The 67061-nt window shown below is 37.4% G+C and overlaps 2 protein-coding genes across 2 annotated transcripts; one reads left to right on the top strand and one right to left on the bottom strand.

The window, feature by feature from the left end:
- Positions 1–36805: 36805 nt before the first annotated feature.
- On the top strand, positions 36806–38590 carry LOC143551707 (putative membrane protein At4g09580). The gene is made up of 4 exons (XM_077042087.1): positions 36806–37062; positions 37702–37972; positions 38055–38225; positions 38383–38590. The coding sequence occupies exons 1-4, from the start codon at positions 36833–36835 to the stop codon at positions 38506–38508; spliced, it is 798 nt and encodes a 265-aa protein (XP_076898202.1). The 5' UTR covers positions 36806–36832; the 3' UTR covers positions 38509–38590.
- A 512-nt stretch (positions 38591–39102) lies between these two features.
- Positions 39103–42024, bottom strand: LOC143551706 (uncharacterized). Its single transcript, XM_077042086.1, has 6 exons — positions 41322–42024; positions 41176–41234; positions 41016–41085; positions 40206–40331; positions 39674–39802; positions 39103–39590 (listed from the first exon to the last, which is right to left on the bottom strand). The coding sequence occupies exons 1-6, from the start codon at positions 41982–41984 to the stop codon at positions 39231–39233; spliced, it is 1407 nt and encodes a 468-aa protein (XP_076898201.1). The 5' UTR covers positions 41985–42024; the 3' UTR covers positions 39103–39230.
- Between the last annotated feature and the right edge of the window lie 25037 nt (positions 42025–67061).

Here is a 67061-nt window from a genome sequence, read left to right as displayed (position 1 = left end):
ACCGCCGTGGGCAGTTTGCCATAACATGCTCCTCGGCTCAAACTTCGATTTGACTGGTAATGGGCCTGAAACGGAGCTTCGTGGGCCAAGTCATGCCCGTTTTCATGGACCACCTTTTATAGCGCGATTTTGGGCCTTCAGAATCATAATAGCCCGGTCTTCAACACTTTGGCTCACATCAAATATGCATGTGAAACATTTTATAAGAAAACTAGTGGGATTTTCTCGCATGTTGCGGTCTAGGGCGGACCTACCGCCTACGGGGTCGGCCGCCTTTTGTGAGAAAAAAAAAGTTAGTATTATATATTCTTGTATATCCTTATAAAATACTGAGAAAAGAAGAAAAGATAGAACAGAGAAAAAAAATATAACGACCGGAACAAATAAGTTAGATATAAGGGGAGGAAAGTTTGATTTAAAGTTGATATTTAATTAGATTTTTTTATTTTTATTTTTTGTCTGCAACTCTTCAACATTTCTTTACCTCCTCGTATCTTTTTAAATTTTTTATTTTCTATAATAGATAGCACATAAATATTAAATGACTTAAATAAACTTAAGTTATTTATTTTAGTTTAGCAAAGTTATTATATATTTCTTTTTTTAAATTAACTAGTTTTTTTTACTTGATTTTGTTATCTTGTTATTTAATCTTTTTATTTTACACAACAATATTATATATGTATATATATATATTAAAAGTTTCTGCCTTTTGCAGTTTTGTTTCTATAAACAACAAATAAAGTTTAGGGATATTGGTTTTTAATACTCTTAACTTTCACTTATCGATAGATAACACTCCCAACTAACGATTTGTCTGCCACCACTTCCAACTTGTAACTTGTTTTCTCGTGTCACTCCCGAACTTAATGGACCTTAACCTCGTTAGTTATTTTGCGAATAAACTGCCAAAATAGTTCTTAAGGTTTTATCAGATATTCAATTTCCGTCCCCACATTTTAACATTATTAACTCTAGTCTCCACACTCAAACCCTCTTCCAACCTAGTTCCCAATTGTTGCTCTCCAACGTCACTAGCACTCTGTTGAAAACACCCTACATCCACCACTGTTGAAAACACCCTACAAATCAAATCAGGAATCGCCTGAATCGCCACCCAGCCACCATCTTCCTTTCATCTTTAGTTACCTAAATCCAAACTCATCTGCTATAACATCTCGAAATTTCTATGAATAATATTAACATATTATTTACGTTTGAAGAAGTAATTTGAGTTAGAAAAATAATAATAATAATAATAATAATAATAATAATATAATAATAAGGATAATATGATGGTAGGTTAAAATAGATGGAATTAATTATTGACTTAGTATGAAGATGGGCCTAAGGTTCATGGGCTTAAGGAGTATAAATACCCCTTAAACCCTAATTATTTCCATCTCCATCCATTCTACATACTAGCCTACACCATCAAAAACACACACTTAAGCCAAACACTCTCTACACTATTCAATTCAACGATCCAAGATCAAACGAAGGTAAGAAATCATTTATCTCAGCGGACCCAACATATTAGAACCCGACACCGCGTCCCCGAGATGCCGAATAAACCGTTTGAATCTAGACCTAGCTTTAATCGGGTGTTTAATCAACCCAAAACGAGCTTAAAGGTCACCTTAGCTTGGATGTGGTCACCCGAAGCTACCTGGGTTATAAAAATACGACCAACCGTGGTCGTAAACGACGGCTGATGGCGCTAGAATCGAGGAAAAACTCTAAAAAACGCGAAGAAGAAAGGCTGGTTTGAACATATACGGCGTATATGTATGTATAACATATATGTATGCATGACCGTATAAGTATGAGCGCATATGTATGAAGACATAATTTATACGGCGTATAAGTCCACAAAGGACTTATACGGGCGCATAACTAAATTATGCGTCCGTATAAGTTATACGGACGAGCTTAATAACTTATGCGCTGACTTATACGTGGAAATGACTTATATGCTAGAATGACTTATACGCTGGAGGAGACTTATACGCCCAGAAACTTATACGGGTCGAGATGAGTTTCCAAATGAACAAAATATATACAGCGTATACGTACCTAAACGATGGGTATGGACTTATATGGTGTATACGCTAAGAATAAGGAACTAATTAATAATGAAAGGTAATGTTTAAAATGAGAAAGACCTAGAAAGAAGGGCCAAGGACACCAACGAGCACTAGAGTAGTAGTTAACTTATGTGTCTTATTACAGTCAATCGTGCACTGCTAATTTATTTTATTTATTATTTATTAAAATGGTTTAAAATGAAAAGTTTCAAAAAATAAACAAAAACGAGGTGACAAGGTCTCAAACCTGAGACTTGCTACTCCGTAACCAAGATACAAACCAACTGGGCTAACCAGAAATGCGTTTATAGTTTGAAAAACCTTTAATAAAAATAAACAGAGACAAAGCTGCATCACATATAAACCCTAACAACATCAATCGGTTAATTCGATTGATGTTGGTTAGATTATGGTTAGGGTTTTTGATAATTAAGCGGCGACGAACATAAAACAATAACCAATTACTTCTAACTACGATCAACGATAGGTTAGTTATAAGGAATAAGAGCTGGATAAACCCGTTGATGAATGGACATACAAAATGATAATGATAAGTCAATTAAATAGGGGGTTATTGTCGGCTAGGGTTTGGTGATCGTATTTGTTAATTTAATTAGATTATTATGATAGATTTTGTGTATAACAAGTTCAACATGGCTGTCAGTCCATAAATAACGAAGAACGTATCAAAACCGATTATGTTAACATAATTAAGTTATTGGTTAGGCCGAAAATAGGATTTATAACATATTATTTGATTCTATTACCAAAATAGACACGTGAATTGTGGTCCAAGACAAATCAATTGAGAACGGGTTTTCGCTAAACGGGCAAGGATCACGGGTTTTTAATTATAAAGAATAAAAGCCGGCTAAACCCGTTGATGAATGGACAGACATAATGATAATGATAATTCAATTAAATAGGGGGTTATTGTCGTCTAGGGTTTGGTGATCGTATTTGTTAATTTAATTAGATTATTATGATCGATTTCGTGTATAACAAGTTCAACATGGCCGTCGGTCGGTAAATAAGGAAGAACTTATCAAAATTGATTGTGTTGACATGATTAAGTTGTTGGTTAGGCCGAAAATAGGATGTATAAAATTGAGATCGGGTTTTCGCTAAACGGGTTTTTAATAACAAGTTCAATATGATTCGATTACCAAAATAGACACGTGCATTGTGGTCCAAGACAAATCAATTGAGATCGGGTTTTCGCTAAACGGGAAAGGATCATCGGGTTTGGATCCTGGGTACTGAGTTGGTGGGTTATAACTTATAAAATTATAGTTTAGTCCCTAGAGAATGAAGAAGAAAACAATTGAGGTTAAAGTTTGGTTTTGGGTGGTTTTTGCCAAGATAAGAAAGTTATATTATATAATATATAATTAATTAAATAATAATATAATAATGGTTAATCTTCCATTTAACGCGATATTTTTTATTTAATAAAATAACCCGAACATCGAACCCGGTTGGGTATTTAAGAAAGATGTTAATTCGAAACACCCGAGTTGTTACAAGCAATCAGCTCACGTCTCGGCATTTCCACCGTAGGTTAGGGTGTGACAACCTGAAAACCAGACTTTTTTTTTCCAAAAACGAACCTAAAACCCGACCCTATTAACAATTCGGGTTAACCCGAAAAACCCAGTTAATACTTTTTGACCTTATTAACCCGACCTGAATTTGCTTATTCGTGTTCGGGTCGAGTTAATTGGGTTTGGGTATTTATATATGGTTTAGAATGAACTAAAACAAGCTCCATCCAATTTTATTTTAAACAAAGCCCACACAACCGAATAGAAACCGAGAAATCAAAAACCGAAATCATTGAAACTGAACAGATACCGAAACCAACGGAAATGAAAAAATAGCAAAACCGAACTGGAAAAAAAACCCGAAAAAATCGAACTTGAACCGATACAAACCAGTTTTTTTAATGAACGAGGACGGCGGGGGAAACATTTTAGTTATTTTACGTTTTGTGTTTAGATTTATATTTTGAGTTATTATTTTTGATTAATTCTTTTGAATTTTTTTAGGGGTTTTTAAAGCCATTTGCATTTTAACATTCATTTGGGTCAAGATTGGTTAGCTTTAGCTTTCTTGACTCATACTCATCAACTATCTATTTTCAAAATCCATCTTGACTCATACCCATCCTGACTTATACTTATTCTAACCCATCACTCAAATTCAACCCAACCCACTCACATTGCCACATCTACTCATCATCATCCCTTATTTCATCTTTCATTGTCTAAACTCATACTCTATTATCATTATTTAACTTAATAAACTAAAACACACCATTAAGTAAGCAAAATTATTTTATTTATAATTATTAAAAGTAGAATGTTACATCTCACTTAAATAGTTGGGGATCTTAGAAGTCTAACTCATTATTGCTTCTAGCTCAAACTTTAAATTCTCTTAAAACTATGGTGAGTGATTTTTTATGGATAACCATCATGGAACACAATTACTTTATATAAGAACGATTATATTTATATATGAACTGGTTACAATAATCCAACGCTAATGAGACACTAGTATTGTCGTACATAGGCTCAATGCTGATGGCATATTAATGTATTATCAACGTTGTCTAGATAAACTATGTATTCTAATTTGATTTAACATTATCAATTCAGTTAAGTCTCTAGAACATACTTAAACCGCATGTTGAATAAAGAATAATACATCTACAAATTTTGTTACTTGTAAGTTGAATACGATACACTAATGCTCATATGTATCCAACTAAAGTCCTCAAGCAAAGAATGCAAAAGTACATGTTTATGGTAGATGTCATAGATCTACAGTAGAAATACCATCGGAAATACCGCAAAGATACACAAAGCACAAATACTCACAAGAGACCGCAAAACACAGAGGATTCATGGCCTACACCACAAATGAAATCACCAAATATACAAAGAGTGAAGAAATACGGATCTGATCCCCTTGACGGATCCTAGATCCAATGAGTCCATAGGATACGGATAATAACCAATTACGATATGAGCACAACTTCCCAAAGTCCAGTGACCGGAACCTGCAAAACAAACACCGTGAGCTCGTTACGGGAAGGACAAGGTGGGGGGGATTGATGTGCTAAAAGTAGTCAAATAATTAACAACTAAATTATGCTAATCTAAACACTAAGTAATAATTCTAGACTCTTAACATAACTAAAACTACTAACTGGCAAGTGAACCGGTCGACTCTAGTACAGCTAAGTAAGTCCGAATATCGAACCCACGAGACTCTTTATATTACGAAACTAACAAATTAGACTCAACTACAAGACACAACTATTTATTAATAATATTTAAGGGGGAATTTAATACTAATAATTAAAACTCTAAATAATTATTAACTAATGATTACTTTAATTACCTAATAATAAAACTAATAATAAAATATCAAAACCCTAAACCTAATTAATAAAATAATAATAAAACATAATCATTACTAATTAATTAATTATTAAGACCTTAACCCTAATTAATTTTAAACTAATAAACAATTAAACACTTAGATTAATTCATATGACAAAGATAACTGCCTAGGCTAGAATCCTCAAAGTCATGGTTATTAATTAAATGAAAAACTCACGTTATGGAACTGGGATCATAAAATAGACCCATGACAGAAAACCCGAGCAGGACTCTTGAACTCCAAGAAGACGCCTATGGATTTTTAACAAGTTTTAAGACTCACAAGTTTTATGGATTAAACTTCCTTACGGTTATTTAATAGCTTATGTCTAAGTATCTTTTATGACGAAAACCTACCTTACAGCGTGGAATTCAAAGATACCAAGAATTGAGGCTTGAGTATGGCCCGATCTTTCATTACTTATCTTACACGGACAAAACGCTTTACCCACAAGAGATTTCCGACCCATTTTATCAAATTGCCCTTTCATTTTCAAGGCTAAGCCTACCAACACATCACAAGTTAAGTACGCTTTCTTTTATTTATCTCATATTATTAGTAGTTTGAAAAACCAATTTCCGATAAGCATCATCATCTCCCACTTTAGCGCATAAACTATATTCAAGGGACATTTTTAAAACATTTTTTTTCTTTTTTTTCAATTTCTTTTTATTTTTTTTTATTTTTATACAACTCAATTTAAATTACGACTCAAATATCCTATCCACACACTTAAACTTTGCATTTTCCTCAATGCAAGGATAAGGACGACTAAAATAAAATAAAAAATAAAGTCGGACAAAAAAAAACTAAAAATCTAAAAATAAAAACAAAATGAAAAATTAATAAGCTAGATAATGGAAAAGACTTAGCTGGTAATATACACATGAACATTGATGCTAAAGTCTTCTTCCATGAATGCCCTCCAACTACGAACGTGCTCAGCAAAACAGTAACTCCTTCTCTCACACACGAACGTAAGCGGCAAAACAAAACAAACATATCTAAAAATGTATATTATCAAACTGATAGATATTATGCATTTAAAGTGCTTTCACCAACCCACAAAATATATAAAACTTGAATAATTAGCCGCAAATAATAAATATAAAGTATACAGCTCCACTCCTACATCATCCCCACACTTGTCTTTTTCATTAAATTCTTCATTGGGATCGTCTCTCTAGCTTACTCAATCTTTCTTTTACCTAGCGAAACTCAAAAATATAAAAACAAAAAACTACGTTAGTGACTCGATAAAATATACAAATTCCGCGAAACCTCCCAACACTTGAACTTAATCAGGAGGTTTCTCCTTGATCTGGACCCTATCTAACCCGTTTAGTTCCACCCAGAATTTATCAAACAATAATATCTCAATGATGGAACCGCAAAATATTAATTTAGAATTAAAAATCAGTAACGGATCAGACCACCTATATTTAAACTTACCTGGCAAAAGCCAAATGCGTTGTAAGTATCGAGAAGACTGGTCGTATTTGACTTTTAATGGTTTTTTAACTCCCGTAAACCATCTTCTAAAGTATACGCAACTTCGGTTTTCAGGTAACCTATCATCCTCGGCCTTATCCCGTGGTTTTAATTCCTGATCATCATTCAAAACGCAGTCCACGGGCCGGCAATGGTGTTCTTCCTCTAACACCACATCATCATCTACAACGTCCTCTATAAGTAGGGCCTCGAAACACGCAATATCCCCATCAACATCCAATGTACCCCCTCGTCATACTCTGACAATCCATCTAACTCCAGATCAAGTAATTCATCTTCCTCACTCAATTCATTCAAAACCTCTTCCTCAACGCCAAACATCAACTCAAGTGAATCCCCCAAATCCACGTCATCTTCTATCTCTTCTTTCTTCACTAACGACCTCTGATAAGCAGCCCACTTTTCTTCATTTATTTCATCATCAGAGTCATTGTAGCAACCTGCAAAATCAACAACGCATACCTGTGTGGCCTGAGGCGGGACTTTATTAGCCACTCGTGTCTCCGTATCTGGAATGTTCTCATTTGAATCATCTATAAACTCCATGATTGGCTCTTTCCCTTCTTCTGGAAACATCGGGAACAACTCGCCCAACCGATTCATGTATCCCAAATAGTTTCCTTCCGCATCATACTTATAACCTGGTGTCGGTTGCTGCTCTTTTTGCATGCTCTCCTCTTCAGTTTCTTGAATAAATTCGCTATCTGACTCGTACACGCATTAGGAGATCTGCTTTGACTGTTTTTCCACCTTTGTCAGTTTTCTGGAGATTTCTTTAATTGCATCTTGGAGACCTGCAAAAACGGATAGTTGATTTCTTAGTATAGCATCATGTTCAGCTAATTTTCGTTGGTATTGGGCCTCCTTCTCTAAAGGTCGGGTCAACAACTCCTCGATCTTGTTCAAATACGACCCCTGTTGGGGTTTCTCTCGGAATGTTGACCATAATCTTGCCCTTGTTTGTATTGATATCCCCGATCTGGTTCGTTACAAAAATATGACGGGCCCAATATGAAAGATAAGACTGTTGCTGCACATAGGGGTTAGTACGATTATATGGACATGCACGAGTCATATGACAACCACCGCATCTATAACAAATAAACCTAGAACCCTTGTATGGACAATCATAGGGTAAATGAGGATCACCACACGCATCGCAATTAAGGTTACTATAATATGGACATTTAATGGTAAAGTGAGGTCCATTACAATTTTCACACATAATTACAAGAATCTAAAAAGGCAAACGACACGGACAATTAGGCACCTACGACTCAAAGCAAAAAAATAAACGCGAAAAAATCTAATTAACTAAAACCCTAAAATGCAAAAACACAATCGCACGTATATAGCAAGTAAGTCCAATCAGAGCTAATAACGCAATCGCTAAGAGTCCCCGGCAACGTCGCCAAAAACTTGATGTGCTAAAAGTAGTCAAATAATTATTAACTAAATTATGCTAATCTAAACACTAAGTAATAGTTCTAGACTCTTAAATTAACTAAAACTACTAACTGGCAAGTGAACCGGTCGACTCTAGTACAGCTAAGTAAGTCCGAATATCGAACCCACGAGACTCTTTATATTACGAAACTAACAAATTAGACTCAATTACAAGACACGACTATTTATTAATAATATTTAAGGGGGAATTTTATAATAATAATTAAAACTCTAAATAATTATTAACTAATGATTACTTTAATTACCTAATAATAAAACTAATAATAAAATATCAAAACCCTAAACCTAATTAATAAAATAATAATAAAACATAATCATTACTAATTAATTAATTATTAAAACCTTAACCCTAATTACTTTTAAACTAATAAACAATTAAACACTTAGATTAATTCAGATGACAAAGATAACTGCCTAGGCTAGAATCCTCAAAGTCATAGTTATTAATTAAATGAAAAACTCACGTTATGGAACTGGGATCATAAAATAGACCCTTGACAGAAAACCCGAACGGGACCTTTGAACTCCAAGAAGACGCCTATGGATTTTTAACAAGTTTTAAGACTCACCAGTTTTATGGATTAAACTTTTTTTACGGTTATTTAATAGCTTATGTCTAAGTATCTTTTATGACGAAAACCTACCTTACAGCGAGGAATTCAAAGATACCAAGAATTGAGGCTTGAGTATGGCCCAATCATTCATTACTTATCTTACACGGACAAAACGCTTTACCCACAAGAGATTTCCGACCCATTTTATCAAATTGTCCTTTCATTTTCAAGGCTAAGCCTACCGACACATCACAAGTTAAGTACGCTTTCTTTTATTTATCTCATATTATTAGTAGTTTGAAAAACCAATTTCCGATAAGCATCATCATCTCCCACTTTAGCGCATAATCTAATCAAACCTAGACGGACTCCTTACGAAAAACTAAATCTAGCAATCCCGACAAGCAAAGATCTATCAATAGCCTATCACCTTACAACTTTTTAGACTAGCAGCTCACTTTTATCTGTTTAATTGAGTTTATTGTTTCTATGATTTTAATCGATATTAATCACAAACTGTAGGTTCCCTGGATGGATCGCACTAGATATCTCGATCTACTCAGGTGCGGAATCCCTGCGTTGATCGTTACGAGTATAGAACACGAATCACACGAACACACGAACCGAACACACGTTATATAATAGCTCAAACACGTGATACGATATCACTATTACAGACACACGTTACAGCTCTCGTAACAACTCGAACAAACTAACACTAACAACTGATTCTTCGAACTCTACACCAAGCCGTAACCTAGGTATATAAATACACGACAACTTTGCCTGGCATGTTCAGGCGAAGTTGTCCATAACTTCGCTTGACTAACAAGTTCGCCTAAACAGTGAACTTGTCAGTAACTTCGCTTAAGACATATATAAAACATAATTAACATTACAGACTCGATTACAGACACTAGACTATGAACTACTGACATTATGCACCAACAGACTCCCCCTTGGCAGTAGCTTCATGTCTTGATCTTCAAGCACGTGTCTTGTAACCTTCAATCTCTTTATCTTCATGCATGTACTCCTTCTCTCACACATACCGTGACTACTCGCTGATATTTCCTCGCTTCGTCTTTCCAAGCAGGAATATAAAATATCTTCTTTTCATTTAACACCTGCAGATCAGCTTTCGATAAATTAACAAGATGCATCGGATCATACACTCTTAGCACTTCTTGTTCGTCTTCGTCTTCCATCACGGCTTCAGCAGTCTGGCAATCAACATACCACCATTTAAGGTTCTTTAACACATCCTTGGGCATTGTCTTCATCGGCACATCTTTAAGACACCGAATCGGTTTGTACTTCATTACCATCCAAGGCTTGCCATCTGCTCTCATTCCCCTTTCTTTATCTTCCACTAGCTTTCCCTTATGTGGCTTTAATAACTCAAACTTCTTTTCTTTAATACTTTCTTTCCACACGATCTTCCCAATAACTCTGGCCATGTTGTCGTCACTTCTATTAATCAACCCCAATCTAGCCAAATCCTTCACCTCACATTCAGGCAATGTATTGAGAGATCTCAACGTTCTCTTAAAGTATTGAATACCATCATATCTTTTCACCACGAACACTTTTAGCTGTTCATCATATAGCCAACAAATAATTCCTTTCTTCGACTCAGCGTAGCCTTTGATATTATAACTTTTCTTGAACATGGTTGGAACAGCAGGCTTCTTAGTTTTGATAAACCAATGAGCATAGCCTTCCTTCCACCTAGGCTCCTCCTCCCATTCAGTCTCATCATTTGCCATCTCATTACCCATATCGGCTTTCTCAACATCTGGGATCTCGTGTTCAACATTTTCCTCAATTATCTCACCCTCTTCAACATCTTCTTCAATCACAATCTGTGCGCCAATCTTCTCAATCTCCTCAATTGGCAGCACATCATCATCAAACAACACATCATCACTAAACATATCATCATCTAATTCTTTCAAAGCATCAATCACATCATCTTCATCATCAACCATCACCACCTCATCACCACCAACTGCACCTGCAGACTCCCCCTGAGCTGTGGAAGTCCCAAGAGCTTGAGTAGTTCTTGGTAACTCACCACCTGCACCTTTCGATGCATTGGGATCATCGTCTCTATCATTTCTTTTCTTTGTCCTTAACTCGTCGCCTTTACAGCTTGTCTCCCCCTGAGATGCCAAGAACTCCTTCATAGCATCTATAATTGTCCCATGTTCAACCAGGAGGGACGACTGTAGTTGATTCTCTGCTACAAGGCGCTGAATAGCCTGGGTCTGGACAAAATTCACCCTTGATTGTTCTGCCATGACCCGCTCAAGTGCAGCTATTCTCTCCGAGTCTGAGAGGGTTGCATCGAAATCAAACCTCATGTGAGATGTGTCTTGAGTATACTCAGCAGGGATTTCGAATGAAACCGGGACATCAGAAGCAGTTGTGGACGTAACCGCAGGTGGTATCGTGACCGACAACCCTGCAGTTGCAACGACTGTCGACTCAACAAATTGTGCAACCACCTCTGAAGGAGTAAGCGTTGGAGGTGGTAAAGACACAATCTCCGGAGTCGTCAGCTGACAAGTAGTAGATGGAATGCCGAAAGCTGATGATGTAGCCACCACGGGAACATCCGCGGCGCTTAAACTTGTGACCTGTAGTGATGTAGGAACAATCGACATACCTGACAGTGCGGGCGGAGCGAAACGTACAACTCTTGAAGTCTCTCCAGCTCCCATACCTGCACCTGTCCTTTCCCGTCTTGAACGTCTGATCAGTTTGTGAATATCTTCTTCTTCTTCTTCTTCTTCTTCTGACTCACTATCATCAACTGTCCTCTTTCTCTTCCCTAACGTCCTCTCTCGAGTCACCAACATCCTTCTCGCCTCATCCATAACATCATCAAGATCTGAGTCATCCACCGTCGTAGCTGCTCTAGTAACACGCACAGTCGAGACACGTTCAACTGAGATGTGAACGTTCTCCTCTGGATCCACCCGATCCATATCGAAGAATCCTTGACCTCCGAATTCTGCATCAAGGTCCACTTCCTCCTCAGCCGATACAACAGGCACAGCAGGTACATCTCGAGTTGCTCCTGCCTGTCGTGGTTGAGGGTCTCTGAACTCATCCCCAGTAGCAGGAACATACTCCGGGTTGATTAAATACCCAAACAGTGGAGTATGCCTCGGACGCAGCTCAGGCTTGCTTCTCGCACTCGAAGTCCGGCATTGAGCAAAGATCCGTTTGCTCACACTCTCCACGTATCGTATTAGACGTCTTTGAGGCAACGTGGGAGCAACCTGATTCAAGATCATCTGAATGAATCTTGGATACATAATGAACCGCTCACGAGCCATCGCTCTCCTCTGCCTATCGATCTCATAAAAGAACATCTGACTGAAGCTATAACGTTTGTTATAAGTCAGAGCAGTCATTGCGGACTGCATGGTCGCACCCATACCATCAGTGCCCGCCTTCCTCCCAGACATGCAGACAATCATTACGTGCATGAGGAAGCGCCACTGATCGAGTAGGAAACCCTTCCTCCTCTGAGTATCACCTAATGGACCAGAATAGCCCATTCGGAGAAACGCTCCATCACGGAACGGAGCAACAAACTCTGTAGGGTCATCCCTAGTCTCCTCACCGAACCGTAAAGCCACCCGTATTTGTTCAGATGAGAACTGAACCTCTTGATTGTTGACGGTTGCTCGCATAATCGGGGGCTCAACGCGGCAATCGTATTCCACAGTCTGCCAGAAGTCCTCGATATTGGGTAAGGATATCGGCAGAGTCGTAGTGATAGCGTGGAATATCCTCGAGCGAATGAGGAATGTGATTATCTCGCGGTAATCCTCAACACCGCTCGCTTCCGGGTCTAAGGTGATATACATGTTATGACCCGGGAAGAATTGCCTCTGATTATCTCCATCGTCTCCTCCAGCACCTCCAGCACCTGCTACTGCATCCATATCTGCAACAAACGAACCAAGTTAGATAAACGTTAAGGCATAACACAAGTTCGCTTTTTACCATGAGCGAAGTTGTGAAAATCTGTATAGGCGAAGTTAAAGGTGGGGCGAAGTTGGGAACAACTTCGCTTCATCTTTAAGTTCGTCTAATAACTAATAAGTAAAAAGGTCCAGACGAAGTTAATGATAACTTAGCCTCACCACAACATCGCCTCAGGCGAAGTTAAACCTCAGGCGAAGTTGCGGATAACTTCGCCTAATCCTTAAGTTCGCCTGAATCTGAAACGGCGACAGTAAGGTTTATGAAACAACGTGCAGTTGGTGATTTCGTGATTAAGGAATCCGGAAAACATGATTTTATGGTTATCTAGACGTTCAATGTGTGAACGACCACGTTAAAACAAGTTTGAAACCGGGTTTAAGGATCGAACGTCCGAGGTCACTAACCGGGTGTCGAAACAACCTAGGATTAACAACAATGACAAAGATTATAAGCTATGACGACACTACGAACCTTGAATCGATAACGGAAACTAAGAAAAAGAACAAAGATGAAATCGAAATACAAGTTCGCTGGTAATCGGATAAGTTCGCTGTAAATACGGAGGATAAGTTCGCTTGTTTTGAAAATTATGAACTGTTGATCTTAAAAATTCCTTTATATAGGAGCGGAGTTATACAGGCGAAGTTGCGGTTAACTTCGCCTAGGCGAAGTTATTCACAAGTTTGCCTGTTTAACAACTTCGCCTATATTTACAAAATCAAACCTTATAATTTGAACATTTTTCAATTAATTTTTAAAAACTTCCCTTTAAGAATTAAATGACACGATCAAGTCCAAGTAACCAGATATAAAAGCATACAACTACATAAAAAGAAAACTTTTAACAATTTAAAGTTTAAGGGATCAAATTTCAGTCTTTACAAGGGACTACTATGTTTTAGAAAAGATCCGAACATGAATCATACTAATTACGTGACTGTCACATAGATCCGTGTTTAGCTGTATTATGACATAAGGAAACAGGTTGTAAGCAGGTAAATAACTTAAGATGGTTTTCATCGTTTCAGTGATACGAGTTAAGTTCAATTAAGCTCAAAATTTAAGTGGGCAACAACTCAGAGATTATGATGCCTCCTATCTATTCTCAAAGCGTATTTGGCTTTCCCCAAGTCACCCTGAATTGACCTCGACCCATTGTGTCTGATTAAGTTTGTAAGTACTCTTCATCTGATTCCCGCTCTCTTTCGTACTTCATGATTGAGAAGTCTTGACATTGTTAGCTCTAAAATGTTTCAATAACTCATAAGGTATTTTTTTTTTTAATAAACATTTGCATAGACTTCAGAGTAGTAATCAACTGCAAGTCCCGAATCTGGATCACTGCAGTTTCTTCACACACTATCTTTTCTGGAATCAGAACACTAACAGGCTCGTGTATGACTGGGTAATCGCTTTTCTGCCTATCATTCGGAAAGATATATATGAAGACATGCAAAACTCTTAAGGAGTTTCCACGTAAAATCGAGTAGTTTTAGTTTGTATCACATCTACTTTTACGCACCATAAAAAGCTACCATGACATACAATGACTGTCCTAAAGCCTTTTAAGCCTAATAACTTCACTAGTTAAGCACACAGAATCAGTATATCTATCATTTTCCAAGGTTGGATCAATTTTCTGTTAAACATAGCAAACGAACTTCTTACGAAGTAGTAGACTAGAAAAATAATTTCATTTCCCTCAAAAAATTTATGACTTCAAACGCCCCGATCAAGTCAAGTCTTCAGGTCAACGGCTATCCCGAAGATCCAATGGATCAGCTGGACCGACCACATACTAGTATGTGTCCTTCTAACTAAGTATGATCGACTAATTTTAAGCGAAAGAATGAAAACACATCATAAACCGCTCCGGTCACTTTCAGTCATCTGGTTAATGGCTATCCTCATATTCTACAAGTAGAAATGAGGACCAAACATGTCCTAAGACATGTCCTTCAAACTGAGGCAACCGACATAATTCTAAGCGATAGTGACGTGTTTTTTTTTTTTTTTTACGAACATAAAAAGCATGGTTACTCGGGATTGATCATCCCATTCAACTCAATAAGGTTTTGAAATCTTGATTTGTCAAACGCTTTAGTATATAAATCAGCGAAATTATCAAGCGTATCCACCTTTTCAAGCACAATCAGTTTCTTCTCAGCACAATCCCGTATAAAATGATGACGTATGTCAATATGTTTAGTTTTACTGTGCTTCACGGGATTGTTAGTTACTGAGATAGCAGCTGTGTTATCAATGCAAATAGAAGTAAGTAAGAAATTCAGACCATAGTCGCGCAACTGTTGTTGAATCCAAAGTACCTGGGAGCAGTAGTTGGATGCTGCCATGTATTCTGCTTCACAGGTTGAAATTGCGACTGAAGTCTGCTTCTTGCATTGCCACGACACCAATCTGCCACGAAGAAACTGACATCCTCCAGTTGTTGACTTCCGACTCTGATTGCACCCTCCATAATCAGAATCTGTGTAAGCGACTAGCTCCAAGTCTCCTTCTCTCGGGTACCACAACCCCAGCTTCGGCTTGCCCTTGAGATACCGCAGTATCCTCTTCGCACCCTTCAAATGAGATTCTTTTGGGTTTGCCTGAAAGCGTGCACAAAGACAAACAGCAAACATTATATCAGGCCTAGAAGCAGTTAAGTACATTAAAGAACCTATAATAGCCCGATATTGAGTTGGGTCCACATCTGCATCGTTGTCTGAATCAGCACCCAATTTGTGATTGACGCAGACTGGAGTATCAAATGGAGAGCCGTCCTCCATCTTGAATCGTTTGAGAACATCATGGACATACTTCGTCTGATGAATGAACATCCCATCCTTCTTCTGATCAACCTGCAATCCTAAAAAGAAAGTTAGTTCACCCATAGCACTCATTTCAAACCTTTTCTTCATGACGGCCTCAAACTCCTGACACATGGAGACTTTTGATGCAGCAAAGATAATGTCATCCACGTAGACTTGCACCAGCAGGAAGTCGCTTCCTTCTCTCTTGAAGAACAACGTGCTATCAATCTTCCCTCTTTCAAACCCATTTTCAAGCAAGTAATCTGATAAAGTTGAGTACCAGGCACGAGGTGCCTGATGTAATCCATACAATGCCTTGCTTAACTTGTACACGTGGTCTGGAAAGTCTGGGTCAGGAAAACCCGGAGGTTGCTCAACATACACAACCTCATCAACTTTCCCATTTAGGAATGCACTCTTTACGTCCAACTGAAAAACCTTCATCTTTTTATAGGCAGCAAATGCCAAAAACAATCTAATGGCTTCCAATCTTGCCACAGGAGCGAACACTTCATTATAATCAATCCCCTCTTGTTGATTAAAACCTTTAACGACTAGCCTCGCCTTATTTCTTATAATAATCCCTTTCTCATCTCTCTTGCACTTAAACACCCATTTTGTGCCTATCGCATGCACATTCTTTGGTTTTTCAACCAAAGTCCAAACTTCCCTTTTCTTGAACTGAGCCAACTCTTCTTGCATGGCTTCGACCCACGAGCTGTCCTTGAGAGCCATTTGATAATTCTTCGGTTCAATCTGGCTGATAAAGCAAGTGTACAAGCATTCGTTGATTATGCCTGTCTCCTTAATGCTTGTGTAAACACAGGTGTGCTCATTCAAGCTACGTCTTGTTTGTACACCGGAGGACACATCACCAATCACATTCTCCAAAGGGTGATCTTTATGAATTCTCCTGGTCGGAACAGAACTGACATGCAAATTGTCTTCCAAGTTAGAAGAGAGCTCGTCAATTGTTGTTTCTTGCTGAGAGTGAAACGGATTGAAAAATTCTTCTTCAGTCGAGGCGGCAGGGGTATCGATAGCATTTGATGAGGAAGGTTGACATTTATCAAACAGCTGTCTTTGGACTAGATTTTCTTCCTCATCAAGGATCATCTTCGTAGCAACTCTCTCTTCTTCTTCAGCAATATCCAAATACGGTATGTTAAAAGACTTAAAAAGTTTAACATAGTCGAAAAACTCAGCAGGTCCGTTGCTTGGTTTTGGCGGTTGGTAACTTGTGATATCGGTGTTACACACCACCTCAACCTTGCTGGTCGATGTATTAAAGACACGTCTGTTGGTTGTCCCAACAACATAACCGACTAAGATTCCTTCATCGGCTACTTCACCAAATTTAGAATTTGTCTTTAAAATCGAACAAGGGGACCCGAATGGTTCAAGACCACTCAAGTTGGGCTTCCTCCCATGCATAAGCTCATAGCACGTTTTATTAAGTCGTTTAACCGTCAAGACTCTATTGAGGATATAGCAGGCTGTAGCAACAGCTTCAGCCCAGAACACCACAGGAAGCTTTGAATCAGCCAGCATAGTTCTGGCTCCTTCAATTAATGTTCTGTTCTTCCTTTCAGCCACTCCATTCTGTTGCGGTGTATACGGAGCGCTGTATTGGTGTTCGATCCCTTTCTGAAGGCAGAAGATCTCCATCTCAAAATTCTTGAACTCCGTTCCATTGTCACTCCTGATGAACTTAACCCTTTTATCCATAACGTTCTCAACTTTGGTAATCAAATTCTTCACCATCTGAGCCGTTTCATCTTTTGATTTCAGGAAATATACCCACAAATATCGTGAGTAATCATCAGTGATCACCAAGCAATAAGAAGTACCTCCCAGACTTTTTGCATTCACGGGACCGAAGAGATCCATGTGAAGCAATTCTATGGTACTGACAATTGAATTGACTTTCTTGGTGAGATGGGATTTCTTGTGCTGCTTTCCCTTCTTGCACGGTAGTTATTTGTCTTCAAAATTGAAACTTTTCAAGGGAACGCCCAGCACAAGTCCATTCTTGACAATGTGGTTCATCTTCCGAAGATGAATGTGCCCCATTCTCCTATGCCACAATTTGGACTCCGATTCGCTCGCTTTTGTCATAAGGCATGATTCTTCCGTGGCCATTTCAGTCGACCTCATATCCATAATGTACGTATTCCTATCACGTGGAGCCTTCATCACAATCCACTCCTCTGGTATCTGAAAACCAGGATGTAACACAATTGCTTCATTCTTTGTGAAGTGTACGGTGTACTCCTTATCACAAATCTGCGACACACTCAACAGATTGTGCTTCAATTCTTCCACAAAGTTAACTTTCTCCAATGTCATCTTTCCGTTCGACACCGTTCCCATTCCTGTAATCTTGCCTCCACTTTCACCGGCAAAGCTCACTCTCCCTCCTTGAACAGGTTTCAAATCGTGTAACAAGTATTTGTTACCCGTCATGTGCCGGGAACAGCCGCTATCCACAACCCAAAGATTGTTGGCAGCCCTGTTCAACTGTTCCTGCACAATAAAGCAAAAGATTAGAATTTAGGGACCCAAGACCAATTGGTCTTGGATCTATACATCCCGAACTTCGGCTTTCCAAAGTTAGTCTCTGGATAATTCCTGTAAGTCCTATTAGGATATCTCCTTGAAGATTGATTGTGAGGCCTTCCAAACCTTTGTGAATTGAAAGAATTATAGCTTGTGGTTTGGTTATTAGCAGTGTAAAACTGAGATTTGTTTCTATGAAAACCTGAATTAGTCACATTTCTGAATTTTGAATGGTTTTCATTTTTACCAGTATTATGATTACCATTAGGCTTATTCTCAGTTTTAGTAGGCCTCACACCTCTGAATCGCTGCTTCAGAGGGCAATCTGCAACAAGATGTCCTAATTGATTACACCTAAAACAACACCTATGCTCAACTTTTTTATCAACCGGTGTTTTAGATGTCGAGGCTTTATTACAGCCCGTTCGTCTCACATATGGTGGGACATACGGGTTTAGTGGAGTACTCTTTTTATTCGTCTTATTTTTCTCTCCACCATTGGGTAATACCACCTCCTCTTTTGCCTTACCAGACTCGGATGACTTATCCGAATCCGATGAGACTGGACTTGGATCAGAAATTATAACACTTGAAACATGCGAACTTGTTTCGCCTCCACTAACATTTGGTTCTTTACAAGTTACTTTAACTGGTACTGTCTGAGCAACCTCAAAGTCAACAGATTTCTGAACACTAGGGTTAAAAGTGTAATTGTGATTATAAGGTGGTGGAACCTCATGATAACCGATTCCTCCTCTCTTAGCAGAGGAACCTTGATTACTAACAAGGTGATCAAGAATAGCAGAGGAATTTCTGAACTGCTCTAGTTTTCTATTCAGTTCCACCACTTTTACCTGGTGATCAGCAATCTGTTTTTCTCTATCAGCGATTAGTTTGGTTTTTTCTTCCAAAACTTCATAGCTTAAATCAATCACTTCAATTTTTTCAGCAAGTTTTGTTTTTAGACTTTTAACATCTTTTTCACAAGCTTTTATTTTGACTTTATAGCTATTTTCTCTTGCTTTTGTAAAATGATGATCTTCTTTTAGGGTTTTAAATTCAGCATCCAACCTAACATACTGATCGGTTATAGTTGCTAATTGCTCAGACAAGTTTTCATATTTAGAACATGTAGGTTTAGAACATACCTCGGAGAGCTGGTCTTTAACATCTGCCATAAAAGCTTTTTCTTCTCCGGTAACCTTCTCACTTTCTTCAGTTTCAACCTTCGCCAAATTTGCCTGCTCAAAAGTTTCTTTAGAATGCAGGTTCCAGTTGTATTCACCATCTCCTCTGGAAATCATTGCACTATAATCTTTAGAACCCCCACTTTGCTGTGTAGACCTGCCCTGACTTCGTTCCACACGCTCATTCCTGCATTCCTTTGCAAAGTGACCGTTTTGCTGACAATTGTAGCATCTTACCTTCGTCTTGTCAAACCCTGGCCTTCCACCGACAAACTTCCTTCCGGTCTTTCTCATAAACCGCTTCACTCTTCTCACGATCATGGCCATCTGCCATTGTAGATCCATTTCTTCCAGATCATCAGCATCAATCTGGTCATAGTCTTCATCCAACACAGCTGGATCAACAATCTTCCTTTGAATGTAGTTCTCATAGGAAGCAATAAAAGAAGCATAGAGACCAAACTGCTCTTCAGCAGACTTGACACTCATAGGCATCTTGGAGTAGTTGTTGCTGGGAATACTTGGAGAGCAACTACTCTTGCTTACCTGGGGTTGAGAACCACTCGATCCACCTGCTACATAGCAAACATCACCATTTGTGTTGACTGACACATGCCCCTCATGTGATGAGTTTGCGCCCGACTCTCCCTTCGAGTAGTAGGCAGCAGATTCAGTCTTCGATCCTGAGCTAGTGTTGACTTTAGCTCCATACATACCTGGATCTTGAACCTGATCCGTAGGTGTCTCCTTTCTAACCATGTTAAGCTCAAAGGTTCTGAGCTTGTTGACTGCCGTTTCTAGATCATATGTGGGAAAGTCTTTGTCTTCCCTCATCAGCACAGTGTACATCTCCTATTTTGGTGGGAGAGCATCTAGAAGCTTCTCAACTATTTCTTCTTCTCGGTAGGAAATAGAATAGTTGCTCAATTCAGTCATCAGATGGTAATATCGAATGATAATATCATCTAAAGATTCATTCTTCAAATACTTGAAGACTGAGAACTGGGTTTTGAGCAACTTTATCTTTGAAGCTCGGATTCCTACATTCCCTTCAAATCTGTTCTCAAGAGCTTCCCAAAGCTCTCTTGCTGACGTATACTTTCTAAACGTATGAAGGATCTCTTGTGGAAGAGCCATAGTAATAGCAGCATGAGCCTTGCTCTCGGCCTCATACATCTTTTTCTCTTCTTCTTCCATTTTGCTATACTTTTTGATTTGATCACGACCTTCATACTCCATAACTGGTGGAATATAACCATTCTGGATGCATACCCACATCTTCGCATCCTGGTATTTGACGTATTGTATGAACCGATCCTTCCATGCAACGAAATCGGTTCCCTTCAGCAATCTTGGGGCCTTAGTAGCTGACCCTGCTTCAACTTCCATCTTTACTAACTCAGAGATGTTAATCGACGACATCTTTCCTGAAAAGTAAGAAACCCGAAAAAAAATCAAAAAATTTTCTGAAAAGTAATGTAGGCGAAGTTACGGATAACTTCGCTTAAGCCTTAACTTCGCCGCTGATTAACTTCGCTGAAGAACTTCGCTGATGATTAACTTCGCTTAAGGTAAGCGAACTTAGGAGGTAGACAGAGTTGTAGAGAACTTCGCTGAGTTAGGCGAACTTGAGAAGGTAGGCGAAGTTGTGGATAACTTCGCTTAACCTTATATTTTCGCTGAAACCCTACGTATCCTGACGGCAACTTCGCCTGATGAACACGGACGTTTTTGCAGATCTGAAATCTGGATTTTACGAGGTTTTTGACGGTGCAAAGGCTTGAATACGATGGTAGGAGGTAAGATTGACTCAAAAACACAGAAAACACGTCCCGCGAATAGTCGAAACGGGACAATTTCTACACCCGCGTGAATATCCCGAACCACACAATCGAGCAAACGCTCTGATACCAATTGTAGGTTCCCTGGATGGATCGCACGAGATATCTCGATCTACTCAGGTGCGGAATCCCTGCGTAGATCGTTACGAGTATAGAACATGAATCACACGAACACACGAACCGAACACACGTTATATAATAGCTCAAACACGTGATACGATATCACTATTACAGACACACGTTACAGCTCTCGTAACAACTCGAACAAACTAACACTAACAACTGATTCTTCGAACTCTACACCAAGCCGTAACCTAGGTATATAAATACACGACAACTTCGCCTGGCATGTTCAGGCGAAGTTGTCCATAACTTCGCTTGACTAACAAGTTCGCCTAAACAGCGAACTTGTTAGTAACTTCGCTTAAGACATATATAAAACATAATTAACATTACAGACTCGATTACAGACACTAGACTATGAACTACTGACATTATGCACCAACACAAACTAGTCAAGAACACACAGTAAATGACCTAACAAAACCCTATCCTATGAAACAATCAACAAGGGCAATGTGAAAAAATAAATCCAAGTAAACAAAACCAAGCAATCAAATGCATCAAATTAAATCAAAACTCAACAGTTTACTTAGAACGTAAAATCCATAACGAAACGAAATCCAAACAAAAATCAAACCGAACTAAGGTTCATCACGACCTAGGTAGTTTATGGAATTTAACCTAGCATCATATATTCTAAATAAAAAAAACAAGTAATACTGAAAAGATGGTGAAAATCTAATAAACGAAAGATTAAAGGCGATAAACCCGTAATCTCCAAACGTGAACGTATAAGTCTTCACCGGCTGTCCTCTTGCTTTCAAAATCACCAAGTAACTTGAAAATATGTTCCAAGAACTCTCAAAATCGGCTAGGGTCTTCAGGTTATGTTCAGGTTTAAGTTAAACATGTTTAAATACCCAAAACAAGGCCCAACTTGAAGCATAAACGAATTAAAAATCCACCCAGCAGTCCCTAGGCGCCGCGCGACGGGCTTTGGCCTCCCCAGTAGCGCGGCGCAGCGTGCTCCACCAAGGGGGTCGGTCAGACCGGCCCGGTCTGACCGGTCTCTTGTTCTGACTCCTTCCTGGCGCGTTCCGGATCTCCGTTTCGGCTCGTTTTAGCTCGTTTTTCGCCCCTTTTAATCACGAAAAAATCCCGGAACCTATGAAACATAAAAATGTTAGTAGTATACAAATCTCGACTAAAAGCGAACAAAAAACTATTAAAATATTAAATAAAATATACACGGAAAACATAAACATTTAGCATTTTATGCGCGTGAAATTTTGGACTTAAGACATTTGTGGGTTTTTGAATTTTGCAAGTTGGTAGAAATTTATTTTGTTGGAACTGTGGATAATCATGAAAAAGGAAAAGTTGACCACTCGCAGACGCGTGGGCAGGTGATGAGACGTTTATGCCGGCTGTCACTGTACCCGACTGTGCACCTTTTTCTCTTTTTCAAATCTTCCGTGTGAAGTGGCGACTGCTGATTGGGCGACGATTTTCTCTCTCCACTGTTCATATCCCATCGCATTAATTGCGATGGGTATAAATAGTGGAGGTTAACTTCCTTTTGAAGTTTTATCACTTTTGATTTCCAAATATCTTCCTTCCTTTTCCCACTTAAGCTTTCGATTACTTTCAAAATTACTCGTTGTTTTCCGTTTTTTACTGGACCAATGGCTAGTCAATCGTTGATTCCAAATATCGACGAGGTAGAGATTGGATGGGACCAAAACGAATACGAAGAGTTGATTCGTATTTATGGCATTCCACCGGAGTGGGAATCGGAGTTTCCTGCTGGCGGATCTGTTGCCAGTCTGCCACGTATTGGCAAGATAGCAGTGTTTGCTGGCTACTTTGTTTATGGGAATTTTCGGTTTCCCAAAACCAAATTCTTTATGAAGGTGTTAAGTGCCTACGAGATCCATTTATCCCAGTTGCATCCTCTTACCGTTATGCAGACTCGTCATTTCAGGTTTGTATGTACGGCCAAAGGGATGTTGCCGTGGATTGATCGATTTCCCGCGTTCTATCAGATGACCAACTGTGGCGGGTGGTTTAAGTGTAATCCCATAGCCGAGAGGGTAATCGGAGTTGTATCTGAGGAGGGCTCTAAAGACTGGCGCAATAAATTTTTCTGGTTTTCCGAGAACGTTGTTCTAGACGCCATGGTCCGCCGTCCGACCAACGAGGAACTTCCAAACGTTATTACGGCTGCCCACGGAGGCCGGAAATGGTTCCGTTCCTTAGTTTTCGGAACCATCTCCGATGCGGGCGTTACAGGAGGAGGCCCTAGTATGGGCGGGTATGAGCCGCCTGTGGCCATATCCAGACTTGGAGCCTGTGTTTATGGGCGTAAACGAACGTAAGTTACATTCTCATCTTTCTTTTTAGTAACTTTTGACTAACTTTTTTATGGATTTTCCAGGTGAAGGGCCCATGTTGAATGCCCTTTTCGAGAGTAGGGGGTGCACGGGGAAGCGCATTCGCGACGCGAAAGAAACTCCTGTCCTATAAAGGACCAGGAGCCAGTTTCTCTTCCCTACTAGGGTACGTGCTGAACCAATGGCTTCGGAAGTCATTTTCTTGACATGTGCGTACATCCTTAACCCTCATCCGCTCAACGTTCTTACTTCTGACGGGGTAATCGTCATTCTTCTTTGAGTGACGAATCCTCCGCCGAAGAAGAGAAAGTTTCCGATGATGCTTCTGAAATTTCTTCTGTCTCACATCTGCTGGCATATTTGGAGCGAAAGAGGAATTTCTGGTCCTCATTGGCAAGTGACGCGGGTGCAAGCCACACTGAAGGAGAACCAGCAACGAAGAAGGGTCAGAAAAAACAGCCAAAGAAGCAGAAAATCAGCCTTGCTGAACGCATGAAGGGAATGGCTAGTAAGTTATAGAAATGCCTTTCGTTAAATTCTTGAGTTTTAACCAGTACTCATGTGTATTCTTGTTGTGCAGATTCATCCGCGGTTGTTGGTGGGAGTGAGAAATTACCATCTCCCACACCTGAAAGCGATAAATTGCCATCGCCTCCTCCAGAGAAGGAGGATAAGCCGCCAACTCCTCCGCTTGAGAAGAATCAAGAGGACCCACTTCCTCCGCCGGAGACTGAGGATCCTCTGGATTATCTGTTCGGAGTTGGAGACGCTTCCGGTTCTAAATGGAAGGAAACTGATGCGGATAAGGAGGCATTTAAAGCGCCAGAGTTATCTCCTCGATCCCTCCACACTTTTCCTTTTCATCCTCACCATATGGGTGAAGGAGGGGGTTCTCAATTTCAATGTCCTCTTTATAACATTGAAGAGGTGGTGACAGGTGATGCTCCTCACCAGTCTTCTATCTTTGTGCGTCCCAAACAACAAGTTCGGATTACTATGGGGAGCCGAATTCGGGGGAAGATTATCACTTGTTTATTCCTCATTGGAATATCATGAATGGATCTCGCTTTACCGATACAAACGTCTGTGCGTCATTTGTTAACCATTGTGTACCGCCGGTTTAGCAGATCCATCAGCGCGGTCGCTAGCGTCATGATATTCATATGGATTATTCCTCGTCCTTAGCCAATACTTTGGCTTGTGTATAGGAAATTTTACGCGAATGGCGGACGATGGGCGGGAAGTTGGGAGAAATGACCCCGTCTACCGAGGAAGCTAAGAAAGAGGCTGATGAGCATTGTGCTCTAGCTAATACAGCAAATTGGAAATTATCTGATGCTGAGATCGCTCTCAGAAATGAGAAAGATCGGCACACAGCTACCACACGTCAATGGGAGGAAGCCTGTAAGAAGCAGAATTCTCTTCTTCAAGCTGCTCGTGGTGATGCTCAAAGAAAAAATGAGGACCTGGCTAAGGCACTTGAGGCCAATTTAGCTTTGGAAAGCCAAGTGACCCGCCAAGGTGCCAAAATCCAAGAACTTGAGGCAGAATTGAAACTGCAGAAGGAGCGGGCTGAGCTTAAAGATAAAAATGTTGCTGAGATGCAAGCCGCCTATGACTCTCTTCTACAAGAACGCAATGAAGCGGAAGCCCATACAGCTGAGTATCTTAATGAGAAACAAAAAATAGCTGATGGGTTCCATGAACTTCAAGAACGGGCGGACTGAGCGGAAAGGGAACGACGATGGCTGCTGGGCTAGTGTCTGAACGCGGTACGTTATCCCAGTCTTCCGCTAGTCATATTTTTTTTCTCTGTTGATTGTTTTATACAATTTTCTATTTGTGACAGGTTATTAAACATATCAAGGAAGGGCCTGAACTGACGGATAGTCTTGCCTTTTTGCTTAAAGCCTCTTCTCAATCTGGCCGCGTAATCGGATTTAATGAAGGGATGATGTATGCCCAATCCGGTCGTCCTGTTGAAGAACATCCGCTTCACGGGCTTGACGCTACTCAGGAATATGATATTCGTATCAATGAATATGATAACTTATTGTTTCCTTTGCAAGAGAGGCGTCCGGAGTTTGCTGCGGCAAGTGATGGTGTGCAACAGTTGAAGGAGTACCTGGAGGAAGACTCAGAAGATACTCCGCCTACACTTCCAGAAGATACTCCGCCTACACCTTCGGAAGATGCTTCCGCTCAAGACCCCTAGATTAAGCTTTAGGCTCTGTAATTTCTTTCCATGTTTTGTAATTATTTATTCATCAATGAAATCTTTTTGACTTTCTTTGAATCTTATGAAAACCTTGGATGTGATCTTGTGAAATAATTTTGTCTTATCCATTTTTGAATTTTTACAAGTGGTATGAAATCAATGACGTGGCGGAAAGAGAAACGTTGCAAGACAACTGATAGAACGTGTATGACTTCCTTTTGACAGTCTACTTTTGCTTTTTTGTCTTTCTCGCCTGACATGTCAGTCTTCAATTGGGTCATTTTTTTCTCTCTCCACTGGCGTCCAATCAGTCGCATTAATTACGATGTGTATAAATAGACCATATCCCTTTTCCATTCACTCTTATCTCTTTCCAATTCTTCTTCTCTTTCTCTCTGATTCTGAGATCTGAAATCGCTTGAGATCACTTTTGAATTCTCTGAGTAAAAAGCGAATTAGATGGCAGGTGATAAGAAGAGTGCTCCGGCCATTCATGAGGTCGTTGTTAACTTAAAAGAGAAGGACTTCAATGAAGTTTTTAACGTATACGGCCTGGCGCCAGAGTGGGAGCCGGAACGTCCGGCAGACGGTGCTATCGCTACCGACCCTCCGGCGAATAAAATGGCCATTTATGTGGACCATTTTACAACGGAAAATTTCCGGTTACTGTTGACGAGGTTTGTTCAATCTATATTGACATCGTATGGAGTTCATTTATCCCAGATCCATCCCTTTGGGATGTTGAGAGTTCGACACTTCGAATTCTATTGTCAGGATCTGGAGCCATTCGTCGGTATGTTTGCAGTATTTTACAAGATGACCTACCGCTTCATTTTTAGTACTCTGAAGTCTAACTTGATAGCGTAAGTAAATTCGTGACCCTCGGGATTGACTAGCGTTAGGCCTGCACCAGATCCTTTGCTACTCGAAGCACCATCCGTAAACAATGACCAGATTTGCCCTTGTTTAGGAGGTGTTTGGGGTAGTTGTTCCACTATTCATTCTTTTTCTTTGTGTTGCGGGACTTTAGTGACAAAGTCCGCTAACACTAGCCCCTTAATTGATGGTCTGGGTTTCTATTCGATCGCGTGCTCACCCAGCTTGATGGCCCACTTTGCCAATCGTCCAGACAATTCCGGCTTACTTAGTACATTCTTGAGTTTGTATCTAGTCAGTACGTTGATGGGATGACCTTGAAAATACATGCGGAGACGTCGGGCAGCATAGACCAGTGCCAGGACTAGCTTTTCAAGTATTGAGTACCTAGTCTCTGGATCTGACAACGTTCTACTAACGTAATAAATTGGCGTTTGCACATTTTCTATGTCCGTCAGTAGTACGGCTCGGATGGCAATATCAGATGCCGACAAGTATAATGTCAAAGGTTCTCCCGCATAAGCTGTTGTTAGAGTAGGTAACTCTATCAGGCATTTCTTGACCTCTAGGAACGCTTGTTCAGCCTCCGCGGTCTACTAGAAATGTGCCTTCTTGAGGCAATTTCTCAAGGTTGAAACAAATGTGTATGATTTGGCTGCATGGTTCGCTAAAAACCGGTTCAGTGCAACTAATTTCACGTTGAGTGTCTGTACCTCTTTGAGGGAAGAAGGAGAAGGCATGCGGGCTACTGCTTGAACTTTATCCGGATTAGCCTTAAAACCCGCGCCTGTGACGATTATGCCAATAAATTTTCCTTCCTCCATTCCAAAAGAACATTTAGCTGGATTCAGCTTCATGTTGATGCTTCTCAAAGTTTCAAACGTTTCTTCAATGTCTCTCAACATCTGATCTTCTTCAATGCTTTTGATCACGAGATCATTCATATAAACTTCCAAGTTTTGACCAATCTGTTTTTTATATGACACGTCCATCAACCGTTGTCCGCGTTCTTTAAACCAAAGGGCATCATCTTATAGCAGAATGCGCCTTGGTCTGTGCGAAACGCTGTCTTGTCTTCATCGCCTACAGCCATGCGGATTTGATGGTAGCCTTTGTAGGCATCTAGAAAGCATTTAAATTTAAATGGGGCTACGGCATCAACTTTGAGATTGATCTCCGGTAATGGATAACAGTCCTTGGGACACGCCTTGTTCAGATCCTTGAAATCTATGCACATCTGCCATGTCCCATTGCTTTTGGGGACAATAACTGGATTGGCGACCCAGGTCTGGTATTGGATTGGGCGAATGATTCCTGCATGAAGTAGATCTTGTACTTGCTCATTCATAGCCTTGGTTTTTTTAGGGCCCATCTTTCGTTTCTTTTGAACAATTGGTGTAAACATCGGATTTACCCTCAACTCGTGCTCTGGAATGTTCCACGGGACGCCTGTCATGTCTGCGGTTTGCCAAGCGAAGATGTCCATATTCTTGGATAGAAATTGCTTTAAGAAATTTCTTACTATCTCTGAGATAGTAGGTCCGATCACAACAGTCTGATCGGGGAACTTCTTGTTCAATACCCATTTCTCCGGCTCGGTCCTCTGAGTTTGCTTTGGGATTTTGTTGGGTTTAGAATCTTTCATTGTGAAGCAATGTCGATTGACATGAATAATTGTTATGCTAATACGGGTTGGAACCCCTACCACACCGTGATCTGTGGACGGGTGAGCGTTAAAGTCATCAATTGCTTCCTGCCCTAAAATAATGTCATGCTTGGAAATTGCTGGTAGAACCAAAAACTCAACTTCCTCAGTTCTTGAATGAATTCCATCACCAAGAGTGACTGGAAAAGATATTACCCATCACGGGTGCATCACCTCACCCCCAAAACTGGATACAGGAGCATGAATAGGTTTTAATCTCTCCTTATCTTCGTCATCGAGTTACTCATAGCACTATTCGTACATAATGTCAGATGTACTACCAGTGTCAAAGAAAACATACTGTGATCGGTAGTGACCAAAGAGGGCGGTGATTATCAAAGGATTCTTATTGCATGGTACTCCCTTAATCCGCGGAAAAATCACAGGTTCGTTTTTCCAATCTTCATCCAAAAACTCTCTTATCTTTCCTCCAACCTTATGTCCACCTTGAATCATGTGGACATTCAAATCTTTGACTTGCTTTTTGGATGGGCCCTGATTGTCTCGCGCGGGAGCCTTAACAGTCCCTGGTTTTGCACCTTTAACCAAATGTTCAAGTTTGCCAGACTTCACGGCTGCTTCGATTTCGTTCTTCATTGTGGAATGAGCAATCCTTTTTGGCGTCAAGGAATGATCTTTGTGTGAGCGGTTGTGGCTTTCTGAAATTCACATTTTCAGTAGTAAGGATTTCTGAAGGTGTTTTCGATAATGGAGTCCAACTGTTGGAAGACCGCGCTGAAGAATTCTGTTTATTCTTGTTGCCAATCAAAGATCTGGCATCGAATTGTTTCGATGGTTTCGCGGTCGGCTGAAGTCTCGACCAGATTGTTTCCTTGGCCTGCCTGTTCGGCCTTGGAGTTTGAAATTCGACCTTTGGCAATTGCTTCTGGTTATTTGAACTTAAAGTTTTCTCGATTCTTGCATACAATTTGACCGCTGACATGATATCGTCCTAGGTCTTGGGCATTCCGTCTCTGCCCGTCAAAGTACGGATCAAAACGTCGCACTTCACGTTCTTGCGATATGCTCCTCTTAGCATATCCTCGCTAACTCCACTGATGTTTAGGCTTTCATTGTTAAAACGGGTTATGAAGTCCTTAATGGACTCATTGTTCCGCCTTATCACATCCAATATTTCCGAAGGATCACGAGTATGCTTCTTTTATTGACTAAAATGCTGGGAAAACTTAGCCACAAAATCATCCCAGTTCTTGATCTGCCCGTCCGGTAACTTCTCAAACCATTCTCGTGTAGCCCCGGTGAAGGATAATGCGAACATATGGCACTAGTAGGGAAGAGTCCAACCACTGACTCCTCCTAATGCCACAAAATTCAACAAGTGGTCGCTGGGATCCGTCATCCCGTCGTATTTCCCAACAGATGTTGGAATTTTTGCATTGACTGGAAATGGTGCTGTCACAATGCGTGAAATGACTTTGACTTTTCAGCAAAGGCTGCTGGACGATAAGGTTTGGAAAAGTCCCGCTCAGCGTCACTGTGATACCCCGTGTGGCGGAATACTGGTCGCGGATAACTAGTTCCTCCACGTAAATGAAGTCTGCTATCACCACTATAATGACTGCCATCTGGATGATATGTTAAATCATGACTTTCAAATTCTTCCACATAAGCAGGTACACGCATAATCCTGCGAGGACCTTCACGTCTTTCCCAAATCTCCGCCGGATCTCTTTTCGTCTGAACACTTTGACGGATCTAGCTCCTCCTCGCTGTTGGAGGAGGAGAAAGAGACCTCCTGGAAGATTCGTCATAAGTCAGAGTTCGAGCATAGAGTCGTTCTTCGCGCACCCTACGCTCGTACTCGGCTGCAACACTTTCTTGTTGAATACGGAGCCACTCATCCAGAGATAAGAGTCCCCTAGATATGGAACTATAGCGATGAGTTCTCGCTGGTTCAGAATCACCAGAATCTTCTTCCAGACCCAATTCTGAATGAGTTCGGCGAGTTTCTTTCATAATTCATCCCAAGTCTCCCAGATTAGAACCTACTGGTGCCGTGACGTGTCCTAAATCAGTAGGAGTAGGATCAACTGTTGCTGCAACACGCTCTAAGGTAAAACCTCCAAGTGTTACATTAGCAGTTCGTTAAACGTGAGCTATGATACGTGCAAAAACACTAGAAACGAAACCTTCAGGCGCTTCCGTATCAGTGACACGTGAAATAGGCGCATGAGTTCCCGTCGGCCCTTCGGGAAATTGACTCATATCATACAACAAACCAAAAACGAATAATTATTGTTGTTCTAACAAAAGCACGGATGGCGCCAATGAAGAAACACGGATCTGATCCCTTTGACGGATCCTAGATCCAATGAGTCCACAGGGTAGGATACAGATAATAACCAATTACGATATGAGCACAACTTCCCAAAGTCCAGTGACCGGAACCTACAAAACAGACATCGTGAGCTCGTTACGAGAAGGACAAGGTGGGGGGGCTTCCCCTAACCACCCTCCGGCATGAGAATAAGTACAGTTCTTAAGAAGAGAAAGTACTTGAATATCGAGAGTAGATAGTGGGGAGTGAATGAATACCTCATGCAGATGAAGAGAGTATTTATAGCCGAAGGATGAAGGAATATAATTGGGCCAGCTGTCCCATTCTAGAAGACCTCCTGTAACCGCCTGGACACGTGCCCTCTTTTGATAGGTTGAGCTATACGTCGCATGTGCATGGGTATAACAACTTGGACACGTGTTGAGCTGTGATAGGATCAGTTATTTCTTGGCCATGTGCACGGTTATAACAACCTAGCCAGGTGTCCCTCGTCCATTGGTCGACGGGTCACGTATTCTCCAAGTAACAATCGTGGTAGTTCTTCTAGAAGGTAATTGGTTAATTACAGCTGTCCTGTTGGCATTGTCTCCCTGTCACTTTGGCGGGTAGATGTGTTATCACGCGGATGACGTATGAGGGTGCCTGGATGCTTCCGCATGATATGTGAATGTTCTTGCTTTAAAGGTTTATGCGGGTTGATCCATATGTCCCGCGGGTGATACTTAAGGGTATTTGGGTCTTTTTGGTACCCTACCTCTATACAAAGTAAAATCATCAACCAAATGAGTAACGTAAAGCCCAAAGTTCAAACTACGTATGTGTTTCTTTGTTAGTAATATAAAATGTCAACTCCCTTTATTTGAAAAATGAGGTGACCTGCTTGCATTAATAGTTGTAATACATGTCTCGAAGAGTGATAGTCTCTTCACTAAAAAGGTAAAGACCAAACCCTACAACTCTGAAAGAAGAGGAGCATTACTCGTTCAAACGATCAGGCTGGCTTCACAGCTCAACTTGAAAGAAACACCACCGTTATAAATAGATATCTTAGCATCTCAGTATTCATTCGCATTTCCAATCTCTCATTCATAATTTCACTTACACTCTCTTCTCTCGTTATCACCTTCAAAGAATATATTAACTTATTCTCACGCTAGGTGCGTATCTCAGTTAGGGTCTCGGGTGGCCCCAACCCCCTCATTTTTTTGCTACGTAGTGTAAATTTATCATTTTGGCATAAAATTTTATACATAGTATATGTTTACCCGTTTTTGACCGAAATTTTGAGTCTCGTCCCCTTTCGTTTATGAAATTTTTTATGCATCCTGAGTTCAGGACCCTTAGGGTATATGTTTAAGATTCTCCATTACTCACATCGGAGGTTGTTCACAGGAGACCTCTTCATGCGATGAGCTAAAGCTTGTTTTATCTTAGCATGAATTGTTTAAGCTGTCAAGATCTTGAGTTGTCTTAAACCATCATTGGTACATTATTTGTTGGGGTAACTCCTATTATATAATTTATATGACAACTTCTAGACTAAGTTATGTGTTGTTTTCTTTGTGTGTGAAATATAGCTTACGGTATTACATTAAATCTCAAAAATTAATCTCTATAAGCAGATGAAAAGGTCCACAAATGAATAGACTTGCAATAGAAGATTTATAGAGTATCAACTGTGTGATATTGATAAGATTAACACAAATGATCTTAATTTTGTTCGGGTTGCTAAATTGACAAAAAAATAGTTTAATTTAACTTTGTATTTGAACGATCATTTGTATCACTGGTCCACCCAATCATCTCGATGTCACCGTATATATTACAAATTTTTTTTTGGGGATATGTGAAAACGTATTAAAATGAAAATAATGGATTATGATAGTTTGATGTATGCCCGTGGGCACATGAGGAATATCCGGGAAATTTTCCCCAATCATTATCATCATAATCATAAAAATGTGTCTTAACTAGAAATATCAAAGAAAAGAATATTGGTGGATTTTGACGGATATTCCAAGGCTAAGCAGATTTGTGTTTTCTTTCTCTTAATTTTCTCATCCACGAGGTGCATGTAAAAAAGAGTCTCGAGTTCATTCGTTTGGAGCTCTTGTGGTTTGTGGAACATTATATTGTAATAATCCAAATCGTTATTCGTTAGACAATAATAATTTATACTGATAATTTAACTGATGACACTCATAACTTTCACTTTAGTTGTCAAGGCGACAACTAGCATGATCATCATAGATTACACTTGATTTACATTTAATTTATACTTAATTCTGATTGTAATTAGTCCCGTCATTTCATTCATAATCATAATTGTGAGTGAAATCAAGTCTAAATCAAGTGTACTCAATAGCGTACATACATACACGCCATATATACATATACGGTATTCATACATACACGCTATATATATACATATACGGTATACATACATACACGGCTTACATACATACACGTTGTACATACATACACGCCATATATACATATACGGTATTCATACATACACACTATATATATACATATACGGTATACATACATACACGGCTTACATAGACGGTGCACATAAATACACGCCATATATACATATACACTGCATGCATACTTATACGCCTTATACGTTCAGGCCGGCCTTCGTTTTCACGTTTTTAAGGTTTTTCTTCGATTTCGGCGCCGTTAACCACCATGGTTGGCCGGATTTTGATCGTTTATGACCCAGGTAGCTTCGAGGTGTCTAGATCCAAGCTAAGGTGGCTCTTAAACTCGTTTTTGGTTGATTAAACACCCGATTAAAGCTAGATTTAGATACAAGCGACTCATTCTGCATTTCAGGGCTGCGGTGTCGGGTTCTAAATTGGTCAGCTGAGATAAATGATTTCTTACATTCGGTTGGTCTTGGATCGTTGAATAGAATAGTGTTGAGAGTGTTTGGCTTAAGTGTGTGTTTTTGATGGTGTAAGCTAATGTGTGGAATGATGGAGTTGTTTGGCATAAATCATCTAAGTCCATGATTTAATTCCCATCTATTTTAACCCACTATCCTTTTATCATTATTATTTTTCTAATAACTTAAATTAATTCTTCCATCGTAAATAATATTTAAATATTATTCAATAGAAATTCGGGATGTTACAAACTGAATGGCGGCGAGGATAGTGAGCAGATCTAACTTCAAAGATTGCTCTTTGTAGTTGTTGAGGGTTTTCGCATGATTGTCGGTTTCACACGACCGGAAGACATGATAGTAGCAGGTGGATATGGGTTCGAGAAAGAAAGCACCAATTGATACGATTGATTCGAGACAACCACTCTCCAAGAACATAGTAGATTAAAAAAGAAACTAAGACATTTTTATTCATCCATGTTTTTCTAGTTCTTATTACAAAACTCAAATACCAAAAGAAAACTATTAATAAAAAACGACCATTAATCAAGAAAAGACTAATATTATGGGAAATATTTATGGAGTCAAATATTGAACATTTAACTTGACTTGTTTTGTTATTCAATATTATTTTAACTGGATTGAAGACTTTTTGATAGACTATCATTATGTGTCATATTGAATTAATGGCTTTAATATGCATCAAAGCCCTTATATTTTCGACCAAAATCTTCACTTCCTGGTTAAAGTTGGAGAGTAAACCTCACCGGGTGTATTATACAATATAATTACAAAGTTTGGTGTCGCAAAGTTTCGACTGGGCAACTTTGCGGCACCTTATTGGTTCTTTTTAGTTTGTTTTATGTTTGTTTCGTAACAAACGTAACGAAAACCCGCCAGATACGTATTGGTTTGTTTTGGTTTCGGTCCTTTTTGGTTTGTTTTGGTTTCGGTAACAATATAATTACAAAGTTTGGTGCCGCAAAGTCCCGATTGGGAAACTTTGCGGCACCTTATTGGTTCTTTTTAGTTTGTTTTATGTTTGTTTTGCAACAAACGTAACGAAAACCCGCCGGATACGTATTGGTTTGTTTTGGTTTCGGTCCTTTTTGGTTTGTTTTGGTTTCGGTCCGTAACAAGCGTGCCGCAAATGTAAAGAAAACCCGCCGGATACGTATTGGTTAGTTTTGGTTTCGGTCCTTTTTGGTTTGTTTTAGTTTCGGTCTGTAACAAGCGTGCCGCAAATTCCCTACTGGGCAACTTTGCAGCACCTTATTTGTCCTTTTTAGTTTGTTTTAGTTTTGGTCCGTAACAAACGTAACTAAAACCGGCCGAACACTTATTGGTCCTATTTCGTTTGTTTTAGTGTTGTCCGTAACAAATGTAATGAAAACCGACCGAATGTCAATTTTGTTTTGTTTAGTTCCAATACCGTAACAAACGCAACTAAAACCAACCGAATGCCGATTTTATTTTTTGTATTTGCTTTAGTTCCGATACCATAACGAACGTGACAGAAACCAACCAAATTTGCGTAGGCTCACCGTCTCAAAGCCCAAGATCGACAACAATAGGGTTTTACCAACGACCAAGTTTTACAGGCCGACGCCACTTGGTCCACCTCAAAATTTTTTTTTTTTTTTTGGTTTTATTTTGGCTTTAGTTCCGATACAATAACACACGTGACTGAAACCGACCGATTCGCGTCGACCTACCGTCTCAACCCTTGCGACCGATAACGCTTGGGTTTTACCATTGCCCGGGCTTTACCGGGTAAAATGGTAGTTATGTGATATAACTAATTGAAAGCTGAAACCAATCATATCTCGATTTCATCATAAAATAAAAATTAAAGTAGAAAAAGAAAGTAGTTACAACTTGTATGTGTCATTCAGTCGTTCGCGAACATTGTCCGTATTTGAAGCATTTCCAGCATCACGTGGAACATCATGGCTCACTTGTCCATTCTGACCTCGTTTACATCGAATATTAATATTTATTACCAATGGTTTTTGCGTAGCTTTGAGGGCTTGATGCTTAATTCTATTATATATGTAAACAAATTGCCTTTTAGTTTATTTAATATCATTTAGCTGAAAATGTAAACTTATGTATATGATTTTATTTTATAATTAGAAGCACATGAATATTACTACCCATTTCTCATATGCATATATGAGTGAAGTTTAGTTTATATCATAAAAAACGAGGGCACGAATAATATTAAAACTTAAAAGCTAATTATAACCTATTTATGTTCACACCTGCTTTTCAAAAAGGGGGTTCCGGAAATATCACTCCATTGCTTTTAAGTTATTTAAATATGCAAGAAAACAAAACAAGGTTAGTAGACATCTATAAAAGATTAAAACAAAATGGAACAATAATACTTTATCTATGTTTTAACACCTTTTCTTTTTCAAAACAATTATTAATATATATTACTTTTCCTAGATCCAAAAGTTTAAAATCCGAAATAGGATATTAAAATAGTTATGTTTTAGAATGAGATATTTAGCGTTCGTTAACCTGTTTAATCAAAATTTTAAAATTCACTAATTCATTGACACGTTTACAACTTAATTACCAGATGTCAACTTATTTACATTGATGTTTTTAAACTGATAAAAATACATGTCAACCGAAACTTATCAAGCGATCACTATTAACGTTTTCAGCACATGTTAAAAACTTAAATATATCCACATGAAAGGTCAAAATAATAAACTAATACCACGCCAAAAGAAAACAATAAATATTAGTATCATTAACAAAAAAAAGAAAAATGAAAAAAGAATTCTTGAACCAATATTTATCTTTCCTTCAAAGTTTGTATCAATCCTTATATTATCAAATTTCACACTTGAAATATTTCGGAAAAAAAGAAAAGAAAAGAATTTAACAAACAAAATGGAACATGAACAACTTGGGACTTCAACTTCAATGAAATCAAATGATGATGTGGACATGAAACAATCATCAAGTTCAAAGTTTCCATTAACTTTTGTTGAAATGGCTGGTGCATCCTGTGTCGTTCTGTTCTTTGCCGTTGGTCTTGCCGGAGTTTACCTAACCTTGCCGGATTCTGACTATAGTTTCTTGAAGCTTCCTAAAACACTTGAAGATCTTCATATTCTCAGGTATGTCAATTTTCACACATACCCTTTGTTTTGTTAGTCTTAGAAGTTGGATCTAATTGTGTTTTAGAATTTATTTATTTATTTATTTTTTTTTTGGATTTTATGTTATATACTTTTATTATTTATTGTGAAATTGGCAGCCGCATGAATAACACAAATGTATGTATGTAATTAATTTGAATCTTCTTGTAAAGTTTATAACATAAATCATTGTTTTAATTCATTATGTCATTGATTCCAAGAGGGTGTTTGGCTATGCAATAATATCGATTACTATATGTAACACACCAGGCAAATCCCTGGTCCGTCTGGATGCATTAGTTGTGGTCATGGTTATATGTGGATTAGTATACTCCCAACTATACACAAAAATTAAAAATAAACATTTTTGGAGTCGGGGTCGCACCCGTCACACCCTCATCAGACCGTACCAATAGCTTTGTCATTAGTGAGATTATATTAGGTAGGTTTGTTTGTTTGTAGTCATACTTATTACTACTTAAGTGTACTTTGGTGTGACAAGATGTGTGACTTTACCAGAAACAAATTCATGAGCTTCTTGTGGCAGAGCACACAATATTGATTGATATAAAAGATCAGATATTAAATCTTATCTGTCTTTTTTTTATTTATCGGCAGAGATCATCTGGAGAGCTACGCGAGTGACTACACAATCCAGGTTCTCGTGGGCTATTGCACGGTTTACATCTTTATGCAAACGTTTATGATCCCAGGAACCGTGTTTTTGTCATTGCTAGCCGGATCCCTCTTCGGGGTGTTAAAAGGTGTTGTGTTGGTGGTCTTTGCAGCCACTGCGGGTGCATCTTCTTGCTACTTTTTATCTAAGTTAATCGGTCGTCCCCTTATCTCCTCTCTATGGCCCAGTAAACTTGTTTTCTTCCAAAATCAGGTGACGGGCACGGTTAACTTTTATCAGTTAGCCCGAACTGATAAGCTTGTAGATGTTTTATTTCTTTTGTTGATTTACTCAGGTGGCGAAAAGGCAAGGTGGGCTGCTGAATTACATGCTGTTCCTGAGGTTGACACCTACGTTGCCAAACACGTTTATTAACTTTGCATCGCCAATCGTTAACGTGCCATATCGTATTTTCTTCTTAGCTACTGCGATCGGGCTCATTCCAGCGGCCTTTTTAACCGTCAGGGTATTTATTTTTTACATTTTTATAAGTTCAAAAAATGATTTTTTGAGCCTGGGTCACAGCCTTCCAGACTCTATCGATAGCTTCCGCTATTACTGGGATTTTAGTGAGTACATTTATTTGTTTATTTAAATATGTTTATGAATCACATTATTTGCAGGCTGGAATAGCTCTTGGTGAACTGCGGTCGGTTGGGGACTTGTATGACATGCGGTCAATAGGCACGCTGTTTCTCATAGGGATTGTGTCGATTACACCTGCATTGATGACCAAGAACAGACCATAGAGTGTAGTTGTACAGATTTAGCATCAAGTTTGGATCGAGCTCGGGTATGATAGTTATGGGGTTGTGAAGGAGTTTTTGATTTGTTTTCTTTTGTAATGATGTTAAAGTTAAATGTACGACGAAGGTTCATTTGTATGTGAGACTGTTCAGATTTTCAAGTGTCTGTAATAATGCCTTAAATTTAGACGTGAAACATAGTTCACAACTTCCTTCGCGTACATGATATCATGGTCGTTTCTTAACCATGATTAGGGGTGACAATTTCTGACAAGACACGAAAAAAAACAAGTTTTCAGTCAGCTAACACAACATGATTAGAGCCAACGTGCAGATGACTCGTTTAATAAATGGGTTGACTTGTAAACTCAGTTTAAGAAATGATCAAAAATGTTAAATTTATAATTAAATATATACTCTGTATAATTTTTATTTTTCTTATAACCGGTAATTTCTAAAAGTATAATTGATTTTCACTAAAATCTTTTATTAACTCTTAACTTCTGCCAGTTATAGGTTTACTTAAGCTCCAACAGTTTTATTTCTTATAATAGTATATTTAAATTTTCATAAATGAATATAAAGCGGGTTGCATATTTTCTGTAACAATATCATATCAATTATTCAATTTGAATCTAATGAAATAAGCAATAAACCAATCAGAAAAAAAGTTTATACAAAGTATTACTTGCTATAAAATATTATGCATATACCAGCAAACAAACCTATCTACACTTCCTATGTTTCTTGTTTCGACTATCACTCTGCGGTGTACGGCTTTCTGCCTTGCGTTTCACACCTCCACCGTCACCATCACCGCCAGTTCTAGATGCGTTTGCCGCCTCCTTTCTAGCACCAACCACGGGCCTTTTTTCGGACCGCACTTTCCGTTTCACTGCATTTTCACTTCCCAATTCAGTCCCTCCCACAGCCGCCTTCTTAAAAGAACTATAACCGTTGGGGGTTGGTGGCTCCTTCCTTTTAGAAGGCGTTGAGTTTGAGCTTGTTTTCATGGCATGAGAGAACCTTAACTCCCGCTCCCGAATCTTCAGTTTATGTTTCCTAACAACCATATTTGCTGCTTCCTGCATAATATATATACAAAAACATTTGTAACTGGATTTTATAGAATGTGAAAAAAAATATTAGTGGATATTATTATGCATACCTTTGTTGTAAACAAGACATAAGCAACGCCATTTCCCATACTTGTACCGGGATCTCTAACAACTCGAATCGCCTCGATGCAATCTTTCAGATTACTAAAACCAGTAAACAGCTGATAAAGTTCTTCGTCCTGAAAAACCGCATCATAAATCAATTAGTAATATTAAAGGCAGCGAATTTAACCGATTTACTTGTGAATTATGAATGGGCGATTTGTGGTATGACTTATCTCCAACGGGTCAAATAAGTCAAATAAAAAACGTCCGTAAAGAAAAGGGGTAGATTAAGAGTCAAAATATCCCCAAATCAGAGAAAAACGTATCATAATTAGTAAAATTAAAAGCATAAATTTTAACCAGTTAATTGACACAACATATGAACAAAAAGTGGCCTGAGCTAATTCAACCCGACCCAATTCAAATGGTATAAGACTTGCTTGCTTTGACATGAATCCGTCTTGACTTGTTACCCAACCCGCTCATTTTCTAACCTCCGGTACGAAACGAAAATATATGGGAAAAAAGAAAATGTACCTTTACATCAAATGGAAGATTTCCAATAAAAACAGTCCTTTTGGTGTCATAGAGAGGAGCATTTTCTCCCTTCAATTTCTTGCGAGGTGGACAAGCTCGGTCTACATGAATATGATTTCCGCCCACCTTGATGAACAAGACCCAACATTAAAACTATTAAATTACTTGGCATTTTAGTAGCATTTAAATATATTATATAAGCGTATTGTTTTTTATGACTATTACAAGTTAATAATAGCGTTCAGTTGTTTTAGCCATGGGCCTAATATAGTAACATATAGTGAGATATCTCCCTCCATTCTTATAAGTTATAAGCCAAGCTGTACATTAGATTATGCCAATTTTAAGTGGAAAACTACGAGATTTGCATATGCACTTGTAAATTGTAATTAGTGCTTTTACCACGATATATAAGGCAGCTACATAACTCCATAACTGCGTCTATTTCTCTCCCCCGCTACGTTTGGAATGCAATACATACAAGTGCCTACGTGTTCTCACGATTCTCTACTTATGGCTTGTGTGTTGAACGTGAACGATGTTTTGGTATCATGCCAGAAAAACCATTCAACATGCACAAGTCCTAGTCTTTATCTTACTTTTAATTCCTAGACAATAACAGGTTTTATGAAAATAATATATAGCCACCCAAATATTCACAAATATAGTTGCAACACGTCAGAAATTGAAATTTTCAAAACACTTAACATATTGAATACTCTCGAGTATTGTCCAATACTAATTATAAGTTATAACTAATAACTTCCTAAACAGAAATAAAAGCATTAAACTTTCAAGAAAGCAACTTACAACTGCCATATTATGTGACAATGCAGCTTGTGCAGAATCCTCCGTCTTAAAAACGATGTATGCATTAACCCTGCATTCACCCACATTAACATTTAAACCCAAATCAATAATAAGAAATATGATCCATCTTTTTGTTTCTATTATTACAATTTAAAAAAACCTGTCAATAGCATCATTCATTTGTTTCTTGATCACAGCACCCTTTCTCGGAGTCTTATCCTGCCAAAAAAAAAAAACAAATTAAATAAAAAACGCACATTTTAACCTTAAATTAAATCAAACAAAAACATATTTAAGAACCCTCACATCCAATAACGGAACGGACCGAATCCTAACCGACTCGACTTCCCCAAACGGTTGAAACTCCCTCAACAACACCTTCTTCTTAACCTTCAAAGGCAAATTACCAACAAACACAGTTCTTAATAACTTCTTCTCATCATCAAATCCTTCTTTTGCAACAAGCTCTTCTTTTTCCACTTCCTTCCTCTTCCACCCAATTTTCACTTTCACCCCCTCATCTTTCACCATATCCAACTCCAGTCCCCCAAGTTTTGTTTTTTCATACTCTGCTTCAATCTCACCCCTCTTTCTCTTCTTTTGATTATTATTATCATTATTCTCAATCGACCCACTTTCAATCTTTGATTTTCTGACTTCAAAATCGTGTCTTTCGATATAATTATTATAATTATCGATTGACCCACTTTCAATCTTTGATTTCTTGACGGAAAAATCGGGTCTTTCGATATTATTATTATTATCCTTTCGTTTACGGTTGGTGGGTCGTTCAATTGAAGAATTGGGGATCCGGGTTTGGGTTTTTAGTGGGCTATCGATGTCTAATTGGAGGACTTGTTGGAGGGTTTGAGTGAGATTGGATGAAACAGAGGATTTGGAACTAATATTGTTGGAAGAAAGTGGAGAATTAGGGATTTGGGGGTTTGATTCGTTGGGGTTCTTCCCCATTTGGCAAAGCCGGTGATTATTTGAGATGTTGGATTCAAACCTAAATATTTGGGGGTGCTTTGGTTTTTGAAGAGTTAATGGCATTGTCGTATTTTGCTCTTTTCGCCACTTCAGAGTCTTATGTTTGAAATTTTGTCAATTTCGTTCTCACGGTTTTAAAAATTGACCAATTACGTCCCACCGTCTAACGACATTCAAATATGTCGTTAGTTTAAAGGGTATTTTCGTCTATTACATTTAACTAAATATTTTAATAAATAAGTAAAAAGACATAAATTCTTTTTCTCTTTTTTCTTCGACTCATCCTCCACCACCATCCTCAACCCACCATCACACCTGACCAACTCACATCTCAAACCAAAACTTTACAATAAATCCCCAACCAACTCATCTTCCATCTCTCCTAAATCAATATTGGGTTAACCCTTAATTTACCCTCCAGTTCATTATTCGATACCAAGAATCCGGTGGCCGGGATTTGGGATTTTCGCCAGAAAAACGAGCGGAAACCCTCGAAAATGTAACATCCTAAAATTTATAATGTTGAATAAAGAAAGTTATGATAGTGATTTCGCGTTTTTAATTATTAATATCGAGTAGGAGCGGGTCATGGACTTGGATTAATTGAGATAGGATAAATGAGAATGGGATTTCAGGGATATAAATACCCCCAAAATCCCAAAATATCTCATTTCTCACCAAACTACACACACACTCCTCAAAACACACACATACTAACCGATCAAGATTCGAAGCCGAAACCCGAGATTTTATTGATAGATCTGAGTTGGTAAGGTAAGAACAATCCAACAAAGCTATTATTACTGTAAATGGTTAGGATTGGATGGGTTAACCGGACCCGAAACCCAAACTGCCCAAATCGGACCCCTAAAACGTCGATTTTAGGCCGATTTGATGGTTGGGATTTGTAGGCGCCGATCATACGATTCCGTGGGTACCAAAATCGAGTTATTTGGCTAAGAAACGAAGGAGTTATGGGCAAACAGATCTGCAGCGCGATAACTTCGCCTGCAAGATTAAGTTCGCCTGATGAACTTCGCCTTCAAGCGTAACTTCGCCTTCAAGCGTAACTTCGCCTAAGGATAACTTCGCCTACGGCCAAGTTCGCCTAAGGTTTAACTTCGCATGAAGCCAAGTTCGCCTAAGGTTTAACTTCGCCTGAAGCCAAGTTCGCCTAAGGTTTAACTTCGCCTGAAGCCAAGTTCGCCTAAGGTTTAACTTCGCCTGAAGCCAAGTTCGCCTAAGGTTTAACTTCGCCTGAAACCAAGTTCGCCTAAGGTTTAACTTCGCCTGAAGTGAAGTTCGTTTATAAAATAAATTAAAAACCTAATGGAAAATGTGTTAAGGCAGTTATCGAAAATAAAATTTTTCCAAGCTGACCTGGCAGCTTAACCCCAGCCAGGGGCTCTGCCCCTTGGACCCCGCTAGGGGCTGCCGCCCCTAGAACCCCGCTGCCAGGGGCGCTGCCCCCGGACCCCCGTTCGTTGTGGGTCATATATAGATGGAAATACAAAACGAGTAGTAGTAGTTAATTGATATGTGTAAATATTATACAGTTAGCCGAGCCCAGTTAAAGAAAGGAATTACGATCAACGGCGAGCGTAACAGGATTCAGGTGAGTTTCTAGCCCCATTCCTTGTTATGTTTTCGGGGCTGTGTGCATACTTGATGTGTTGTTAATACATTTATCCTAAGTGATAAGTGTATGCCATTGGTGATATATGTGATATGTATGAATGATTGCTTGATGGTTCGTGAACGATCTTCGGATATTGCACGTACTGTCAGGTTGTAACGTTATAAAGCCATATGAGATATATGTGATATGTATGAATGATTGCTTGATGGTTCGTGAACGATCTTCGGATATTGCACGTACTGTCAGGTTGTAACGTTATAAATATGGCAAGTATGATATGTATGTTTATGTGTATGAACGTAATAAAGTTAATAAAAGAAGGAAATGACGGTTGTATGGTTGTATGGTTACGAAAAGGGTACCGAGCCCTAATAATACTCGAGGTATGATGTATGATTGTATGGTAACGAAGAGGGAATCGAACCCTACTAATATTCGAAAACAAGGGACCAGACCCTTATAATATCTGTGATGTTAGGGACCAGACCCTTATAATATCTGTGATGTTAGGGACCAGACCCTTACAATATCTGTGAGGATAGGGACCAGACCCTTATAATATCTGTGATGTTAGGGACCAGACCCTTATAATATCTGTGATGTTAGGGACCAGACCCTTATAATATCTGTGAGGTTATAGGGCGAAAGGCTCTTAAAAACGTATGATTATGAATGTAAAGAAAGTATGTAAGTAAGAAGGAAAGTATGTAAGTAAGAATGAAGGTATGAGTACTTATGTGTGTATGAAAGAAAGTTATGAGGTTAAGTACGTATGTATGTAATAAGGTATTGTATGGTATTGTATGATTAACTAGAACTCACTCAGCGTAGCTGACTTTTAGTATGCACGCAGGTGAGTAGGATGAGACAGCTGGCTTGAGTGGAGGACACATGGCAGAAGACTAAAGCCTGGCATCTGAAGATCTGATATGTTTTATAAGTTATGTTTTGATTTTGAAAGACAAGAGGAATGTTTTAAGACATGATTATGAATTGATATGTAATGTTTTATGAAAGTTTTATATTCCGCGTAAAGTTTTTAATTAACTCTGATATTTAGAACTGTGTTTATGAGTAAATCCAACACGAAAGTAGGGTTACCGGTAACGGGGCCTTACAGAAAATCTACCGCTTACAACCACCTACAGGCACCGGAAAGACGAAACCCTAGGCAGAACATTACAACGTGACTTCGCCGATTTTCAAATTGAACAAAATATCGAACCACTTTAAAATCGGAGATAGAAAAGGCTTAGCACAGCCATTTGATGATGTAGTAGTGGTGCAGTCGGCTGGGCTTGAGTTTGGGGAAATCGTGTGACGAAATCTGAGTTTTTTTGTGGTGATGGTAACACGCGATGGGGATGATAGGATGCGGTGGTCATAGGCGGTGGTTGTGGTGGTCATAAGTGGTCGTGGGTTGGTGGTGGCTGCCGGACTTCCGGTTGAGAGAGAGAGATTTTATATTCTTTTAGGTTATATATATATATATGTATAAGGTATATATATATATAAATTAAGTTTTAATTATTAAAATGTGTAATAGACGAAAATACCCCTTAAACTAACGACATATTTGGATGTCGTTAGACGGTGGGACGTAATTGGCCAATTTATAAAACCGTGAGGACGAAATTGACAAAATTTCACACTTTGGACTGAAGTGGCGAAAACAGCAAACCACAGGGACGAAAATGGCCATTAACTCGTTTTTGAATGCAAAAAAATTATTTATATTTATATTTATTTAGAATAAAATGTTATTTTGTCTTTTAACTCGTCTGATATATTTTGAGTGTTAAGTAAAGGGTATACAGTCTTTTTATTGTATCAATAATAAATTATTTTTTTAAATATAAATATATATATATATATATATATATATATATATATATATATATATATATAAATGGGTGTGTGGGAACCGCATAACCTTAAGTTACACAAACTACCCGTCCATGACCCAACAACTTAATCGTTATAACTGTTAAACCTAACCTTAACCGACATAACCAAACCGATTTTAACCGATAACCGACATAACTGGTGAGTCGTTTTATTGAATTTTTAAAAACCGTTAAATACGGGACGGTTTTGGTTAAAGATAATTCCAAAACCGCTATAACCGAACCGACCCATTTATTTAACCATAATATGTTTTGGATTAACTTCCCCCAAACATGTAGTTAGATTATATCATTTTGATGTTTTTGGTTCAACATTTGTTGTCGAATTAAATTGAATTTCATTGTTGGATTTTATAATGTCATTCTTTTTTTGAATATTTGGTATTAATATTATGAATTATAAAATTTGTGATTATGTCATGATGTTTTTTTTGTAATAACTGGAGCCAAACTTTTAGGCCCAATTACATTGTTTTGGTTATGGTTAACCGACTCATTATAACCTACAAAACCAATTAACCAAAACCACCATAACGAGTCGGTTAAGGTTATGATTATCCATTAACCGACATATCGGTTATGGTTATGGTTTTGTCTTAAAACCGCCCAAACCGACCCATGCACACCCCTAGTTTCAACTACTACGTCCATCTCTAGCACCACCGCTCGATTCCACCATCTATGTTCAAGTTTCGACGAACACAACTACCAGCCTTAATACCCAATCGACTCTCTCTCTCTCTCTCTCTCTACTTGTAGTTCAACGATTTTAGGAATGAAGTACGGGGAATAATTAATTGGAAACCCTAGTTTGAAAGAATGATAGTTTACTCTTTACCAAACCAATTAGACTACCCATGAGACTTTCTTGATGGGTTGTTCACTTTTTTGGCTTCATCTACCTATTACTCTATTAGACTCGTCCGTTTCTCTCGCTCTCTCTCTCTCTCTCTCTCTCTCTCATACCTACATACGGCCCAAAGATGGGGTGATGGTTTATGTAGAAGACTTTTTATTTATCAATATAGTATGAGCCAAAGTCGTAGTTGTTCTCGTTTTTTTGGATAACTTGATAATCACATGTGACAACGAGAAGGAAATCAAACAACTGGAAGAGATTATGTGTAAGATTCTTCTGAAAGATCTTGGTATACTTAATCAAATCTTGGGGTTAGAGGTGAGCTACAAGATCAATGAAATTGTTCTACATCAAAAGAATATATAATTATGATATGTTGATGAAGTGTGGAAGGATTCATTTCAAGCCTTCAGTAGCCCTATAGACACTATAGTTACATTATGTGCTGATAACAGGAAAGAGCTCGAGGATCGTACAATATACTTAAATATAGTCGGTAGCTAAATCTACCTCATGCTTATGAGGCCAGATCTTACTTTTGTAGTTGGTGTTCTAAGTAGGCATGCACAAAAGTCTTGGAAACCCCATCTTGATACTGTAAGAAGGGTGTTGAGATGTGTTAAAACAACTTTAAAGTATATCATTAAGTTCAAAAAATGCCAAACTTGAACTTGTAGTGTATATTGATGCAAACTATGATGGATATTTGGATACAATAAGGTCAACCTATGGGTATGTGTTCATCCAATCTAAAGTCCAATTGTGTGGAGTAGCTAAAGACAACCTACTGTCTTGTTATGTACCAAAAGCAGAGTACAAGGTTGCAATTATGGCAACTCAAGAGTTAGTATAGTTAAATTGTTGCTTGAAAATATAAATTAATATTTTGAGGTTGGTGATATAAGTTTGTTTTGTGACAAGTCATCAATAAAGTTGCTCGTTCCATGCTATGTCGAAGCACACTGAAGTTCATTACCATTATGTAAGAGAGTAATATCAAGGGTGGTTCAATTCGATGTCATACGGGTGGTTTGGAGGAGATCAAGATTCAAAAAAAAAATATATATTTGATTTATCTTAAAGTGTATTTAAATTTATCCTTATTTGTTTAGTTTAGTGCATTTGAATTTATAAAAGAGCACAGATTTGGATCTTGTCATATGATTATAGTTGATGATGATTGATTATGGTTAACTATGTGTAACTGTGTGTTTTGGGAGTGAATTTGGACAGAGTAACGACACCTGAGATCTCAAAAATAACTAAATTCGTGAATTACTGAATAAGATTACAAGTATATATGGACTCAGTCCCATTCGCTAAACAAGCTTAGCGAACGAGCTCCTTTCGCCATGCCATTCGCTAAACATACTTAGTGAATGGCCTCTAATATCTAAGTCTCATACGTTAACATCCCCTAGCGTATGGGCAATACAAAACAAAGTACCATTTGCTAGACAGAACTAGCGAATGAACTTATAATAATTACAAAACAAGTCCCTGGATTTATACATAACACCAAAAATAGTAAAACAAAAATCGAGACGACATAACATGTTTCAACAATTTAGAATCCCAGTTGAGTTTAGTTAGGTTTGCTTTGTACGACATTACGGTCTTTCTTGGCCGGGGCGAGCACTCTCTTTTCTATTTAAACTTGATAACTGAGTATTTGGTTGTGGCTAATTGTTAATAATTTTTATTGTATTTGATGTTTAAATAATGGTTAGAATGCAATGACATTGAATCAATTTTATATTTTTTATGTTTTGAAAAAATAAAAATGGTTATATTTATGTTGATGGTTTACATGAATCTCCACCATGATTTTATACACAACTAGTAGGTGAGCCCATCGCGCGTTGTGGCGGCACTAACGGGTCTACAATCCTTTTGTTTGTTATGTCCGTAAGAGGCCATCTTTTTGTTTAACATCAAACCAATTTCATATTAAGTATTACTAATTTCTGTAGATCTCGTATATGTGTAGGAAGGGGTATTATCAAAAACTTCAGCACATACTTGGTTGTAAGAAAGTAAATAAGACTTGTTGGCAATCGCCCTCAGAAATCTTAGTTATACTGAATTAGTTGTTCCCATATGATGCATTAAAGACGATACCTAACATCACAACGTTAATTACATAAGGATCACTATAACGTCTTATATATATATATATATATTGGATCATTTCAGAAGTTTTTTTACAGCAAGAAGTGCGAGAAGTGAAGGTGTAACTCCATTAATCCCTAATTTCACTCCATTTCTTATGTGTAGGTGCGTTGTATATATATATATATATATATATCCCATTATTTCTTTTACCATATTATTAAAATATTTTTAGGTCCTTCAACTTTCACAATTTATGTTTTTAACCCAAAATAAATAAGGTATTTTTCGAGATGTTACAAGTGGATTCCATAAAAAAGAAACACCTTATCTTAATTTGATATTCCCTATGTTTATTTGCTATTACAATTTATTTTATGCATTAACTTTTTAATAACAAAATCCTAAAGAAACACCTTATCTTGATTTGATATTCTCTATGTTTATTTGCTATTACAATTCATTTTATGCATTAACTTTTTAATAACAAAATCCTACAAATCAATTAATCAGCTAATTGTAAACTATAAATTGAGTAATAAAAGTGGTGTCATTTGGGTTCGATACTTGGTTGTTAAATAAGCTATGCTATATACAACAAGTCCACTTGCCTGTTGTGTGTGTTTAGCCAAACGTAATTATCATTTTAATAAACTTAAAAAACCTTGATAACTTGTATAAAAATACCATATAAAATTTATATCTAAACACGACACATCAATTAGTTTGTAAACAATCATGCTAACATTCAAAAAAATCATTATAATAGTTATCTTATATAAGAGATTATTCTATGTTTATTTAAAGAGTGGGTCTATTACATGTTTATGAGATTGGTTATAAAAAAGAGTTAAGTGGATTCTAAATTTGGGTGGTTGTCTCCATCATTTAATTATCTTATTGAGCCATTTTACATGCTTTATTTGGTGGTTACGTTGAAAATTAGTTAATAGATAAACTAGTCAAAATTATTTTATCTTGGTTATTTATTTACAAAGATTTAGTGTGAAATATATCGTGTCTAGGGATTGATACTCGATCAGTACTTTACTATTCACTTGATATGTACACTTGCATTTTATCTTTGTAGTTTAGTATAGGTGGAAACCAATTTTAAACCCGATTTGATGTGATAAACAATTAATATTTATGCATACACATCGCACAACATCACATGTAAATCCCCTCACGATTGATCGAACACGAGATCTGCACAACGTCTAGGAGTGCGGAATCCTCCTAGACCCGTTTACGGTGTTGAAAGCGAGCAAACAAATGATACACAAACATAATCCATACATGAATGTAAGGCCCCGTTACTGGTGCCTCACATTTGGGCATTGGATTTACTCATCAACATTGTTCTATTCATCAGAGTTAATAAAAACATACGCGGAATATAAAAACTTTCATAAAACATTACATTAATCCATAACTTGTCTTAACATAAACATTCTTGTCTTTCAAGATATCATAACATTAAACACAAACTTCTGGAGTCTTCCGATGCCAGCCTCTTATTCAATGCCACGTGTTCCCCTCAAGCAAGCTGTCTCATCCTACTCACATGCGTGCATACTAAAAGTCAGCTACGCTGAGTGAGTTCTAGTTAATAACATAACATACTTTACATACATACATACATACTTTAATTCATACTTTCATAATTCAAATTCTACTTTACTTTATTCTATTCTGCCTCGGATATTATTAGGGCCCGGTCCCATTTTCTGCCTTGGATATTATTAGGGTCCAGTCTCTTTTCTGCCTCGAGATTATTAAAGGGCTCGGTCCCTTTTCTGCCTCGAGATTATTAAAGGGCTCGGTCCCTTTTCTGCCTCGGGATTATTAAAGGGCTCAATCCCTTTTCTGCCTTGGATATTATTAGGGTCCAGTCCCTTTCTCTACCTTTCTATCTCATACATTCATTCATAACATACATATCATTCATATTTCATACATAACATTATAACTTGACAGTACGTGCAATATCCGAAGATCGTTCACGTACCGACAAACAATCATTCTTACCTTTCACATAATCACATAAAGCATACATTTATCACTTATGATAAATGTATTAACAATCACATCGAGTATGCACACAGCCCCAAAAACATAACACAGAAAAGGGGCTAGAAACTCATCTGGATCCTGTTTCTTTCTCCGCTAATAGTTAATCTTTTCTTTAGTTGAGCTCTGCTAACTTTATATAAGTTACACGTATCAATACTCGTCCGATCTAATCTAGTGGCCTAGTATTAGTTTTCTTTTACTTCGTACATTTAGGGTTTTCATTCATTTTAACGTTCTAGTATTATATCCATTTTGGCCTATACCATACTTGCCATCAGATGTATACACGTATACATGTACGGTTCACCATGTACCTAGGTCTCGATGTATCCGAACTTAAAAGTAGGCAAACTTAAAGTAAGCGAACTTAAAATAGGCGAACTTAGAAGGAGGCGATCTTAGGAGTAGGCGAACTTATGTATACGCGAACATACTGCGGAGAACTTGTTATCGGGTGAACTTAAGTGTAGGCGAACTTAATAGTAAGCGAATTTAGCTGCAACGAACTTGTATGGCGAACATGCTTGCAAGCGAACTTGCTTGCAGGCGAAGTTATCGTAGCGAACTGCTGTTGTCCTGGTTAGTTTATCGACCAAAACATGCGTTTTACAACCCTTAATCCGCTCGTTTATGGTTCGGCTTTAGTCCCAGCCATTCCCTAGTCCGATTGCGGCCCAAACTTGACCCGTTCGTAACATAAAGCATGAACCTTTAAGGCTAAACGTTTAATACTAGATCCAGGGTTCATTTAGACGAGATGCACATGTTTGCAGGTCCATTAAGTTCGTTTTAGCATCAAGTTTACAACTTTACGTTTCATTTACACCCGATCTATTCTCGTTCTAAGTTTCAAGACTAAACGTTTATAAAAACGTAAACTTTAAGGTAAAAGACATACCTTTATGTGTTTTAAGGTTACGGTTTAGCTTGGTTATGAGCTTTAGGTCTTGTATCTATCTTGTGTATTGAAGAATCTATCAAGAATCACCCGTTCGTTCGATCTCGTTCTTCCTTCCCTCTCTCGGCCGCAAATGATAAGGAGGTGTGTGTGTGTTTTAGAGTGTGTGTAGAGATCATGGAAGATGGAAATGAGAGTTAGGGTTTTAGGATGGTTTAAGGGGGGTATTTATATCCCTTAAAGCCCATGGACCTAAGGCCCAATACTCTTTAATCCTTTTTTAATTATCCAAGTCCACCATTCTACTTTATTTAATACTAATTAATTATTTAACACACGACAATTTAACGCAACTCTCTTTATTTAATATTAGAATATTTAAGATGTTACAAGTCTTCCCTTCTTAAAGAGGTTTCGTCCCCGAAACCTAACTATTACTTAAACAGATTAGGGTAAAACTTGCGCATCTCATCCTCAGCTTCCCAAGTGGCATTTGATCCTTTTCGATGCTTCCATATCACTTTCACCAAGGGTATAACCTTGTGACGAAGTTGCTTCTCTTTGCGATCAACAATCTCTATCGGTTGCTCAATGTAGTTTAGCTGTTCATCCACCTCAATGTCTATTAATGGCACGTGTGACGTGTCATCAGCTCGACACTTCCTTAGATAAGAAACATGGAAGGTTGAATGAATTCCTTCTAACTCACCGGGTAAATCCAGCTTATAAGCTACTTCCCCCACACGATCTAAAATCTTAAACGGTCCAATGTACCTTGGACTCAACTTTCCTCTTTTCCTAAAACGGATAATCCCTTTCCAAGGCGAGACCTTGAGCATCACATTGTCACCAATGTCAAACTCAATCGGTTGTCGCCGCTTATCAGCATACGACTTCTGTCTGTCTTGAGTAGCTTTCATCCTAGCCTTAATCTGATCGAACTTTGAAGACGTTTCTTGAACCACTTCTAGGCTTCCCATTTCCTTCTAACCAATCTCCCTCCAACACACCGGGGTTTTACATCGTCTATCATAAAGCATTTCAAATGGTGGCATACCAATACTTGAATGGTAACTGTTGTTATAGGAGAACTCTGCTAGATGCAGGTGATCATCCGAACTTCCACCAAAATCTAGAACACAAGCACGTAGCACATCCTCAAGGGTTTGGATCGTCCTTTCAGTCTGTCCATTGGTTTGAGGATGATACGCCTTACTGATGTTCAATCTCGTTCCCATAGCTTCATGGAACTTCTTCCAAAATCTCAAAGTAAACCGTGTATCTCTATCAGTCACGATCGATAACAGTACACCATGCTTAGATACAACCTCTTTGATGAACAAACTTGCTAACGTTTCTGACGAGATAGCCTCTCGTATAGACAGAAAGTGAGCACTTTTGGTCAAACGGTCCACAATCACCCAGATGGTATCATGATGCTTAGCTCTACGAGGTAGCTTAGTTATGAAATCCATAGTGATGTGTTCCCATTTCCACTCACGTATCTCAAGCGGTTGCATTTTTTCATAAGGCTTCTGATGTTTAGCTTTGACTTGTAAACGAGTTAAGCACTTACTAACATAATCCATTACATCGTTTTTCATCCCTGGCCACCAGTAGTCTCTTTTCAAATCTTGATACATTTTCATAGCTCCAGGATGAATCGAGTACCTTGATTTATGAGCTTCATCTAAGATTCGACCTCTAAGATCACCATGACGTAGGATCCACATACAGTCAAATCTAGTCTTAACACCATGAGTGTTTTCCATCAACTCATCTTGTTGGCCGTAAATTTTTTCTTTCTTCACTAACTTATCATCTACTAACACCTCGGACTGTACTTTGATCATTTCTTCAAAAATACTTGAATTCATAATCAGCTGGTATGACTTTACTGTTGCAATGACTTCCTCATTCTTACGACTTAGCGCGTCGGCGACCACATTAGCTTTACCAGGATAGCATTTAATGTCGCAGTCGTAATCCTAATCAATTCCAACCACCTTTTCTGCCTCATGTTCATCTTAGCTTCGGTGCTAACCATGTCGGGTACCAACCTAGACATTCGGTTGAACTCGGTGGTATACTCACGATGAGTCATCGTTCCAGCTTTCAAATTTAGAAACTTCATCTCTACCCTCTCAACTTCGGCGTCAGCACAAAACCTTTTCTTCACCAACTCTTTCAGATCCTCCCAATTCATAGCCTTAATCTCCTCTTGACTCTTCCTCTGCTCAATCGATTCCCACCAATACATCGCCTCATCACCAATCGATTGGGTGGCATAACCTACAGCTTGGTCGGGACGGCACTCGCTAATACAGATAATCTTGTCCATAGTGGTTATCCATTGGAGAGTAGCGATTGCATCCCCCAAACCAGTCAGCTTCGGCGGGTCACAGCCTTTAAACGACTTATAGTTGCACCCACCTCGGCCTCGTTTCCTGTTGTCGACTTTCACATACTTAACCCCACTTGAAGCCTCCCTCTCTCCTTCCTCATCTCTCCTACCATCACCACCCGCCCCTTCAGAAGTTCTTCCACGGCTTCCAGCAGACCCTCTCGGAGTTATATTCTTAATAGCAGTGGCTACAACTTGAACAATAGCTGCTTGAATTGCGGGATCCAGTTGAACCACTTCGTTGTTGTTCGGGTTTCCTCCAGCTGCGCTTCCTTCATCTCCGGTGTTGGAAGCAGTCTCGACCGAAGGTCGTCGGACACGATGAGGCCTGCCACGATGCCCAGTGCGGCCTCCAACTCCCACAATTCCTCTTGTTTCAGCCATTGTATTCTAAAAGGGAAAACACAAACGTCATCACTCAAGGAACTATTTATTACAAGGATAGTAAGGCTAACATGTAATAACAATGGCCAGCTGTGATTAGCTGATCATGTTACTTTCTGTGTCCTATACACTTCCCCTTATGAGTCTATTTATGCTAGTTCTACTTTAAACAGTTAGTCAATTAAAACAATCAATTAATCCTATTCCTATCGTTCACATATCTTTTCTTGAACATTTAACATACATCATTTAATCATACTTACTGAGCTTGCTTGAGCGACACATGGCATTCTTGAACTGACATCTTCTTCCTTTTCTTACTTAAATCCCATTTCATGTTCGAGTCTAAGCATGTAGGATGCTTAAATCTCTCGAACTTTGCTCTGATACCAACTTGTAAGGCCCCGTTACTGGTGCCTCACATTTGGGCGTTGGATTTACTCATCAACATAGTTCTATTCATTAGAGTTAATAAAAACATACACGGAATATTAAAACTTTCATAAAACATTACATTAATCCACAACTTGTCTTAACATAAACATTCTTGTCTTTCAAAATATCATAACATTATGCATAAACGTCTGGAGTCTTCCGATGCCAGCCTCTTATTCAATGCCACGTGTTCCCCTCAAGCGAGCTGTCTCATCCTACTCACCTACGTGCATACTAAAAGTCAGCTACGCTGAGTGAGTTCTAGTTAATAACATAACATAACATTCTTTACATACATACATACATACTTTTATAATTCAAATTCTACTTTACTTTATTCTATTCTGCCTCGGATATTATTAGGGTCCGGTCCCATTTTCTGCCTTGGATATTATTAGGGTCCAGTCCCTTCTGCCTCGAGATTATTAAAGGGCTCGGTCCCTTTTATGCCTCGAGATTATTAAAGGGCTCGGTTCTTTTTCTTCCTTGGATATTATTAGGGTCCAGTCCCTTTTTCTACCTTTATATCTCTTACATTCATTCATAACATACATACATATCATTCATATTTCATACATACATTATAACTTGATAGTACGTGCAATATCCGAAGATCGTTCACGTACCGACAAGCAATCATTCTTACCCTTCACATAATCACATAAAGCATACATTTATCATTTAGGATATATGTATTAACAATCACATCGAGTATGCACACATCCCCGAAAACACAACACAGAAAAGGGGCCAGAAACTCACCTGGATCCTGTTTCTTTCTCAGTTAATAGTTAATCCTATCTTTAGTTGAGCTCTGCTAACTATATTTAAGTTACACGTATCAATACTCGTCCGATCTAATCTAGTGGTCTAGTATTAGTTTTCTTTTACTTCGTGCATTTAGGGTTTTCATTCATTTTAAGGTTCTAGTATTATATCCTTTTTGGCCTATACCATACTTGCCATCAGATGTATACACGTATACATGTACGGTTCACCATGTACCTGGGTCTCGATGTATCTGAACTTAAAAGTAGGCAAACTTAAAGTAAGCAAACTTAAAGTAGGCGAACTTAGAAGGAGGCGATCTTAGGAGTAGGCGAACTTATGTATACGCGAAAATACTGCGGTGAACTTGTTATCGGGTGAACTTAAGTGTAGGCGAACTTAATAGTAAGCGAATTTAGCTGCAGTGAACTTGTATGGCGAACATGCTTGCAAGCGAACTTTCTTGCAGGCGAAGTTGTTGCAGCGAACTGCTGCTGTCCGGGTTAGTTTATCAACCAAAACATGCGTTTTACAACCCTTAATCCGCTTGTTTATGGTTCGGCTTTAGTCCCTTCCATTCCCTAGTCCGATTGCGGCCCAAACATGACCCGTTCATAACATAAAGCATGAACCTTTAAGGCTAAACGTTTAATACTAGATCTAGGGTTTATTTTAGACGAGCCGCACATGTTTGCAGGTCCATTAAGTTCGTTTTAGCATCAAGTTTACAACTTTATGTTTCATTTACACCCGATCTATTCTCGTTCTAAGTTTCAAGACTAAACGTTTATAAAAACGTAAACTTTAAGGTAAAAGGCATACCTTTACGTGTTTTAAGGTTACAGTTTTGCTTGGTTATGAGCTTTAGGTCTTGTATCTATCTTGTGTATTGAATAATCTATCAAGAATCACGTTCGTTCGATCTCGTTCTTCCTTCCCTCTCTCGACCGCAAATGATAAGGAGGTGTGTGTGTGTTTTAGAGTGTGTGTAGAGATTATGGAAGATGGAAATGAGAGTTAGGGTTTTAGGATGTTTAAGGGGGGTATTTATAACCCTTAAAACCCATGGACCTAAGGCCCATTACTCTTTAATCCTTTTTAATTATCCAAGTCCATCATTCTACTTTATTTAATACTAACTAATTATTTAACACACGACAATTTAACGCAACTCTCTTTATTTAATATTAGAATATTTAGGATGTTACAATGAATAAGATAGAATACGATGCAAAACTCTTATATTCACAAATCATTACAGATTACATAAACCGAAAGAGTATGCATCTTTTTGCTGACCGAGGTGAGCTCTACCTTGGGTCAACCCACGAAATTAGTCTAACAGCTTGTCTCGTGGTCACTGAACAGCTGAACAACTAGAAAACCTAAACATAACCCACACATATATAGATAATAAGTTCGCAGGCCTTGGGCTTGGGCCGACAAGTTCGCCCACTGCCACAAGTTCGTCTACTAGTCCTGGATTGCATGACGGTCACAAACTACACCAAGATCATTACTCTTTTTGCCACATCTAAAATAAATACATACATAATGAACAACTTCAAGTGATGGATTTGATCTTCAATCTTATCTCGCTCACTCCTCATTAGTTTTAGTTTCTACACAAATACAAGTTTTAAGTATAAAGATGTAAAAAATCATATAATAAACCTATTAATCAATCTTTGATAAGACATACCAGAATATTACCTTTCTAGTTTCCCATGAGGATGATAGAGTTCTAGATTCGTTTTCAATTTCCGGAACAATTAACATTGTCCTCCATCCTGTTTCATGTGGTATTAACAATCAAATCTCAAGATTAAATAGACACTTCTAAAGTGACATCATTAATACAGAAAATGGTACCCAGAAGTTTTTTACTGATGTCTCCGTATATATGATCTGCGACATACAAAACCAAAAGAGTAATTGAACATTATGTTAGTTTTATTAAAGTATTAAATTGCATTAAATGAAAGCAATAAACATCAACAAAATAACATGAAGTATTTGTGGTGGAAATTAAAAATGGATAAAAAAATTTAGAACTTACTTTTTACTTTTCTTAATTTCTTTTAAAACATTTTATATAACATGTGTGAAACAATTAGTTGCAAAAGTTTTTTTAAAAAAATTTGTTTATTTGTAAAAATATAATAACATGTATTATACGTGTTAATAAAATTTAAAGAAAATATTGATTGTACATAGATTTACATGGATTTCTTAACTCAAATACGTTTTTTTCCTATACAACCCCCTCCCCACCCCACCCACACACACACACATATATATATATATATATATATATATATATATATATATGTTTTTTTTTTTATTTGTGTATGAAAGGGTTAAAGGCATGTTAAACTGGCAGTGAGCATGAGAAACAAGCAAAACCTAGTGTTTATCAATTTCAATGGTTGAACGTCAACTTAGCCTTCACTTTGAAATGTATTCTCTGTATAAGCCTATGCGAAACACTCATTTCATATTTGAATATAATACACTGCAACTAGGGTCGTCCAAACCGCTCGTCGCTTGAACTCGCTCTCGTCGCTTGAACTCGCTCGTCGCTTGCTCGGAAAATGCTCGCTCATTTTTTCACTCGATTGTAAACGAGCCGCTCTGCTCGGTTCAGATTTCAAACGAGCAAAGGTCTGCTCGGTTCGGTTTGGCTCGAACTTTTTTAATTTATTTTATATATAATTATATAGAACAAATATATAAATATATAGACAAAAACACATAAATATAAGCTTACAATTTTTTAAGCCCTTTAAATCTTTCCTATTCCGTCAATTTTATAGTTTTATTTGTTTACTTCAAGTTTTTAGAATACTAGAAGTTTGTTTACATGATCATTTTATCTCACTTTAAAACTTTTAATAAAAATTTACAATCTATTACACGTTTGTGTAAAAACTATTAATTTATTTATAAATTTTGTAATTTACAACCTTTAAACTTGTTTCTTATTGAAAAGTTTAAAGTGAAAAAGAAATAAATGATGCTCGAAATCACTCGATGTTCGATCGAAAAATGCTCGATTCGATTTTGGCTCGTTTTGGTTTTCGCTTGATTCGAATTTCAGTCGTTCGGTTCGGTTCAGTTGTAAACGAGACAGGCAACGAGCAAGCCTTCACTTGGTTCGTCTCGGCTCGTGAACAGCCCTAAGCACTGCAAGTGTTGAAAGGGTAAGCAAAAGGAGGTAGGAAATGGGTTCTTTAAAAGTAGCATCTATTCCACTTGTCAATACCATAGCACTCCTCACCTTTTTTTCAACCAATTTTCATCCCTAGTTCTTATCTTTTAAGTCATCTCAATATATGATATTAAACTTATAGCTTTATTCCAACTAAATCCATTACTACATATAATAAATATTCTCCATATGGATTAACAAGAGACGATTAGTGAATTTTGAAGTGTTAATTAAAGTGTTTATTATAGTTTATATTCAAAATAATAAACAATAAACATTCGATTCATAATATGTGGAATGAGAACAATCGACTTGGACTAAATCTCGATAACGTCAGTAGCTAAGGCTTAGCCTTTAATACCTAAAAATACATATGATTTTAAAATTAAAAGTTTTCGGGTTGACCCGAAACCTAGAATTCAGACCCAAGAATCAACCCGAATTATTTCAGTTTAGGTTTGGGTTAGTATTTTCTTGGGTTTGAGTTTCTCGGTCGGTTTAGTTTGGGTTCGAGTACGGGTTTTCTTGGGTTGGGTTTCATGTTATGGGTAAAAGTGACAGCCCTACTTTTAACGATTGTAAATAAGAATCACTACATTCACTTTATGCAACTTTAAATCTTCTAATATTATTCTAACTCAGAATAATCACGATTATTTGAACATGGTTTTAATGTTAGTATGTATTTTTCATTTTCCTGACAATTACATTCATATGAAATAAACAAATCATTTTTTATATTTAAATTTTCGATTTTTATGCTGCTTGCAGCTTGATTATACAATTTTTAATTGTAAAATATAAAGTCAATTAAAAATTTGTTATACACAGAATATTAATGACAACACATTTATCATAATTTCAAATTGTAAGGATTCAAAGGATTGATTATATCATCAAAGTTCAGGTATATGGTTTTTGGGATAATCATTTTTTTTTTATAAATATGAGCAAATGTTCTCAAATGACATCATATTAATTGATTAAAAGCAAAGATATTTTATGTGGATGCATATTTTTTTATTAGTATTATGGATATATATTATCATTTATCAAGAGTTGGTATGTACCTCGAGAACTTTTTTTGTCACACGGACAACTATATATAGTTATATCAAGAGTTATAAGCACGCCTATATGTTACTTTATTAAGAGTTACAAGTAGACATGAACTAAAGATTTTGATTTTTGATAAACAATGTATACCTGCTAATACAATCACAAATGCAGTGTAAAAGGAAGTTTTTACCTATTTGTAACATATTTGTGTAATCTTAGTTTTGTAATTTTTGTAATTTTAATTTAATTGTAATTGTATTAACAACATATGATCAATTTGTTGACTGTATTTCACTTAATGATCAAAGTTTAAAATTTTCAACAATAACCCGTGTAATACACGGGCTTCAAACTAGTATATACTATACATATATCAAGAGTAAAAAAGAAAACCAACATAAAACGATAATAAAAAGATCCAACTTATGATAAGTAAATAAAAATGAATAAGATTTTCACCGTACATGGAGTATATGAAGAGTTTTAATTTCGAGTCCACCGATTCCAACAAAGAGTTTATATATGGATTAAATATGAGAAGAGAAGACCTGCCCATAGTATTAAAACAGAACAATCAAATCCTAAGATACTATAGTTCTAACTATAATAGTAAGTCTTACAATAATCAGAAACACTAATCAATATATATATATATACCTATATATATGTATATATATGACAAATTACTAATAATTTATTTTTAATTAATAAGAACCTAATGTTTATGAAACTTGAAAAAACAAACACAGAGTACACAAAAATATCATTTCAACACAGTCTTGCATATAATATTTTCAAAGTGATGAACGAGTTAGTGATCGAATCATGTGTGCATATCAATATCTTCCTTTAATCTTTTATCTTATACTCAAATTTTGCATGGACCTCCATACATAGTCTTACTATATATGATATTTATACTCATATTTTACATGAGGTTCAATATTCAGAATATTAGTAACATACTACTAAACATTGGTGACATTTATTTCAAATATGTTATTTAAAAGCTAAATTTTATTTCAAATGTGTATTAGTATGATACAAAATACCAATATTAGAAAGAACTATATAAATGTTTAGGTGCTAGTTTCTAAAATCATTTTACTAAATAACAAAAAAAGATTTTTTTTTCACAAATGCTTACCTCTTATTTTAGCAAAAAATATTTTAGTTTAGTCAATGTTTTAACAGAGATTATATTAAAATCCAACAAAATTAGTCAAGATATGTGTCACACTCTATGTATAGAATCTCATTATACTTGGTTCATATTTGAGACAAACCATCATAGAGATATAATGTTTAAAGACATTTAATAAGCCACCTCCCTTTCGTGGGTAGATTAAATATTCATTTTAATAATGAGATTATATTTAATTATTTCTCAGTCTTCTTTTAACATCAATACATTTTTAGATGATATTATTTTTCTAGAAGAATTATACCGTAAACCGAATATTTCTTTTGTTGTACGTTTTGCGAAATATAAAAAATTAAAATATTTTTTTACATATACATAACGTGAACAATGGCCTGAATTATTCACATTCATGTATGTAACATGAACACATATGTAATTGTTCGTTTTATATATACGTACGCAATATGAAAATTTAAGTTATAGATTAAGATTACGTATATTTAGCAACATAGACTTTTTAATATTACATAAATAATTATTAAGGTTGAAAAATATGATGTGTGTGGGTGGGTGGGTGTGTGTGGGGGGGGGGGGGGGGGAGGGGGGCAAATTGTTTGAAGTAAAGAAATAATATATAACAATTTGTGATTGAATTAAATGAGTAATTTGTACTTATAAGTTATAGGGGTGGTTTTACATGATACATCTCTCCCTCTCCCTCTCCCTCTCCCTCTCCCTCTCCCTCTCCCTCTCATATATATTCAAATGTGTACCTGCTGTTGTAGAATGAAGGATACACCAACGGTAATAGCAATAACATGTCTTTACTTTTTTCCTAAATTAAGAACAAGAATAAGACATAAAATAGAATAAAGAGTTAATGATATATTTATACTCGATCTCGCCTTTAATTTTAATAATCAAGTAACTTATGCGTTATTAAAAAACAATAAAAAGTTGAATCAAATCTACAACACATCAATTTGCTAAAGTAAGTTTTTCATTTGAATAAAAACTAAATTGCGAACTTACACCACATCGATCAAAAGACTTTTTTATACAAATTAAATACACAAACAAATGTGTGTTCAGATAAGCAATCACATACCTTGTTTAGTAACACGTGAGATATTTTGATCCCTTTAAAGGTTAATAAAGCAAGTGTTTGCACCACTTTCTTCTTGGACGCATCGGAAAATATGCTCTAACAGGCTAGAAGATGAGTCAGGAACTGACCTAGAAAGGAAGGAATACTTCAAATTGTACTTATAGGGATCAAGGTTTATGGTTGAGGGAGGGGATGGTAAAGTGTCAAGCCATGGTATTGACAGGTGTCTTAGTTGTGTCTACGTGTTAGTCATTCCGGTATATTGGTGATATAATCATATTTACTTTCATATTATAATACCATTACAATATGAAAACGAATATACAAATTCCATATTGATTGATGGGTGAGGGAGAGGATCGTAATGTGGCAAGCTGCGAGATTGACAGGTGTCTTGTTGTATCCACGTGTTAGTCGTTCCGGTATATTCATGATATAATCATATTGAAATTGAATATACAAATTCCATATCTAGTACTCTTCATAAAAGTTACATTGATTTGTTTTAAACTTAAAAGTTTATATTGTTAGGTATTAATGGGTAAGTTTGGGTTATAATAAGTTATATTAGGTACACTAAGATATATTATCATTTAAACATGTTTTACATGCATATTTATCATCGTCTATATTCACTTTTTGATCATTATTTATAAATAATGATCACTTAAACATATTTTACATGCATATTTATCATCATCTATATACATTTTTTTATCATTATTGTGGTAAAATACTACTTCAATCATTCATTTATATAAATACATCTTTTTGACCCCCAAGAATGAAAAGGAGTGAAAAGCAAGGATAAATGATTAAAAAATTAGAGAATTTGCAAAAAATCTTATGTCCATCACGGACCTGCCTACTTACGTATAGTCGTGCCAAGTCTCAAGGTCAACACAAGTCAACATGAACTTTCCCCAAAGTTAAGCATGGCGTTCTCACCATGTTAAGGGCATGCTTAGTTCAAGACAAAACCTAGAAGAAGACAAAACTGACAAGTCGTTACGACACATGTCAAAAATAGTACAAGCACGGGTGTGCCAAGACTGTCAAGGGCTTGCTTCCAACTACCTTAGACAAGACTCTATAGAATTAACAACATGAAATGTACTAATGAAAGTGCAAAAAGGATAAGCACAGTCGTGCCAAAAGCCCAACATGGGTCTATAAAGGAGGGCCATCTCTAGCTTCTCACTCATTCAATTCCATAATTATACACCAAATTTCTCACCTAGTTAGGTTCTGTGAACAACCTTTGGAGCTAAGGATCACTCCATAAGCGTTCGTAATAGGTAGATTAAAAGAGAAACGATAAAAAAGTACTTAAGTCACTTAAAATGACCATTCCTGACTAAATTAATTGTGTCGCTTGGGTGAAGATGAATATTGGTATGAATTAATAGTTTATTTTTGTAAAATGATTTGTTTATGTTCATTACAATTTTTTCTACTCATTTTTCTTTGTTGATAAAACATTTGTTTTACTAATTTAGCCTTGTGAGTGAACTTTGTAGAAAGTGACATGAACCATAATAATGTACCCTTGGTGTGTAAAAACCCATGCACTAGCATGGGGATCCATGTGTGGAGGTTAATTCATTTGTGTAGTTGGAGAAACACACAATTTATGATTAATCTATCAAACCGCATTCGAGGCATGTATTGTGTATATAGCAGGCCTTTGTGTTAAACAAACACTTGATTATGTGGCATCGTCTGCACGTATATGCTAGGCTTTCACGCCAACCAAGATTCGGTGAACTCACATTAGGAAGTTTAGGATCTGTATATATATTTTCTGACTATCATAATGTGGCACGTTTAATAAAGATTAATCACCATCTTATAAAACAATTATTTCAAACAAGGGTTAAGCAACCTCATAAGTGGCGACTGTCACACCCCGACCAAAGGCTGTAGAACATGCCGGGGTGCAACGGATTGCCCAAAACACAAGACACTATTAAAGTGAAATCAACTCATTTAAATTCATAAAAATCATAAAAGTCACATAACTTGTTCATACAATAACCGAATTCAATAATAACAAATAATATATTGTTCATTTTGTTAATATCATAATAGTCTTGATAACGTTTTTTCTTCAAGCTCGAGTCAACCTAAATTCAAACCTGTAACATTGCATAAATTAATAGAATTTGTCAACACAAAGGTTGGTGAGCAATTTCATAGTTTTGAACAATAAGTATATAATAGGAAATTCCACAACTTGTATACAAAACAATAAATAATAGCAACAATTTAGATACTGAAATCGTTAATAAGAATACATTAACGACATCTTGCTATAAGAGAATGCCAAATAGTCTAGGATTTATATGAAATCGTTAATAAGCATGCATTAACGACACCTTTTTATAAAGGGATGCCAAATATACTCGGATTTATGAATCAACCAATCAAAAACGGTAAACACATTAGCATTTAAGCATGTAAGCATATAACACCAAATCGAGCATTTATTTAAGTAAAGTATACAATAAAGTTTGTGGTTTAAGACTCGAGTAAAAAACATTTAGTTTGAATAAGTATGCAATATCACCCCCAAAACGAAAGATGGAAAACGGTGGATGAATGTACTCACGTTCAAGTAATAAACTTGAAAGATTGATGATTTGGAGATTAACCGGAACGACGGGTTTAAAGAACAAAGCCTAAAAGAAAAGAAGTCTCGTATTAGAAAAGTTGTATTGGAATTCTTTAAATAAAGTAAATGATAAGAAATGCAAACAATTTAAAGTTTAAGGTTTAAAATGTAAATAATTAAGTAATTATAATAATAGTCTTTTAAAAATATAAGTTTGCTCGAAATCGGGTTAAAGTATCCAGCCTTTAATAGTTACTCAACCTATGTTAAGTAATAAGGTGGGTAAAAATGCAAGAATGCAAAATATAGATACTAAAACGGGTTTTAACGAGTGTTCGGGTTGTTGGTTCGGGTCTTGATAATTGGTCAAACCCAAAGTCAACTTTCCAAAATAATGAACGTTATGAGGTTACTCAATAAAATTTAAGAAGAATTAATCAAGTATGTAGTTCTATTGTTTTAGAACTAACAACGTCCGTTAAGCGGGTGTTCGGTTTCGTTGGTCCAAACTTGGTTATAAGATTAAGTTGGATTCAACATCCCAAGTACTTTAAGAAAATAATTAAAATCTGTTTATAAAGTATTTTTAAAGAAATATTCAAGTCTTGATAGCTAGAAACACACTTGTGTGTCTTAAGCGAGTGAAATCGGTTTAGTTTGTTTAGGTTCGGTTTCCATCTCGGAATAAGATCAAGAGCGGTCACTACATGCCCGAACATCAAAGGACTTGTATAATAATTTATAAATGATGATACTTAAGTTTTGCAACAAAAAAAGTTAACAATAAAATCTTTAAACGAAAGTTCGGTTTTCAGTTTGGATTTTGTTTCGGGTTAAGATCGAGGTTAGATTTAACAAACCCATAACCATAGAACTCATAAAAATGATTTTAGAAACTTAAATCTTACATAAAACATGTTTATACAATTATTTAACAAAACTAGTAAACAAAGTTCGGTTTACGGTTTAGAGCTATTTACGGTTAAACCGAGACAAGTCTCTACAAATCCATAACCATAGAACTTCATAAATATGATATACAAACTAAAATGAGCAGAAGTTAAACATGGTTAATATGTATAAACAAGTCATATAATTATATATATATCAAGGACTACGTAAGTCCTCAATGTAGCCTTGCCTTACGAGCCCCGACACTCCACCGACTGAGACCGGGGAAGTGACCACCAAAGGTAACAAATGGTGTATATTATATATATGTTGTATACATCTTCATGTATTAATAAAACTAAATAAGTTGATTAAAAATGAAAGTTGATCAGCTTGACTTTTTGAAGTCAAACTTCCAAGAACAATGAAAATAACCGTGTAGAACTTGAATTTTGAGAGAGAAAATGAAGTATGAGCAGGGATTAATGAGGAAGAGGGTCTTGTATATATAAGATAAGATTGAAAGGGTTATGCATGAGTTTTATTGTGTAAAAATCGGATTTGGATAATATAGTGTAAAGCACAAACAACAAACAATCTGACCTGTAGGGGGTCGCAATACGCGACGCCATAAGGCCTCACCCATCGCGTATCGCGATGGGGTGGGCGGCCAGGCAATTCAAACTTTTGCTTTTTGGCAGATTTGGTCCCTGGAGTTGTTTTAAAGCGTTTTTTAAGGCGTTTTAAGGATCGAAAAGGATGTTTTTGAGACCCGACAAGTATAAAACAATATTGTAACATAAAATCGATCATTTTGATTATATCAAAGGTTTCGGTTTACAAAACGGGTCAGTTTACATGATAACGAATACAAAAACGAATACAATTAAGACCCGAAGTTGACGAATGTCACAGTATCCCCTACTTTAGGGAATTTCGTCCCGAAATTAAGATGAAGATGATGATGCAAACAAGTGTGGATACTTCTCCTTCATTGTGTCTCCTCGTTCCCAAGTGAACTCCATGCCACGCCGTGATTTCCATCGAACTTTGACTAACCGAATACAACTACGCTTAGTTTTCTTCTCGTTGTGATCCATGATCTCAACGGGTCGTTCAACCATGATCATTGACTCATCGACGTGCACTTCGTCGAGTGGTATATGGAGATTACCCCCGACTAAGCATTTTTTAAGATTTGAAACATGGAAAGTCGGATGAACACCGGTAAGATCTGCTGGTAGTTCGAGTCGACAAGCTACTTTCCCAACCCTTTCGAGGATCTTGAAAGGTCCTATGAAACGAGGAGCTAGTTTTCCCTTCTTTCCAAAACGGACTACCCCCTTCCAAGGAGATACTTTTAGAAAGACAAGATCGTCAACATTAAATTCGATCGGTTTTCGCCGTACGGCGTAACTCTTTTGACGACTTCTAGAGGCTAGGAGGTTTTTACGGATTTGATCGATAACGTCGGTTGGTTCTTGGACCATTTTGGGTCCCGTGATTTGAGCTTCACCGATTTCGTTCCAACTAATCGGAGAACGACA

Source organism: Bidens hawaiensis, unplaced genomic scaffold, assembly GCF_021521415.1.
Source record: "Bidens hawaiensis isolate Kalapana, Puna unplaced genomic scaffold, B.hawaiensis_p1.1 tig00016562_1, whole genome shotgun sequence".
NCBI lineage: Eukaryota > Viridiplantae > Streptophyta > Magnoliopsida > Asterales > Asteraceae > Bidens > Bidens hawaiensis.
Note: the sequence above shows the minus strand (reverse complement) of the source record. Positions and strands in the feature narration are given on the sequence as shown.

Excerpts from the sequence above, each read along its gene's own strand:
- LOC143551707 (XM_077042087.1), top strand. The coding sequence starts at position 36,833 with ATGGAACATGAACAACTTGGGACTTCAACTTCAATGAAATCAAATGAT. Across the intron at positions 37,063-37,701 it reads GAAGATCTTCATATTCTCAG|AGATCATCTGGAGAGCTACG; the intron begins GTATGTCAATTT and ends ATTTATCGGCAG. Across the intron at positions 38,226-38,382 it reads CGGCCTTTTTAACCGTCAGG|GCTGGAATAGCTCTTGGTGA; the intron begins GTATTTATTTTT and ends CATTATTTGCAG.
- LOC143551706 (XM_077042086.1), bottom strand. The coding sequence starts at position 41,984 with ATGGGGAAGAACCCCAACGAATCAAACCCCCAAATCCCTAATTCTCCA. Across the intron at positions 41,235-41,321 it reads GGTCCGTTCCGTTATTGGAT|GATAAGACTCCGAGAAAGGG; the intron begins GTGAGGGTTCTT and ends TTTTTTTGGCAG. Across the intron at positions 39,591-39,673 it reads ATGTCTTGTTTACAACAAAG|GAAGCAGCAAATATGGTTGT; the intron begins GTATGCATAATA and ends TATATTATGCAG.